We start from the raw sequence: 72,089 nt of genomic DNA, 5'->3' as shown, positions 1-72,089 counted from the left end.
GAAGGGAAATCCTTCCAAGCTTATTGAGTGCCTTGGGGCTATACTGTAAGGAGAAGATGTACATGTACAGTACACGTTAGAGTGGACATGACCTGTAAATAATAAGCTCATGACTAATGCTGTGCTCAAGCTTAGTGAAATCAGTGGTGATGTTTTTGGTTTGCATAGCACTGCCCCTACCATGTGTCAGTACTGTGCACTAGTCTTCACGGTTTCAACAGATCCAAAATGTGGTCCTGAATCCTGACTTTTCAATTTTGTGCTCCATATTTAGTTTAAGGTTAAAAGTAGGCCTGTTGTAAAAGATATTGCATTAGCCTATTGCTGTCATTTGTTGGGTAGGCCTACGGTATGCAATCACCTTTGTTGGTAATAGCTGCAATATAGGCGTAGTCTTCATTCTGTTGAGCCATTTTCGTTGGCCAAATGAAGTTCCAGCTGTAATGTTGTGTCTGCCACAATATAATACAATTATCGGTAGGCCTACTATGCTACTCGCACTCAAACCATGAAGAGGAAAAACCAAAGAGGGCAAGATGCAAAACTTTATTTCATGTCGCAATATAATAATCTAAAGACAATGACTTGACAATGACTTGACTTACTTTTTATATTCCCCTAATAAAGTAAAGCAACTTTTTTGAGGTTCTGGTGTGTTACGGCTATTATTAGGCTTAGCTACTGCACACCTATGAAGGCTGTGCTCTCCGGCACTCCAACTAAGTCCGACAGTTGAGGTGAGGAAGAACGTTTTAGGCCTACCAGAGTTACTCCTTTAATCTAACAATATAATTCTTTATAAAATAAATTCTGATTGAACATTTATGAATTAGCCTCATTCTGTATGCCTATATTTGTGTAGCATTAGTAGCCTATCTGACAAGTATAAAGACATCCATGCCGAGAACACAGCGCTGGCATTTCTCTATCTTTCTCTCAATCTCTCTAGGGCTAGGCCTAAACTTGTCTCTCTTAATATTCATTTTTTTAATATTAATATCGTACAGTGAATACCTAGGTCTATAGGTCTATATGCATGCAATGCTTACTGCATTTAGCACTCAAATCTCCAACAGCTGAACCATGAGGTAGACAATTGTTGTTTTAGGAAGGTCAAAACCAATAGAACAACGGTTTGAATATGCTACACATCGAAACACAACTAATAGTTGTTTTGTCATTTGTTATACAGATATAGGATATTAATTTGAGCCAGTTTGCTACAGCAGGAAAATAATCCTTCGGCAACAGGAAATGTGAATTATAATGTGGATTATAATTAATGGACATGTTTGTAGGGGTTGATGCATTTTTAGTTAGCGCAAATAAAGTCAGACATTTCTCAGTGGAAATAACAAAATAATTAGAAGCCTTTTTAAAACTCAAATATTCTACAAGTTAGCACTTTCTGCCGTGCAGGAAAATTCTCAGCAAGAATATAGTGATCAAATTAAGATCCTACATGTGTAGACAGTTTTTAAGGACACTTAACTGTGGATCATTTGGCCAATGTCGCTTGTTTATTGATAGCGCTGGAAGTGCCCAGTTGAGCGTTTCTCTCTCTCTTCCTTCTTTCGGATGTGAACTGGTCTCTCGGATCCGAACCAGCACAGGTCTGTTTGGGTCTGTATTTCACGGTCCTTTTCGGAACAGGTCTGACTGTCCTCGGGTCCATTTTCAACGGGTCTCTGTTTTTGAAAATGTATTTATGCAATATCCAGTCGGGTGGGAAGTCAATTATCTATTTAGGAACGGGTCCAACATTTTGGGCTAGTGAAGACATCCACTGTGCACTGCAGTATAATCCAGAGTGGAAACACAGTGTCCACAAACATCAGTTCCCCTTACCTTCAACTTATGATTCAACTCAGTCTCCAACTGCGCTCACTTTCTTTCTCCGGTTTAGTGTTTAAGAGCTATGACATGATGCAGTGTTTTTTCCATCAGTGAGTCAATTTGTAATGCAGCAGTGCTAAGCGAGCATCTTCAGATGCCCCAGACTGCAGTTCTTTTATCTGTTGGCTGTATCTACATCACTGTCAGGCTGCAGGACTGCAACAACTCATGATGACGAGGTCACTAAGACCAATTTGAGCAGAACAGGGTGATAGAGATATACCTCTGTGTCTCAAATAGTAGTACCCTAAAGTAGTGCACTGTATAGGGAATAAGGTGTCATTTGACATTCGCCCAAACACTTCAACCAGCTTTAACACTAGTTTGGATAGAGAGGAGGTCTCTGGATATAACATCTGCCAAAGATCAGCTGTATTTCACAGGGAATTCTCTCCATAAGATAGCACAGTACCCAATAAGAGTATCTGCCAGTGAGAAGAGTGAAGCAGAAATTCTGTTTTCCCATTATAGTCTAGCTAACCTTAGCAGCAACCATTCCCCTTACCTGCCCTCTGCTCTGTACAGGAAGGAACCCTGACCCTGTTCTCCTCCATGCTCTGGTCGTTTCACTGTTTTCTCCAGAGACTGCTGTTCTGTTTGTGCTCTTTGGTGGCAGAGATAGATACAGTGGAGCGAGAGAGACGGAGAGGTGATTTTGTAGAGCAGCTGTGACAGATGGCTCTGACCTCAGCTATGTTCTACACCGCTCCCGTGTGGCTCAGTTGGTAGTGCATCGCACTTGAAAAACCAGGGTTGAGGGTTCGAGTCCCATGAGGAACCAGTGCGAAAAGTCAAGTATGAAAATGTATGCGCTCACTACTGTATGTTGATCTGTATAAGAGTGTCTGCTAAAATGTAAAAATGTTTTATACAAACACTCTGGGGTGGGCTGGAGACGTCAGAGGGAAACCTACAGGCTTAGTGTGTAAATGTACTTATTAGCCCAGGTTGTAGGGCATGGTGTGTGTGTGGCTTCAGGACTGTGCTTATGTCATAGCCCAATGGGGAGGATGACATTGAGCTGAGAGCAGCAATGGGTGGCTGGAGGTAGGAGGCAAGAGGGAGGTGGTGACAGAGGAAGACAGGAGGTATCGGGTCGGATGGGCGAGAAGCTGAGAGTGTAACAGGACCAGTGGGGTTTTACTGCAGAGATGTGCTCTGTGTGGAGATGACTGTTCTCTCTGTCTCCTTGAGTTCATTTCTATGTTGGGACTTGACTTGGTTGTTTACTGTAGCCTACAGTATGGCTCTCTCTGCTGTATAAACATAGCTCAGTATTGTTGTGAGCATTTTCAGGGAATTTACTGCAATTTGAATTTAGGCCAACTTCTATAAAGTGCTGTTCACAGAGATGACATCAGACAAACAGAATCACACAAACAACCGTCCAGATCCCTGCAATGTTTAATGTATTCTCTCTGATGTTGTGCCTTGTTTTTCTCCCTTGCCCGCACAGCTCCACACTAAAAAAGACATGCAGGATATATGAGGTAGCTAGTCTCATCCAGAAGGCCTTTATGCTAGACCATTTCAGACCAGTTCTCAGTAGTTAAAGCTTTTAAATCTCCACCTGACCTGACTATACAACTAGGGCCCAGAGGTTTTCCTGTGGTCAGTTGACATGGTCAGGGAAAACTCTGGGTCCTATTAATGGTACATGACAAGAGCATCTTCAGAGGGCTGCAAATTGAGTAACCAAATGGAGGATTAGTTTACAGTAGCTGGATCACTCTCCTATCTATCTACATTTCTTACCACATTCTGTGGTAATGGAAACATTTAAAATCATTATATGTAGTTGCAAACTTGTTAGAAAACAAATGCCATTGTCTTATTGTAAGGGTTAGGATTGGTTAGGATCATTGCCTCTTCGCTGACACAGCCAATCAGTAAACAGAACCAAGACATTCTAAGAAAGGTCCAATGAGCCTCAGTGTTATTCAGAAGAGGTGGGACTAACAATCACTTCAGGAGACATGAGAGTGAGACAGAGATGAGCAGATGAGTTCACACATTGTTCAGCATGTTCAGATTTAGAGTTAGATAAACTTGTATTTTTCGTCAAGGATATATACAGGATACTACCCTCCACAACACGCCCTTCACTCCAAACAAAACTACAAACCTACAACCTGATTTTGGACAAAAGTACCTGGAAGGATTCCTACTACCGAGGATTCTTATTTCCAAGCTATACGGCAAATGCTCTGGCAAACAAACAACAGAAACCTGAAAACACCATCCAACCTGGAACTGAGTGAGTAATGTTTAGTCTAAAGCTACTTTTAAAGCCAATAATAAAAATATATTACAATTATATATTTTATTTTATAAGAATTGAAGTTAAGGCTACCAAGATTGCTAGGACTGAACATATCTAACTGCAACTTCAATTAGCACGGAGGTGTAAAGTGAGAGGTGTCAAAGCCCTTGAGCCCAACAATGGCAGGAGAGTTTCACAGCCTCCCCCACCCAAATGCAGAGGCCTTTGAAGCCCCCTCCCGCTGTTCAGAGGTCATTACAATTACAGTAACCTCTGGATGCAAAAAATGATAAGGCACGAAATGAGTACAAAAAGAAGCTGCTTATGGAAAATCAATAGACACTTTTTGCTGACTATTATAAAAATGGGAACATAAGCAACTTAATCTTCCACACAGACCATCCCCTGGCATAGCACAGTGCTATATTAACACACTACCCCTCTGTTAAGAGGGAGGATGTTAGCTATGGGTGGAAACTCAACGAGGACTCTGAGTTAGCCAATGTCAACCTGTACAAGTCTGGAACAGTAATGGTACAGGACAACCCCAAACAGTTTCAGCAGGACTTTTACATAATCAAAGAAATAGAGCTTATCCTGCTGAGCTCTCTTGAGAAAGATACCACCACCCCGAGCGTGTCAGACCAGACCTCTTCATTATACAACGCCACAGACGAGCAACCCCAAGCGGAAAGTCAACCTCCCAGCACAGGGTACTACTCCCTCATTGAAATGAAGGTTAAATTCACCCAGCTGGAGGTAAGGCGGGTGGAGCTGGAACAGTAGGTGAACACACTCCAGTCAGCACAAAAAATTGTCCAGCTCAACAACACCCCCTCAACTAGACCCAGAGAGTTGGAGGTGGAGAGAGACATATCTGCACTCAGGAACGGTGTTGAGACAACATCAACAGGAGAAAGAGCAGAAGAAGAACAGAGCACTAGAGGAGAAGGTGAAAGTGCTTGAGGAGAAAGTGAGAATGATGACGTGTGACAGAGAACAACCCATTAGAGAGCTGGCCACCCCCGCAGAGAAACCAGCAGAACAGCCCAACTCAGACCCAGACCAAAGTCTCGACACCACAGCGGAACAGTCCACCCCAGACCCTGACCATAGCCTCGACATCACAGCAGGACAGACAAATGAAGAACCCCAAGCCCAGGGGATCCCACCCCATCTGAGCATCCCCCATGTTAGCCACCCTGATAGCCCTCCTGACAACCCCCCCACACCCACTGAGAACATACACACGCCACAGATTGTACTCCTTGTGGACTCAAATGGGAAATATATTAAAGAAAATAAACTTTTTCCCAAACACACAGTGTCTGAACTCTGGTTTCCAAACACCCAGCGCTCCAGGACCAACTAGGATCCCCCAGCCACATAATAATACACACAGGCACAAACGACCTGAGGACAGGTGGCCACAGCACTTAACTTGTTGAGTGTAGGGGGCAGTATTTAGATTTTTTTGGATGAAAAACGTACCCATTTGAAACTGCCTATTTCTCAGGCCCAGAAACTAGAATATGCATACAATTGTCAGATTAGGATAGAAAACACTATAAAGTTTTCAAAACTGTCAAAATATTGTCTGTGAGTATAACAGAACTGATATTGCAGGTGAAAACTTGAGGAAAATCCTAAAGGACATCGCCCTCAACCACAGTCCCAAAACTTCATACAGGTGCATCAGATCAACAGACACCCCAACCAGACCAGCAAGACACTCCCCCCCCCGGACTTACAGATAGAGGACCCACGCCGAGAGGACCTACATCCAGACATTAGCACTACCAGCCACATCTAGACAAGAGCACCACCAGCCACATCCAGACAAGAGCACCACCAGCCACATCCAGACAAGAGCACCACCAGCCACATCCAGACAAGAGCACTACCAGCCACATCTAGACAAGAGCACCACCAGCCACATCCAGACAAGAGCACCACCCCAACCAATCAACACCCCCCAAGTCAACCATGCCCACACCCCATTTAGGCCCCCTCAGATCAGACTTATGCCCCTTCTGCCCACCCCATGCCCCCCACTCCCGCAAAGAGGGCCTCAACATGAAAGTCACACACCCTGGCCCGGGGGCAAACAAATAGGCCCAACCCCCTCTCTTACACTAGCCCAAGCCAATGGCATGTACCAGATGCTCAGCAGGCTCTGCTCACACTTACTGGTCTGAGGCCAAACCCCACGACTAACAACATTGGACACTTTATAGAACATAAAGCCTTCACTATTTCATCCTTGAATATCCAAGGCCTGAGATCATTTGCCTTTGGCCTAAAGAGCAGGAACCTGGACTTCAGTTAAGAAATCAGAAATACAGACATTGTCATCTTACAAGAAACATGGTATGGAGGAGATTTGCCCTCTGGGTTACAGAGAGCTGGTAGTCCCGTCCACCAAACTACCATGTGTGAAACAGGGAAGGGACTCAGGGGGTATGCTAATTTGGTATAGAACAGACCTAACTCACTCTATTAAATTAATCAAAACAGGAACATTTTACATTTGGCTAGAAATTCAAAAGGAAATTATCTCGACAGAGACAAATGTCCTCCTGTGTGCTACCTATATCACCCCACTAGAATCCCCATACTTTAATGAAGACAGCTTCTCCATCCTGGAGGGGGGAATCAATAATTTCATGTACTAGTCTGTGGCAAGCTAAATGCCAGAACTGGACAAGAACCTGACACCCTCAGCACACAGGGGGACAAACAACTACCTGGAAGTGACAGCATTCCCTCCCCCATATGCCCCCCTAGGCACAACTACGATAACATAACCAACAAAAATGGGTCACAACTCCTGCAGCTCTGTCGCACGCTGGGTATGTACATAGTCAATGTTAGGCTTCGAGGGGACTCCTATGGTCAGTACACTTATAGCTCATCTCTTGGCAGTAGTACTGTAGACTACTTTGTCACTGACCTCAACACAGAGTTTCTCAGAGTGTTTACAGTCAGCCCACTGACACCCTTATCAGATCACAGCAAAATCACAGTCTACTTGAACAGAGCAATACTCAATCATAAGGCATCGAAGCCAAAGGAACTGAATAATATTAAGAAATGCTATAGACGGAAGGAATGTAGTGTGGAAACCTAGCAAAAAACACTTAGGCAACAACAAATTCAATCCCCTTTAAACAATTTCCTGGGCAAAACGTTTCACTGTAATAATGAAGGTGTAAAGTTGGCAGTAGAAAACCTAAACATTATATTTGACCTCTCAGCTTCCTAATCAAATCAAAATCAAAATCAAATCAAATCAAATGTATTTATATAGCCCTTCGTACATCAGCTGATCTCTCAAAGTGCTGTACAGAAACCCAGCCTAAAACCCCAAACAGCAAGCAATGCAGGTGTAGAAGCACGGTGGCTAGGAAAAACTCCCTAGAAAGGCCAAAACCTAGGAAGAACAGCAAGGAGTCATCATGTCAGGTAGTCCTGGGGCATGATCCTAGGGCTCAGGTCAGTTGAAACTGGAGCAGCAGCACGTCCAGGTGGACTGGGGACAGCAAGGAGTCATCATGTCAGGTAGTCCTGGGGCATGGTCCTAGGGCTCAGGTCCTCCGAGAGAGAGAGAAAGAGAGAATTAGAGAACGCACACCTAGATTCACACAGGACACCGAATAGGACAGGAGAGGTACTCCAGATATAACAAACTGACCCTAGCCCCCCGACACATAAACTACTGCAGCATAAATTCTGGAGGCTGAGACAGGAGGGGTCTAAAGGATTTAAAAATGTCAAACAGAAAACCGAGTAAAATTAACAACAATGACGAATGGTTTGACGAGGAATGCAAAAGCCTAAAAAAGAAATTGAGAAACCTGTCCAACCAAAAATATAGAGACCCAGAATGTCACGACTTCCGCCGAAGTTGGCTCCCCTGCCTGTTCGGGTGGTGCTCGGCGGTCGTCGTCACCGTCCTACTAGCCACTACCGATCCCTTTTTCATTTGTCTGTTGTTTTTGTCTTATTAGTTTCACCTGTGTGTATTTTAGTTTAATTAGCGTCCTTATATTGTCTATTGTATGCGCCCTGTGTGTTGGCGTGACCGTTTTTGTGCGCCGGAGAATAAATTGACAATCTACTGAACCCTGCTCGTCTCCTGCTTGACTGGGCGAGCCCTCGAGTGGGCCAACGCAGTGTGGAATGGTCCGGACTCCGCGAGGGATAATTACCCAGAGTTCACCCGCCGATTCCGAGCTGTGTTTGACCATCCACCAGAGGGTCGGGCAGCGGGTGAACGGCTGTTCCACCTGCGTCAGGAGACGAGGAGCGTACCGGACATTGCTCTGGAGTTCAGGCCCTTGGCCGCAGGAGCAGGGTGGAACGACAGGGCCTTGATAGATCATTTCCGATGCAGTCTCAGGGAGGACGTCCGCAGGGAGCTGGCATGTCGGGACACCACCTTCACCCTGGATGAACTCATTGACTTGGCTATCCGTCTCGACAACCTGCTGGCTGCCCGCGGGCGTTCGGATCAAGTCCTGCCGTTTCCACTTCCCAGCCCTCCTGCCCCTATCCCTATGGAATTAGGAGGGGCGGCTTCGAGGGGGACCGGAGGAGGAGTGTCCTCCTGCACCAGTTGTGGTCGCCGAGGGCACACGGCCGACCGGTGCTGGAGGAACTCGTCTGGGAGTCGGGAGGGCAGGCGGAGCACTGCTCGATCACCCCAGGTGAGTAAGCACCAGACTCACCCAGAGCTTCCTGTCGGTCATATGTATGTGTTGACTTCTTTCCCTGTTTTTTTCCCCTCTCTACAGCATAAGGCGCTAGTTGATTCAGGCGCAGCTGGGAATTTCAAGGATCGTGGGCTCGCGTTAATGCTAGGGATTCCCCTGGTGTCGTTAGACCTACCTTTCCCCGTGCACTCCTTAAATAGCCGACCATTAGGGTCAGGAGTAGTTAGGGAGGCTAGGTTGCCGCTGGACATGGTAACGCAGGGGGATCATAAGGAGCAGATTAGTCTGTTCCTTTTAGCTTAAGGGGTGGTCAGAGGAGTGTTCAGGTAGGTGTATAGGAGTTGCCGTTGGTGCGATTACGGTGGAGAGTCCAGACCAGGTTTCCACCGTGCGCATTCCCTCTGAATATGCCGATTTGGCTATCGCCTTCAGTAAAAAAAGGGCGACCCAATTACCACCCCATCGTCGAGAGGACTGCGCGATAAACCTTCTGGAGAACGCTGCACTTCCTAGGAGTCACGTGTATCCATTGTCCCAGGAGGAGACGGTAGCGATGGAAACATATGTTGCTGAATCGCTGGGATAGGGGTACATTTGGCCCTCCGCATCACCCGTCTCCTCAAGCTTCTTTTTTGTGAAGAAGAAGGTCTGCGTCCGTGCATTGATTATAGAGGTCTAAATTCCATCACAGTGGGGTTTAGTTACCCACTACCTCTCATCGCTACGGCGGTGGAATCATTTCACGGGGCGCGCTTCTTCACAAAACTGGACCTGAGGAGTGCGTATAATCTGGTGCGTATCCGGGGAGGAGATGAGTGGAAAACCGCATTTAGTACTACATCTGGTCATTATGAGTACCACGTCATGCCATACGGGTTGAAGAATGCTCCAGCCGTCTTCCAATCCTTCGTAGATGAGATTCTCCGAGACCTGCTCGGGCAGGGAGTGGTAGTGTACATCGATGACATCTTGATCTATTCTGCCACCCGCGCGGCGCATGTGTCTCTGGTGCGTAAGGTACTTGGGCGACTGCTGGAGCATGACCTGTATTGCAAGGCGGAGAAATGTGAGTTTTTCAAACAGTCCGTTTCCTTCCTGGGGTATCGTATTTCCACCTCCGGGGTGGTGATGGAGGATGACCGCGTTACAGCCGTGCGTAATTGGCCGACTCCGACCACGGTGAAAGAAGTGCAGCGGTTTTTAGGGTTTGCCAATTACTACCGGAGGTTTATCCGGGGTTTTGGTCAGGTGGCTGCTCCCATCACCTCTCTGCTGAAGGGAGGACCGGTGCGCTTGCGTTGGTCAGCAGAGGCGGGCAGAGCTTTCAGTTGTTTGAAAGAGCTGTTTACCAATGCGCCCGTGTTGGCGCATCCGGACCCCTCTTTAGCGTTCATAGTGGAGGTGGATGCGTCCGAGGTGGGGGTCAGGGCCGTGCTGTCCCAGCGCTCGGGTGTGCCACCCAAGCTCCGCCCATGTGCTTTCTTTTCGAGCAAGCTCAGTCCAGCGGAGCGAAACTATGACGTGGGGGACCGGGAGTTGTTAGCTGTAGTCAAGGCTCTGAAGGTGTGGAGACATTGGCTTGAGGGGGCGAAACACCCTTTTCTCATCTGGACTGACCATCGTAATCTCGAGTATATCCGGGCAGCGAGGAGACTAAATCCACGTCAGGCTAGATGGGCCATGTTTTTTTACCAGGTTTCGGTTTACCATCTCATACCGACCAGGCTCCCAAGACGCGCTGTCCCGCCTCTATGATACCGAGGAGCGGTCCGTTGAGCCAACTCCCATCATTCCACCGTCATGTCTCGTGGCACTGGTGGTATGGGAGGTGGACGCTGAGATAGAGGAGGCCTCACGGTTAGAGCCGGCCCCCCCTAACTGTCCAGTGGGGACTCAGTACGTGCCGAGGGGGGTCCGGGATAAGCTGATCTGGTGGGCTCATACTCTCCCCTCCTCGGGTCATCCTGGCATCGAGAGGACAGTGCGGAGTCTTAGAGGGAGATACTGGTGGCCCACGCTGGCTAAAGACGTGAGATTTTATGTCTCCTCCTGCTCAGTGTGTGCTCAGAGCAAGGCTCCTCGGCACCTGCCTAGAGGGAAGTTACAACCCCTCCCCGTTCCACAACGGCCGTGGACACACTTATCGGTGGACTTTCTTACCGACCTTCCCCCGTCCCAGGGAAGTACTACGATCCTGGTCGCTGTGGATCGGTTTTCTAAGTCCTGTCATCTCATCCTGTTGCCCGGTCTCCCTACGGCCCTGCAGACTGCGGAGGCCTTGTTTACCCATGTCTTCCGGCACTATGGGGTGCCTGAGGACATCGTTTCTGATCGGGGTCCCCAATTCACGTCCAGAGTGTGGAGGGCGTTTATGAAGAGACTGGGGGTCTCGGTCAGTTTAACCTCAGGTTTTCACCCCGAGAGTAATGGGCAGGTGGAGCGCGTAAACCAGGATGTGGGCAGGTTTCTGCGGTCCTATTGCCGGGACCGGCCTGGTGAGTGGGCAAAGTATGTTTCTTGGGCTGAACTCGCTCAGAACTCCCTACGCCACTCCTCAACTAACTTGTCCCCTTTTGAGTGTGTGTTAGGTTACCAGCCGGTCCTGGCCCCATGGCATCAGAGCCAGGCCGAGGCTCCTGCGGTGGAGGAATGGGTACAGCGCTCCAAGGACACCTGGAAAGCCGTTCAGGATTCACTAAGGTTAGCGGGAGAACGGCAGAAGAGGAGCGCTGACCAGCACCGCAGTGAGGGCCCCGTGTTTGCACCGGGGGACAGGGTCTGGCTCTCGACCCGCAACCTGCCCCTCCGCCTGCCCTGTCGGAAGCTGGGGAAGTGTGTGGGGCCGTTCAAAGTCCTGAGGAGAATAAACGAGGTGTGTTACAGGTTACAACTTCCTAGGTATTACCGTATTAACCCCTCGTTTCATGTGTCTCTCCTCAGGCCGGTGGTGGCTTGTCCCCTGCAAGAAGGTGAGGTGCTTGAGGTCCCTCCGCCCCCTCTGGACATCGAGGGGTCCCCGGCGTACACGGTTTGGGGGATTCTGGATTCGAGACGCCGGGTGGGGGGCCTACAGTACCTCGTGGACTGGGAGGGGTATGGTCCGGAGGAGAGATGCTGGGTTCCGGTGGCGGACATTTTGGACCCTTCTCTCCTGAGAGATTTCCAACGCCTCCACCCGGATCGCCCGGCACCTCGTCCTCCGGGTCGTCCTCGAGGCCGGTGGCGGCGCGCTGCGGGGGCCGCGCATCAGGGGGGGGGTACTGTCACGACTTCCGCCGAAGTTGGCTCCCCTGCCTGTTCGGGTGGTGCTCGGCGGTCGTCGTCACCGTCCTACTAGCCACTACTGATCCCTTTTTCGTTTGTCTGTTGGTTTTGTCTTATTAGTTTCACCTGTGTGTATTTTAGTTTAATTAGCGTCCTTATATATAGTAGATTGTCCCGCCCTTGTTTTGTGCGGGATTGTTTTTGTTACTCTGTTGTATGGTGGTTTTCGTGTGGTTATTCTCCGGACTATTTTGGTCCTGTGTTTGGGCTGGTCTATTGTATGCGTCCTGTGTGTTGGCGTGACCGTTTTTGTGCGCCGGAGAATAAATTGACAATCTACTGAACCCTGCTCTCTGCGCCTGATTCCACCCACCACTCCTAGTAAATCGTGACACAGAAAACCTGATCCTACGCCTTCCCTATGGAGAATCACTAAAATAATACAGAAATACACTACGGAAAAAGAAGAAACAGCACGTCAGAAATCAGCTCAATGTAATTGAAGAATCCATAGACTCTAATCATTTCTGGGAAAATTGAAAAACACTAAACAAACAACAACACGTACAGTTATCTATCCAAAATGGAGATGTATGGGTAAACCACTTCTCCAATATTTTTGGTCCTATAACAAAGAACAAACAGCAAAAACATATATCGCTCTGGAAAAAATTGAGAGACCGCTGCAAAATTATCAGTTCATCTGGTTTTACTGTTTATAGGTATTCGTTTGGGTAAAATGAACATTTTTGTGTTTTATTCTATAAACTACTGACAACATTTCTCCCAAATTCCCCCAAAATATTGTCATTTAGAGCATTTATTTGCAGAAAATGACAACTGGTCAAAATAACAAAAAATATGTGGTGTTGTCAGACCTCGAATAATGCAATAACAAATTCCATCTAGACACCGTTGCCCTAGAGCACATAAAAAACTCTACATACCTCTGCCTAAACATCATGCACCACAGGTAACTTCCACAAAGCTGTGAATGATCTGAGAGACAAGGCTAACAGGGCCTTTTATGCCATCAAAAGGAACATAAATGTAACATATCAATTAGGATCTGGCAAAACTTTCTTGAATCAGTTATAGAACCCATTGCCCTTTATGGTTATGAGGTCTGGGGTTCGCTTACCACCCAGGAATTCTCTAAATGGGACAAACACCAAATTGAGAGACGGCATGCAGAATTCTGCAAAAATATATTCTATGTACAACGTAAAACACCAAATAATGCATGCAGAGCAGAATTAGGCTGACACCCGCTAATTATCAAAATCCAAAAAAGAGCCGTTAAATTCTAGGGGATTCCCAAAACTTCTATAACAAAGCCATCACCTACAGAGAGATGAACCTGGAGAAGAGTCCCCTAAGCAAGCTGGTCCTGGGCTCTGTTCACAAACCCAAACAGACCCCACAGAGCCCCAGGACAGCAACACATTTAGACCCAACCAAATGATGAGAAAACTAAAAGATAATTACTTGACACATTGGAAAGAATTAACAAAAAAACAGAGCAAACTAGAATGCTATTTGGCCCTAAACAGAGAGTAAACAGTGGCAGAATACCTGAGCACTGTGACTGACCCAAACTTAAGGAAAGCTTTGACTATGTACAGACTCATAGCCTTGCTATTGAGAAAGGCTGCCGTAGGCAGACTTGGCTCTCAAGAGAAGACAGGCTATGTGCACACTGCCCACAAAATGAGGTGGAAACTGAGCTGCACTTCCTCACCTGCCATATTTCCCTCAGATTACACAGATCCACAAAGAATTAAAAATGTTGATAAACTCCCACATCTATTGGGTGAAATACCACAGTGTGCCATCACAGCAGCAAGATTTGTGAACTGTTGCCACAAGAAAAGGGCAACCAGTGAAGAACAAACACCATTGTAAATACAACTCATATTTATGTCTATTTATTTTCCATTTTGTACTTTAACTATTTGCACATAATATGACATTTGAAATGTCTTGAAATTCTTTTGGAACTTTTGTAAGTGTAATGTTTACTGTTTATTCTTGTTGTTCATTTCACTTTGTTTATTATCTACCTCACTTGCTTTGGCAATGCTAACATATGTTTCTCATGCCAATAAAGCCGTTACATTTCATTGAATTGATGTAAATGGATGCTGAATAGAGTAACATGATGAAAAGCCGACAGAACAAAGATACAGCAAAACTAACTTTTAAAAAACAGTTTGAAATAATGTGACTTACCTGAAATCGGTGAAGTCTACTGGAGAACAGAACAGATACTTTATGTGTAATACAATTTACAATTCTTCGGTGCTACAAGTAGAGTTAGAGAAAACCAACGTTTTACTGGGGCACAGAAGATTGGCTAGCTTGCTCTGCTCCTAGTGGATGAACATTGTTCATGTGAAACGTTCTATAATTCTTAAGGAAGAATAGAAGAGACACACACTTCATGTGAATGGGTGGAATTAAACCAAAGAATTCAAAACGTTCATCTGGACTCACCGTGTGGATTGATCAACAGAGACCATACTATTTCACTCTTCCATTAGTCATGTGTCCTACAGCACCAAACTTTTGGTTTTAACAGCTGACTAACACCTCCAGGCCCAGGCCTCCTCAGCCTCTCCACGGGTCCCTCCTCTCGGAGCTCATCTGTGACGGCCGTGCCAAAGGCATGCTGGGAAATAAGAGGCAGAATCATTAAGGCTGTGTGGAGCAGCAGGAGCACACTGTGTAGCATATGTCTGCATTACTACCTACAGGTAGTACATTGCTGATATACAGGTTGATACATGCTGATACCTATCAAACAAAAACATGCAGGCACGTGTGGCGCTCACGTATCATTATTATAACAGCAGCGTATTTAGCACTCTCATAAACATTAAAGACCTTTTAAAGAGATCTCCCTGGACTTCTGGGCCTCCTATTCATAAGAGCAAGTTAGGCTGCAGTATGACACCAGCGGGCTGCAGTGTGGGCGAGGTCTCTCCAGAGAGCTGCTGTGGCTGGAGCTGGTACAGCAATGCTGGCTGTCAATGATAGGACTGGACACTGAGGTAATGTGATGGCCGTGGTGCCTGTTTCCACTCCCATCAAGGACTTTGTTTTCATTGGACAGCTTTTTGGACTCAAGTCTGGGTATGCATCCAGTGTGTCTAGTAGGGCTTTTGAACTAGTTTAAAATAGCATCTTAGGACACACGGAAACAGATGTGCCACAGTTCAGATAGACAGGTACTGTACCCGAGAGGCTCGACAACATGCCGTCAGCTAACATGGACACTACAGGCCCTATACAGGCAGTAGGCTACGTGTACAGTACTTTACAGAATAAGTACCTTACTAAGGAGCCTGCTTCTTATTGTAAGTTGTGCAGGGAAAGGTCATTTGATTTCATTGTGGTCCACCTGTTGGATGGATTCCTCTCTGTGCAGTCTATCGGTCTGGTCTGTCTGTCTGTCTGTGGAGATGTTACTTTATCATCAGGGTGTTGTGTCAGTCCTGTGCACGGTGATTGGTTCCCAGTCCCTAATGTAATACTAAGTGTTTGTTGGAACAAGCTTTTCTTAGTGATCTAATTGTGGAGCACTCAAGCAGCTGGTAGGATACAGATGATGAATGGTATTTTATACACTAACTGGTACCTGTGGCTCACTAATGGACGCCTTTCTTCTCTTTAATGCTTTTCTACCTTGTGTTGTTGATCACATAACACATGGTCCTGTACACATTTGGTGCAATCAAGTTCGGCATTCCTAACAATCAGAAAGGTATTCGAACTGAAAGTGCTGCCAAATAATACATTTCATTATGTGACTATTTAACTGGATGAGCCTGTATAAAATGTAATTACTATGTTAAGCTAATGGACACATATTGGATGGGTCTGACTAGACATATACAGATTATTCTCCTTACCACACACACACGCACACACACACACACACACACACACACACACACACACACACACACACACACACACACACACACACACACACACACCTTCATCAATCACGCAGCTTCCCCTTCTCTGTGCCAAACAGAATTGGTTTCGTGCCTTCAATCCATTAAATCATTGATTGGTATGATATTAAGTAGCAGGGCGGCATGTTCCACGTATCGTAGTGGAGTGATAGTATGTGTGTTGTGAAAAGTGTTCTGAAATGTAATATTTAAAATTGTATAGAACTGCCTTAATGTTGCTGGACTCCAGGAAGAGTAGCTGCTGCCTTGGGGATCCTTAATATATACAAATCTTTAATATATATAAATACAAACTACTTATGGGACTTGATGTGTTTTGTTTTTATGAAATCACACCATGCCACAGAGCCAGAGGGTGAGACCTTTTATTTGGGGAATGTAAATCAGGCTGTGTGGGGAAATGCAGATTACGTATAGAGAGAGAAGCTGGCCTGCTGTACGGCTCTTTCGACTACTGGGTGATTTTGATACATCTGTGTACTGCGGCAGAGAAATACTGCACCTCCTCTTTTTAGACTTAGTGACTTGAGTATCTTAGGTCTTCGGTCATTACGTAAAGTCATCCTATTCTTTCAAGAGATTACTCACGCTCACCTGGTCACAGAAAGACTCTGCACCCTAGATCTAGGCTTTAGGCATCAGACACCAACATCTCCCTCACTGGCTACAGTAGTGACTTATCTTTGTCCCAAAAGAAAACTCTTGGGATTCATTGTACCTTTTTGAGCTAACCACTTTTGCTTGTGGTAACTTATCAAGGTATGGTTGACACAGACAGATGGCTCCCATGAGTTCCAGCTGTTTATCCCAGCCAGCCCATCAGTCTCACCCTACAACTCTCCACCATCTCCCCGCTGTCTCCTCACAACGAATGGATGCGCTGTTCCGATTTAAACCTGAACCACACCAAACCGTCTGTGAGACGCTGTCGCAAAGCCATTCCTTACTCCATTCACTCTCCTCTTAAGAGCTCCTAAATCAACGTATCATGAAGCTCCAAGAGTCTAAGTACACACAAGATACAACTGTCTGACTCTGGTATGTATCCAGCTTACCAAATAATGGTTGAAGAGGTCCTTGCAGGCCAGTCTCTTCCACTCCCTTCTTACTCTTTTGCGCCTTGCTTTAATCTCTGCAGCACTCTTTCCTCCTGCACTGGAACACACCCCCCCACCTCCAGCTGCAGTTGCAGCCGTGTGTACTGCACACTGCACAGATGCCTCAGCCCTCTTATCTGGCACATGGCTTTGGTTAACTTTAATCATCAGAGACTGCACTAGTGGATCTCTCCAGAGGGGTTGTGGCGGGTTGAGGCAGAAACAGCTGCTGGCCCCTCCAGTCATTATTACTAACAATCAGACGAGGCTAATGTGAAGGGCAACTCTTGAGGAGAAATTCAGAAGAGGCCTAGAGGAATTCAGGTGCTGATGCAATTGTTAGCAGTAGGAGACTTGTCCTGTTATGGGGGTTCTGTGGAAGTATTAGCACTTTGACTGTAATGTCTGAAAAGTGCTTCACAGCATAAATAAAGTTGTTATTATTACAGTGTCATTATTATTATGGCCTCTCGTAGGCTACAGTTTAGAAAGTAGAAGCCTAATGGATGCACATTTCCTAAAGTAATTTACAGTAGTTACAGTGCCTTCAGAAAGAATTCATACTCGTTGACTTATTCCACATTTTGTTGTGTTACAGCCTGAATTCTTCCTCACCCATCTACACACAATGACCACATAATGAAAACGTGTTTTTAGAAATTTTAGCAATTTTAGTGAAAATTAAATGCAGAAATATATAATTTACATAAGTATTCACACCCCTGTGTCAATACTTTGTAGAAGCACCTTTGGCAGCGACTACAGCTGTGAGTCTTTCTGGGTAAGTCTGTAAGAGCTTTCCATACCTGGATTGTGCAACATTTGCCCATTATTCTTTTCAAAATTCTTCAAGCTTCGTCAAGTTGGTTGTTGATCATTGCTAGACAACCATTTTCAGGTCTTGCCATAGATTTTCAAGTAGATTTAAGTCAAAAATGTAACTCGGCCACTCAGGAAAATGTCGGGACAGGCGGGACATGTCTTCTTGGTAATCAACTCCAGTGTAGATTTGCCCTTGTGTTTTAGGTTAATGTCCTGCTGAAAGGTGAATTAATCGGCCAGTGTCACGACTTCCACCGAAGTCGGCTCCTCTCCTTGTTCGGGCGGCGTTCAGCGATCGACGTCACCGGCTTTCTAGCCATCGACGCTCCATTTCTCATTTATCCATTTGTTTTGTCTTGTTCCATTACACGCCTGGTTTTCATTCCATAATTACTGCATGTATTTTGTCCTCTGTTCCCCTCCATGTCTTTGTGTGTAATTGTTTATTGTTATGTGGATTTTGTCAGGCGCTAAACTTTTGATATATTCCGTGTTTTTGGCACGTTATTGTTCTTATGTGCTCTCATTTTTGGAACGGAAGTTTATTACACAGGTGCTCTCCTGCACCTGACTTTGCCTCTCGTACACGCCCCGGACAGAATTACACACCGAATCATGGAGTCAGCAGGTGCAGGGAACCCGGTTAGAGGAGTCGAGCGCGTCCAGGAACATTCTGCTATGTTACATCATCTTGGTGGCATGATGGATCGCGTTGTCTAGACTATGGACCACTGGGAGAGACAGGAAGTCTCCCCAGTGCCTCGACCAGCGCAACCGGGGTTACCTCTACCTGTCCCGTCCAGATCCAGTCCCAGTGGGATGCGTCTCTCCCTTCCCAGGGAGTATGATGGGACGGCAGCACAGTGCCAGGGATTCCTGTTACAACTGGACCTCTACCTGGCCACTTGGAGAGGGAGAGAGTGTCTGCCCTCGTCTCATTCCTCTCGGGGAGAGCTCTGGAGTGGGCAAACGCCGTGTGGGGAGAAGGAGAGGAGGCGTTGGACCACTTCAGGGAGTTCACCCGTCGCTTCCGGGCCGTCTTTGACCATCCACCCGAAGGTAGAGCGGCGGGGGAACGGCTCTTTCATTTGAGGCAGGGGACGAGGAGCGCGATGGAATTCACCCTGGAATTCCAGACCTTGGCCGCCGGAGCAGGCTGGAATGACAGGGCCCTCATCGACCACTATCGGTGCAGCCTGCGCGAGGACGTCCGACGTGAGCTGGCCTGCAGGGATGCCACCATCTCCTTCGACCAACTGGTGGATTTGTCCATCCGGTTGGATAACCTGCTGGTCACCCGCAGACGTCCAGAGGGGGCTCTGTCGGTGCCATCTTCTAGAAACCCCGCTCCGGTGCCCATGGAGTTGGGAGGGGCTGCGCGTAAGGAGACTGGAGGAGGAGCCATCATGTGCACCATCGTTGCCGCAAATGGCACACTGCTGGTCAGTGCCGTGTCGGTTCCTCTGGGAGTAGAGGCAACAGGCAGGGCACTCTGGCGTCACCCCAGGTGAGTCTGCACCACACTCTTCCCAAGTCCTCCGTTGACCACCTGTTTGTACCTGTTTGTTTCCCTGATTTTTCCCCGCATTCCCAGCATAAGGTGCTTGTCGATTCAGGCGAAGCTGGGAATTTTATCGACCGAGTGTTAGCCCTTAGTTTAGGGATCCCCCATTATTCCTGTAGTTAGACCTTTCCCTGTTCACGCTCTGGATAGTCGACCATTAGGGTCCGGGCTAATCATGGAAGCCATCATCTCCTTGGGCATGGTGACACAGGTGGGTCACGAGGAGAGAATCAGTCTCTTCCTCATTGACTCTCCTGCATTTCCCGTGGTACTAGGCCTTCCCTGGTTAGCTCAGCATAACCGCACTCCTAGCAACAGAGGGCTCTCACGGGGTGGTCGGGAGAGTGCTCGGGAAGGTGTGTAGGGGTTTCCGTTGGTGCTACCACGGTGGAAAGTCCAGACCAGATCTCCAACGTGCGCATCCCCCCAGAATATGCCGATTTGGCTCTCGCCTTCTGTAAAAAGAAGGCGACTCAATTACCACCTCAACGATGCGGGGATTGTGCGATAAATCTCCTGAGTCATGTGTATCCTAAATCTCCCAGGAGTCACGTGTAATCCCCTGTCGCAAGCGGAGATGGTGGCTATAGAGACATATTTTCTCTGAATCCCTGTGTCAGGGGTACATTCGGTCCTCCACTTCACCCGCCTCCTCGAGTTTCTTTTTTGTCAAGAAGAAGGATGGAGGTCTACGCCCGTGCATTGATTATAGAGGTCTCAATCAAATCACAGTGAGGTACAGTTACCCGCTACCACTTATCGCCACGGCAATTGAATCAATGCAATGGGCGCGCTTCTTCACGAAACTGGATCTCAGGAGCGTGTTTAACCTGGTGCATATCCGGGAGGGGGACGAGTGGAAGACAGCATTTAGTACCACCTCAGGGCATTATGAGTACTTAGTCATGCCGTACGGGTTGATGAATGCTCCATTAGTTTTCCAATCCTTTGTAGATGAGATTTTCAGGGACCTGCACGGGCAGGGTGTAGTGATGTATATCGATGACATTCAGATATACTCCGCTACTTGCTCCGAGCATGTGTCCTTGGTACGCAAGGTACTTGGATGACTGTTGGAGCATGACCTGTATGTCAAGGCCGAGAAATGCCTATTCTTTCAGCAGGTCGTCTTCTTCCTAGGGTGTCGCATTTCCACATCAGGGATGGAGATGGAGAGTGACCGCATTGCAGCCGTGCGTAATTGGCCGACTCCCACCACGGTAAAGGAGGTGCAGCGATTTTTAGGGTTTGCCAATTACTACCGGAGTTTTGACCAGGTGGCTGCTGAAGGGAGGCCCCGTACAGTTAATGTGGTCGGCTGAGGCGGAGAGAGATTTTGGGCAGCTAAGAGCTCTGTTTACTTCGGCTCCCGTGCTGGCCCATCCGGATCCCTCTTTGGCGTTCATAGTGGAGGTGGACGCGTCCGAGGCTGGGATAGGAGTTGTGCTCTCACAGCGCTCGGGTACGCCACCAAAACCCTGCAAATGATCTCAGCTCAGCGGAGCGTAACTATAATGTGGGGGACCGGGAGCTGTTGGTTGTGGTTAAAGCGTTGAAGGCGTGGAGACATTGGCTTGAGGGGGCTTAAACACCCTTTTCTCATCTGAACTGACCACCGCAACCTGGAGTACATCCAGCAGTGAGGAGACTGAATCCTCGTCAGGCTAGGTGGGCCATGTTCTTTACCCGATTTGTGTTTACCCTGTCCTACAGACCAGGTTCCCAGAATGTTAAGGCAGATGCACTGTCCCGGCTGTATAACACAGAGGAGCGGCCCATGGATCAGACCCGTTCCACAATGAGAACAGAGCGGACCCTCACCTTAGTGAGACACCGGGGGACCGGGTCTGGCTCTCGACCTGAAACCTGCCCCTCCTGAGGAGGGTGAACAAGGTGTGTTACAGATTACAGCCTCCCTCTGATTACCGTATTAACCCCTCGTTCCATGTGTCTCTCCTCAGGCCGATGGTGGCTGGTCCGCTCCAGGAATCTGACACCTCTGGACATCGAGGGGGTCCCGGTGTACTCCGTTCATTCCATCCTGGATTTGAGGCGTCGGGCAGGGGCCTTCAGTACCTCGTGGAGTTGGAGGGATACGGTGGGGGTACTGTCACGACTTCCGCTGAAGTCGGCTCCTCTCCTTGTTCGGGCGGCGTTCGGCGATCGACGTCACCGGCTTTCTAGCCATCTCCGCTCCATTTCTCATTTATCCATTTGTTTTGTCTTGTTCCATTACACACCTGGTTTTCATTCCACAATTACTGCATGTATTTAGTCCTTTGTTCCCCACCATGTCTTTGTGTGTAATTGTTTATTGTTATGGGGATTTTGTCAGGCGCTATACTTTTGCTATGTTCCGTGTTTTGGCACGTTATTGTTCTTATATGCTGTCATTTTTGGAACGGAATTAAAGTACGCCTGTTTATTACACTCTGCTCTCCTGCACCTGACTTCGCCTCTCGTACACACCCCTGACACCCAGTGTCTGGCGGAAAGCATATTGAACCAGGGTTTCCTCTTGGATTTTTGCCTGTGCTTAGCTCCATTCTGTTTATTTTTTATCCTAAAAACTCCCCAGTCCTTAATGATTACAAGCATACCCATAACATGATGCAGACCCCACTATGCTTGAAAATATGGAGAGGAGACTCAGTATTGTATTGGATTTGCCACAAAGATAACACTGTATTCAGGAAAAAAGTGAATGGCTTTGCCAATTTTTTTACAGTATTACTTAAGTCCCTTGTAGAAAACAGGATGCATGTTTTGGAATATTTTTGCTTCTTTTCACTCTCAGTCAATTAGGTTAGTATTATGGAGTAACTATAATGTTGTTGATCCATCCTCAGTTTTCTCCTATCACAGCCATTAAACTCTGTAACTGCTTTAAAAGTCACCATTGGCCTCATGCTGAAATCCCTGAGCGGTTCCCTTCCTCACCAGCAACTGAGTTAGGAAGGACGCCTGTATTTCTCTAGTGACTGGGTGTATTGATACACCAACCAAAGTGTAATTAATAACTTCACCATGCTAAAAGGGATATATTTCATTTTTACCCATCTACCATTAGGTGTCCTTCTTTGCAAGGCATTCCTTCTCTTTGTGGTATAATCTGTACTTCAAATGCACTGCTTGACAGGGGATTTACAGATAATTGTATTTGTGGGGTACAGAGATGAGGTAGTCATTCAAAAATCATGTTAAACACTATTATTGCACACAGAGTGAGTCCATGCAACTTATTATGTGACTTACTCCTAAAATGATTTAGGCTTGACATAACAAAGGTTGAATACTTATTGACTCAAGACACTTCAGCTTTTCATTTTTTATTAATTTTAATATTTCTACAAATATAATTCCACTTTGACAATATTGGGTATTGTGTGTCGGCCAGTGACCAAAACATCGTAATTTTATAAATTTAATTCTGTCTGTAACACAACAAAATGTGGAAAAAGTAAAGGGGTCTGAATACTTTCTGGAGGCACTGTATGTTCATCATATCACATTTTTGATGTAACAACATTACCACTTGTTCGCCATATTCAACTGCTTACCATGGGACTGCCTTTGTAAGGGTTGCTAGGTGTAGGTTATAACAAAGGCTCAGTAGAGAAACATGCATTCATTAATCTTGCCATGGAGTGCTACCAGTCAGCCATGTCTGTTCAAGACAGTTTTGATTGAGTCTCAATGTTAATAAAAGCATGTTAGTGAAGGCGCTTTAAAATAAAGGTTAGCTCTACAGAACAGTCTTTAGCCATAATCCGTTGGGGATTTCTGTGTATCATGGAGTGGTTTAGAAAGATATTATGTGTAGAACACTCAGTAACAGACCCCCATACTAAATAGTCTTGGTTAGAAGAGAAAGGCGACATGCTCAATGTGACAGATATTACAGATTGTGTGTGTGAGTGAGAGCTTTTGTCTGTGCATGGTGTTGTATGTGTGGGTGGGTCTGTAGAGGTCATCTGGGGAATCCATGGCTCATTGCACATGACTAGCTCTCTGTCCACGGGGCCTACTGATCTGAGCCTGTAGAACATCTATACAAGCAGTGGGACTTCAGACTACATGGGCTTGGGAACAACATGTTGGTGCAACACTTATCCAGCATTTGAAAATGTTGCCTTCCTGTGTAAATGTTGCTCTCAGTGCCATGAAATCATGCTGTGATTGAACCACACCACCACTATAGCATTCTATACCATATTGCATGACTGGTTCTGTTGTGATATTTTGTGCGTTAGAAGATACTTCCATATTGAAGCCTTTGTCTTTGGGTCTTTCATAGGTCCGTCCCCATACGCTAGCCTAAACCTTGGCTTAGGCAGCGGATCCTAGGCATGAGCAACAGAGCCTAGACAACACCTCAGGGGTATGAGGGAGGGAGGGGAGTGGTCTATCATCTTCCCTCCGTTATGTTGAGCCAATCTAGAATGGAACTGGGCCACATTAAATCAAGTCTGGAGGAAACCTGACTTGTGTTAGTGGATTACCATTATGTATATGCATACAGCACTCGCATAGGTAGCAGAGCACCATGCTGAACTGAAACCAGACTACTGCTCAGAATGACTCTCTGGTCCCACGCGTCGTCATGGCAACGGCATATCTTCAAACGAAGATGAGCTGTGTGTGGGTAATGTGTGAATGTGCAGATTCTGTTTGTGCCCATCTCGCTGTACATGAGTGATGAGTTTTTGGCATGTCGGCTGTTTTTATCAGCCATGTCCCTCATCTCTCTTTCTCGCCGTCTTTCTCTCTCCGTTAGTGAAGCTTTTTTCTCTTCACATCACAACTTGTGCTCACAAAGTGCTCCCGTAATCTGCGCACAGCAGCATAGAATGAGCTCTATATGAGCTGATGGTTGCTATGCTACCAGAGTACAGAGACAGTGTCTCTAAAGATTCCCTGGTCTGTGCTTAACGTAGTCTGTTATAAACTGTCAATCTACCGCAGAATGCTTTTCTGTCACAACACCACTAATAGAACTATAAACAAGGATTTTTCCCCACTTAGCCAACTGGGAAATAGGCATTAAGTTGCAGTTGACGTATGCTAATATTGAGGTAACCTTGTTCACTGTAGAAGCAGTGTTTTTAGAGAAGATGTAGTAAAACCCTGTCAGCTTTCTCCAAGTATGGTTCCTGCCTGGTAAGCACATTATGAGAACTGTTCCTAACCCTGCGTCTCATGCAGAGAGTCTATGAAAACTAGTCGTGAGGTTTTATTATCAGCTAATGCACTGCATGACATGGAGTTGGCTTCCATAGCAGAAACACAACAGTTATCAGCAATATGTCTCTTCTGTTACAATCACACAGCAATTTGTTTTTGTATGGATAATAACAAAATCAATCCACAAACAAAAGTATACCAATGTACGAACATTGGCCTCCCCGGTAGAGCAGAACAACGAGCAAACAAACAAGCTGCCCAGTTCAAAATGGACGCCAAGGGAAGGTGAGACCTGTTAGATGGGGGTGTACATCTCTCCTCCACACTGCTTGTCGGTTGGGCCATTATGGAACATTAACCATTTTCTAGGAAGTTGTGTGGATATGAAATAACGCAATATCGGTGGGCAGCACTGACACTGCTACATCTGCTGCCTCCTCTCCCCACGGTCCTTTCCTCAGCCAAAAGCAGCAGGTGTGACTGTGGGATAGCCACCGCCAATTATTCTTCAGACATGACTGATCACATGAAACAATGCTAAGCTAAATGCCAATGGGGAGGAAGATTGGGTTATCCACGCCAAAATGTGTTAGCTCACCCACAGTGTTAATACTGTGCTGCTGAAGCACGTTTTTCACTTGTTTGAACAGATGACTTTTGTTGAGGTTGGAGCAGCACGTTGTCTGTGGGCGTTGGTGGATTGTGTGTGTGATTTTGGTTTAGCACCAATTTTAGGGAGACTGCTATAGCGTATGGCATAAATGTCAGTGCGAATGATGAATATTCTCAGCAGCTATTTTTGCTAATGAACTGTGTGTCTTTGCATAATAACAGAATGTGTGGAGATGAGAGGTTGGTAGACGGCCACAGATTGTACACACACACAAACTGGCACGCACGCACTCACAGTCTCACACACACTCACACACTCCTGTCCACACACTCGTGCAGACACACACACACTCCCGCCCACACACAAGCTCACACACACTCCTGTGAGTGTGCTGATTGCCAGAGGTGTTTTCTTTAAAAGTGCATAGTCAGGCCAGGTGATTTATGGGTAGGGGCTCTCTCTGCTGGTGTGAAATATGAGCGTTGAGCTTCTATAAATCTCTATGGGAGATAATGAGACCAGCGCCAGGGCCAGTGACATCATCAGCATTGGGAGGAAAGTGCTAGCTAGATAAGTGACCTGTGTGAAATGATGCTTCTGAATCAGATGTTCCTGCCCCTGTAGCCAGGTGGTGAGTTGGCTAAGAGCAGAAGGCTTATGTGGACTAATAAAGTCAGAAGTAGCCAAGAGATCCAGCCAGCTCATACCTGAGGGGGTGAGTGAGGTGTCTGTCAATCACACATACTGTCTTTTGGCTCCCACTCTTTCTCTATTTTGCTAGCTGTAATTGTTCGGAACTATTAGCGCAGTACTGCATATCACGTTTTAAAATTGAGAAAGAGGGGGGGCTTTCTAAGTGAACTTGTCTGTTTCTCTCAGTCCTAGAGGGATCTACTTTCTAGTTCTGTCACAAAGTAACACGTTAAGAATACTCAGATTAAATGTTTGTGGTAACGAGTAACCTGACACGTTAGTTTTTCAATTTAAGTAATCAGTTACTTATTTACATTTTCAAATAAGTATTACAATATTATTTCCCTTTTTCTTTGTTGGCGCAAATAAAAACCGAAAATCCCTCCCCCTAGGCTACATTCGTCACACTCTTCCTATTTCTGCACAAATGTTGTGTCGGGTATCTGGCATGGTAGCTGGTAGCTAGATAGCTAGCGAGATGGCAGAGACAATAGCCTTTATCGTGAAAGTATTCACATTACTTTGAATTGGTAGAAAAAAAGGACATACTGTATATTACCCCTTGAATCCTGACCGACGCTACTTGCAGGATTCACACACAAACACAGGATCATTAAGTTCAGTCAAGTGCCCCATTTATTGTCTGGTAATAAAGTAAACATTGTATATAGGTGATCAAGTTAGGCTCAGTTGATAAAATATATATTTCAGGGTTCTCCCCAGGATTTGTTTTTAACATGGTGGGGCTTCTGTTTAGGGTGGGGTGGGGGGTGGGGGGAGTCCCGGAGGGAACTGTCACTGCCATTTCATGTAGTAGAGCAAAACATTGCCTTATATGATAACAAATAAAGTGTATAATATAGCGCCTCCCATTCTTTGCATTTCTCCAGCTCCGTCTTCACAATAAACATAAAGGAAATGGCACTACAATTACACAATATGATCATATAGTTTTAAATAGAATCTCTCTGCCCAGTTCATATCTGTGTGCTGTGTGTAAAACAGATTGGTAACCAGTTGTCCTTATATTTGTGCTCTCCTTTTACTGTGCCCAGTTGGTTTTCTATATGTATTTACTTGTGTAAATAATTCAACAAAATCATTTATTTTAAGGCCAGCCACCACACCCTAATAAGCCCCCCCCCCCTAATCATATTACAATCAACTTTTACCAGTTTAATGTGGACACACATATACAGTTGAAGTCGGACGTTTACATACACTTTAGCCAAATACATTTAAACTCAGTTTTTCACAATTCTTGACATTTAATCCCAGTAAAAATACCCTGTCTTAGGTCAGTTAGGATCACCACTTTATTTTAAGACTGCGAAATGTCCAAATAATAGTAGAGAATGATTTATTTCAGCTTTTGTTTATTTCTTCATATTCCCAATGGGTCAAAAGTTTACATACACTCAATTAGTATTTGGTAGCATTGCCTTTAAATTGTTTAACTTGGGTCAAACATTTCGGGTAACCTTCCACAAGCTTCCCAAAATAAGTTGGGTGAATTTTGTCCCATTCCTCCTGACAGAGCTGGTGTAACTGAGTCAGGTTTGTAGGCCTCCTTGCTCGCTCACGCTTTTTCAGTTCTGCCCACAAATGTTCTATAGGATTGAGGTCAGGACTTTGTGATGGTCACTCCAATACCTTGACTTTGTTGTCCTTAGGCCATTTTGCCACAACTTTGGAAATATGCTTGGGGTCATTGTTCATTTGGAAGACCCATTTGCGACCAAGCATTTAACTTCCTGACTGATGTCTTGAGATGTTGCTTCAACATTTTTCCTCCCTCATGATGCCATCTATTTTGTGAAGTGAACCAGTCCCTCCTGCAGCAAAGCACCCCCACAACATGATGCTGCCACCCCCGTGCTTCACAGTTGGGATGGTGTTCTTTGGCTTGCAAGTCTCTCCCTTTTTCCTTCAAATATAACGATGGTCATTATAGCCAAACAGTTTTATTTTTGTTTCATCAGACCAGAGGACATTTCTCCAAAAAGTATGATCTTTGTCCCCATGTGCAGTTGCAAACCGTAGTCTGGCTTTTTTATGGCGGTCTTGGAGCAGTGGTTTCTTCCTTGCTGAGAGGCCTTTCAGGTTATGTTGATATAGGACTTGTTTTACTGCAGATATAGATTGTTTTGTACCCGTTTCCTCCAGCATCTTCACAAGGTCTTTTGCTGTTGTTCTGGGATTGATTTGCACTGTTGCACCAAAGTACATTAATCTCTAGGAGACAGAACGCGTCTCCTTCCTGAGCGGTATGATGGCTGCGTGGTCCCATGGTGTTTATACCCGCGTACTATGGTTTGTACAGATGAATGTGGTACCTTCACAGGCATTTGGAAATTGCTCCCAAGGATGAACCAGACTTGTGGAGGTCTACCATTTTGTTTTCTGAGGTCTTGACTGATTTCTTTTGATTTTCCCATGATGTCAAGCAAAAGAGGCACTGAGTTTGAAGGCCTTGAAATAGGCCTTGAAATACATCCACAGGTACACCTCCAATTGACTCAAATTATGTCAATTAGCCTATCAGAAGCTTCTAAAGCCATGACATAATTTTCTGGAATTTTGCAGTCAACTTAGTGTATGTAAACTTCCGACTTCAACTGTAATACTTTTTTGAATATTTTTTTTGTTGTTGAAATATTGTATTACAATTAGGCGACCTCTCATTAAAGATGCACATATTGGCATTTCACACATCTTTTTTTTCTGGACACTGCATGAAGCCAGCCTAAATATTTTGTGTTGGTGTGTGAAAAGCGTCTGACTTTCGGGTAATAGCAGTTAAAGACAAGGACACTGAATTTAGACTACCAAATGCCAAACATATTTTTGACCCAATCACCATCTCTTCAAGTAAGTTACTACATATAGTCCACAGTTTGAGACATTCTCTATGAAATGGGCTTTTAAATTGTGTGTTTCAGTGTAGTGAGCTTTGAAATGATGGATGTGTGTCCAGTTATAAGTGGTTACAATGAATTACATTTTGATGATGGTAGTATGATTAATAACTAATGAAAATATACATTTTCATCAACTTATTGACATTTTTTAAAATATTAATATTAATAGACCAAAATACCAAACAATCTCAGAATTAATAAGTACGTGCAAAAATGACATTTTAGACTGTGATGCCTGGCCTTAATAATTCAATTTATTGATTAATAATCATAACAGATATGACTTATCAACCCTCTGATTTGACTGTCTTACAGCATAATACATTACACATTGGCCTACATGGTACATCTCAACAATACAGCCTGTTTGAGCTCCAATACATTACCTTTAACTACAGTTTGATTTTGAACCAGCGACACCCCGACCAACATACCAAAATGTAGGATCTGCCCTACTTATAACTGGGTAGTCTTTGTGGAGGTATTACTAATGCCTTTTTTTCCTGGTCACGGTGTTTGGCCAGGAACAACTCAATGGCCTAAATGATGCCTGCTAACCCGTGGCTTGTAGAGGCATTAGGAGTCTGGAGTCTAGCTCTCCTCTCAGTGAAGCTTTCACAGTCCCGCTGGCTCTCAGAACTCAGAGCCCATTGCCCAATCTTAGCTTACTGTTCCTCCAAGTCCATTCCTCATTGTCCGTGGTTTCCTTTAAGGCTGGAATTCAGGGGTCAACCTGCCGACAGCGCCGCAGGAGTCGCCGGTCTGATGGTGCTCCACACCGTGCTAGCCACGCTCCAAACAACCTATTCATTAGAGAGAGAGAGAGAGAGAGAGGAGGGAGGGAGGTAGAATCTGCTCAATCAGTCCGGAGAGAGAGAATGAGTAGGGGTGGGAGAGAAAAGGAGAGGGGGAGGGGTAGAGTGCCCTCAGTCAGAACACAGCGTCTGTGGCCGTCGATACGACCATCCACAGGGCAAACGCTCCTGACAGATGTTCCAATAACACATAACGGTGTTGGAGCATGAAGGAGGCCATCAATAACATAGCCCTGTCTCCCACTCTCTCACTCTGCAGTTTGCACCCTGCCTCCCCCAAAGCAGGACCAGCCAAAAGGGCAAATATCAAACCCCACCATCCCTCCTTCCTCCACCCATCCCTCCCTGGCCTACTCTCCACTGGCTCACTCTGCTACCCATGAGGGGATAGACGCCACACACAAATCTGTGCAGGGGCCCTGGAGGTTGATGGGGAAAAGATGTGAGGTTTTATGAGTACCCACCCTATTCCTCTGCATAGCCCTCCTCCCCCTGTCCCCTCTCCCTCCGCCCTCCTCTATCCAGTGGGACTAGTGTGCAGTAAGTGAGGCTCAGGGATGGATATGATGAACAAACAACTCACTGCAGGGGTGGGTGGAAAGGTGGAGATGGAAGCTGTTCTCTCACAGACACACTCTGTACAGACCATCTGAGGTAGAGGACAGGGGAGCCCTGGAGATGGCACTGATAGAGATGGCAGCTTCACTTCAAGTCCTTAGGAAACTGTGCAGTATTTTGTTTTTTTAGGTATTATTTCTTACATTGTTAGCCCAGAAAACCTTAAGTGTTATTACATACAGTTGGGAAGAACTATTGGATATCAGAGAGACGTCAACTTACCAGCACAACCAGCACTACGACCAGGAATACGACTTTCCCAAAGCAGTTCCTTTGTCTGCACCTCTCAGTATCAGGAATCAAGGTAAGACCCAGATGCAGACGTGTCTAATTAACAATGGTTTAATATTACAACAGGGAATGGCAAAAGACAGGTCAAGGCAGGCAGGGGTCAGTAAACCAGAGGTAGGGCAACGGTACCGGACGGCAGGCAGGCTCAGGGTCAGGGTAGGCAGAGGTCAACAATCCAGAGGTGGGGCAACAGTACAGGACGGCAGGCAGGCTCAGGGTCTGGGGCAGGCAGAGTGGTCAGGCAGGCGGGCTCAGAGTCAGGACAGGCAAGGGTCAAACCAGGAGACAAAGGGCTGTGAGACATAGGTTTGACTCTGGACACATGAAAGGCGGTATGTATACGAAGGGTACGGGGCAATAGAAGATGAACAGCAGAGGGGCTAATAATCTTGGAGATAGGAAATGGGCCGATAAACCGGGGGGAGAGTTTGCGGGATTCCTCCCGGAGGGGCAGATCCCGGGTGGATAGCCATACCTTCTGCCTGAGACGATACCGGGGAGCAGGGGTCCGATGGCGATCTGCTTGTTGTCTTAAGGAGGGCCGACTGGGCTCCCCTCCAGGTACGATGACAGCGGCGAACAAACATCTGGACAGAAGGTACACCGACCTCTTTCTCCTGCTCGGGGAAGAGCGGGGGCTGATACCCCAGGGAACACTCAAATGAAGATAGGCCCGTGGCAGAGCAGGAAAGTGTGTTGCGAGCGTGCTCGACCCACACCAGCTGCTGGCTCCAGGAGGTGGGGTTGGCGGAGACCAGGCTGCGCAGAGTAGTCTCAAGATCCTGATTGCCTCGCTCCAACTGGCCATTGGACTGGGGATGGAACCCAGGCTGTCTGACAACCCAATGAGGGAGCAGAACGCCTTTCAGAACCGGGAGGAGAACTGAGGCCCCCGGTCGGAGACCATGTCCATCGGAAGTCCATGGATCCGGAAGATGTGCTGCACCATGAGCTGGGCCGTCTCCTTGGCCGAGGGTAGTTTGGTGAGAGGAATGAAGTGAGCAGCCTAGGAACACCTTTCAACCACAGTCAGAATGGCAGTGTTGCCCTCAGACGGGGGGAGACCCATGACGAAATCCAGGGATATGTGGGACCAGGGACGGTGAGGGACAGGCAGTGGTTGCAGAAGACCAGCCGGAGCTTGCCGAGGAGTCTTATTCTGAGCACAGACCATGCAGGCGTAGACAAACGCGGCGACATCCGGAACCATCGTAGGCCACCCAAAGCATTGTCGCACAAAGGCCAGAGTCCGACGGGAGCCTGGGTGGCAGGCAAGCCTGGAGGAATGGGCCCACTTTAGGACCGCAGAGCGGACAGCTTTAGGCACAAACAGCCAATCATCAGCCCCCCTCCACCACAGGGTTCGGCTGGGACCGCTACGCCTCCCAGACCTGTTTCCCTATACCCCAGTTGAGTGCCGTCACCAGTCACGAGGTGGGAAGGATGGTCTCGGGCTCTGGGTCTCTGCTTTTACAAACAGCTGGTTCTCCAGGAGGCGTTGGAGAACCTGTCGGATGTGGAGCACATGTTCTTGGGTGGAACGGGAGAAGATGAGGATGTCAATCAAACAAGCAAAGCGTCAGTATAGAGACAAAGTGAAGTTGCAATTCAACGGCTCAAACACGCAATGCATGTGGCAGGGTCTACAGACAATCACGGATTATAAAAAGAAAACCAGCCCCGTCACGGACATCGACATCTTTCTCCCAGACAAATTAAACAGCTTCTTTGTGCGCTTTGAGGACAATACAGTGCACCCGACATGGCCCGCTACCAAAGACTGTGGGCTCTCCTTCTCCGTGGCCGACGTGAGTAAAACATTTAAACGTGTTAACCCTCGCAGGGCTGCTGGCCCAGACAGCATCCCTAGCCGCGTCCTCAGAGCAAGCGCAGACCAGCTGGTTGGTGTGTTTACGGACATATTCAATCAATCCCTATCTCAGTCTGCTATCCCCACATGCTTCAAGATGGCCACCATTGTTCCTGTTCCCAAGAACGCTAAGGTAACTGAACTAAATTAATATTGCCCCATAGCACTCACTTCTGTCATCAAGAAGTGCTTTGAGAGACTAGTCATATCAACTCCACCCTACCTGTCACCCTAGATCCACTTCAATTTCCCTCCTGCCCCAATAGGTACTCAGACGATGCAATTGCCATCGCACTGCAGTGCCCTATCCCATCTGGACAAGAGGAATAGCTACAGTATGTAAGAATGCTGTTCATTGACTATAGCTCAGCATTCAACACCATAGTACCCTCCAAACTCATCATTAACTCATCATCATTAACTCATCATTAAGCTTGAGACCCATCCTGTGCACCTGGGTCCTGGACTTCCTGACGGGCCGATGCCCCACTCCGCTGATCCTTAACACTGGGGCCCCACAAGGGTGCGTTCTCAGCCCTCTCCTGTACTCCCTGTTCACCCATGAATGCGTGGCCATGCACACCTCCAACTCATCATCAAGTTTGCAGATGACACTACAGTGGTAGGCTTGATTACCAACAATGACGAGACAGCCTACAGAGAGGAGGTGAGGGCCCTTGGAGTTTGGTGTCAGGAAAATAACCTCTCACTCAATGTCATCAAAACAAAAGAGATGATCGTGGACTTCAGGAAATAGCAATGGGAGCACCCCTCTATCCACATCGACGGGACAGCAGTGGAGAAGGTGGAAAGTTTTAAGTTTCTCTGTGTACATATCACCGTCAAACTGAAATGGTCCACTCACACAGGCAGTGTGGTGAAGAAGGCGCAACAGCGCCTCTTCTACCTCAGGAGTCTGAAAAAATGTGTCTTGTCACCGAAAACCCTCATTCACTTTTACAGATGCATAATTGAGAGCATCCTGTCAGACTGTATCACCGCCTGGTACGGCAACTGCACCACCCACAACTGCAGGGCTCTCCAGAGGGTAGTGCGGTCTGCACAACGCATCACCAGGGGCAAACTACCTGCCCTACAGGACACCTACAACACCCGATGTCACAGGAAGGAAAAAAAGATCATCAAGGACAATACCACCCGAGCCACTACCTGTTCACCCCGCTTCCATCCAGAAGGTGTGGTCAGTACAGGTGCATCAAAGTTGGCACAGAGAGACGGATGCCTACCTACGGACCTGATATCATTGGCAACTTTAATAAATGAAACACTAGTCCCTTTAATAATGCCACTTTAAGAATGTTTTCATCTTTTGCTTTACTCATCTCATAGGTATATACTGTATACTGTATCCTTCAATATCTATTCTTTACTATCTATTGTATCTTAGCCGCTCTGTCTGTAAGGGTTCTCGTCCTCCTCTTCTGAGTAGCGAGAAGGATCGGAGGACCAATGCACAGCGTCGTAAGTGTCCATAATGTTTTTTAACAAAGACAATAGAACACTCAAACAAAACAACAAACAATGACGTGAATATACTAAACCGAAAACAGTACCGTGTGGACCAAACACTCACACGGAAAACAAACACCCACAACCCAAAAGTGAAACCCAGGCTACCTAAGTATGATTCTCAATCAGGGACAACAATTGACAGCTGCCTCTGATTGAGAACCATACTAGGCCGAACTCAAAAACCAACATAGAAAAACAAACATAGACTGCCCACCCAACTCACGCCCTGACCATACTAAAACAAGATATAATAACAGAACTAAGGTCAGAACGTGACACTGTCACTGCTCATCCATATATTTTATACTTATATATTCTTATATTATATATATATATATATATATATATATATATATATATATATATATATATATATATATATATATATATATATATATATATTGTTTAGTAGATTGTGTGTATTAGGTTTTGTTGTGGAATTTGTTAGATATTACCTGGTAGATACTGCTGCACTGTCGGATCTAGAAGCATAAACATTATGCTACACTCGCAATAACATCTGCCAACCATGTGTATGTGACCAATAAATTTGACTTGATTGATTTGATCCAGGTTTTAGAGTCCCCGTAGAGTTGTGGTGTAGTTCCTAATGTGGACTGAACCCCCAAAGCAATCTGGAGCCTGGGTGGCTCATGTGTCTCATGTGTTTCACAGATCTAACACCACATAACACACACACACACATCCTTGCATTGTTGAGTATCTGTTAAGCTGATGAGTTCTGTACAGCAGAGTTCAAAAAGTTATACTACAGAAGGACTGATCTCTGTAATAGAAACTCAGAAAAAAAGGAAATGTCCCTTTTTCAGGGCCCTGTCTTTCAAAGATAATTCGTAAAAATCCAAATAACTTCACAGATCTTCATTGTAAAAGGTTTAAACACTGTTTCCCATGCTTGTTTAATGACCATGAACAATTAATGAACAAGACACTAACAGCTTACAGACAGTAGGCAAATAAGGTCACAGTTATGAAAACTTAGGACACTAAAAAGGTCTTTCCTATGACTCTGAAAATCACCCCTGCCCCATGTCCCTGCTCATCTGTGTGAACATGCCTTAGGCATGCTGAAAGGAGGCATGAGGACTGAAGATGTGGCCAGGGAAATAAATTGCAGTGTCCGTACTGTGAGATGCCTAAAACAGCACTACAGGGACACAGGACGGATAGCTGATCTTCCTCGCAGTGACATGTAACAACACCTGCACAGGATCGGTACATCTGAACATCACACCTGCGGGACAGGTACAGGATGGCAACAACAACTTTCCGAGGTACACCAGGAATGCACAATCCCTCCATCAGTGCTCAGACTGTCCACAATAGGCTGAGAGAGACTGGACTGAGGGCTTGTAGGCCTGTTGTAAGGCAGGTCCTTGCCAGACATCACCGGCAACAACGTCGCCTATGGGCACAAACCCACCGTCGCTGGACCAGACAGAACTGGCAAAAAGTGCTAGTCACTGACGAGTTGCGGTTTTGTCTCACCCTAGGTGATGGTCGGATTCACAATTATCGTAGAGTGAATGAGCGTTACACTGAGGCCTGTACTCTGGAGCGGGATCGATTTGGAGGTGGGGGGTCCGTCATGGTCTGGGGCGGTGTGTCACAGCATCATCGGACTGAGCTTGTTGTCATTGCAGGCATCTCAACGCTGTGCGTTACAGGGAAGACATCCTCCTCCCTCACGTGGTGCCCTTCCTGCAGGCTCCAGCATGACCCTCCAGCATGACAATGCCACCAGCCATACTGCTCGTTCTGTGTGGGATTTCCTGCAAGGCAGCAATGTCAGTGTTCTGCCATGGCCAGCGAAGAGCCCAGATGTCAATCCCATCGAGCACATCTGGGACCTGTTGGATTGGAGGGTGAGGGCTAGGGCCATTCCCCCCCAGATATGTCCGGGAACTTGCAGGTGCCTTGGTGGAAGAGTGGGGTAACATCTCCCAGCAAGAACTGGCAAATCTGGTGCAGTCCATGAGGAGAAGATACACTGCAGTACTTAATGCAGCTGGTGGCCACACCAGATACTGACTGTTACTTTTGATTTTGACCCCCCCTCCCTTTGTTCAGGGACACATTATTCCATTTCTGTTAGTCACATGTCTCTGGAACTTGTTCAGTTTACATCTCAGTTGTTGAATCTTGTTATGTTCATACAAATATTTACACATGTTAAGTTTGCTGAAAATAAAAGCAGTTGACAGTGAGAGGACGTTTGTTTTTTTGCTGAGTTTATAAACAACTTTTGTAAAGCTCATATTCTGAGCTAGTCATTAGAATGTATAGTTTACAGATCTAATTGAATCTGAACAAACTTTCAATTGGAACATAATACATAAATATTTTACATTGGCATCCCGTCATCTGAAACCATCAATTTATACATGTTAAGGTTGTTCACAGACTGCATTTAACACTAAGGAAAAATTTTTGGATGAAATTGTCCCCAACTCCCAACTGTTGACTGTGTCCCCTAAATCAGGTAGGCACATTATTTCATATGATGTGGTAGTGCGCTGCAGTTAAATGATTCTGGAGCAAAGTTACAACGTTTATTTAGAAGTGCGTGAATGTAAATATACAATGCCTTGCATCTAATATGTTACTTAAAGATGATATCTTCTTGAATCTCTCAATCAATCAGAGAAGATAGAAAATTATGTTGGCTCTTAGATGGCAATCACCTCGCTCTCTCCCAATTCACCAGTGGATAGATACAGTTACTATAAGAAGTTATAACATTATAATTATCAACAGAGAGAATGAACGGTGCTAGTCAAGGAACAATTACAGCCTGGAAAAATATACGTGACTTTGTAAAGAATCATCTCAGCTAAAGCCCAACACATACAAATAAATTATCCACAAAGCCCAACACATACAGTATATTCATTAAGTATTCCATGCCCCTTGACTTTTTCCACATTTTGTTACATTACAGCCTTATTCTAAAATTGATTAAAATGTTTTTTTTCCCTTCATCAATCTACACACAATACCCCATAATGAGGAATCAAAATAATATCACATTTACATAAGAATTCAGACCCTTTACTCAGTACTTTGTTGAAGCACCTTTGGCAGCGATTCTAGCCTTGAGTCTTCTTGGGTATGATGATACAAGCTTGGCACACCTGTATTTGGGGAGTTTCCCCCATTCTTCTCTGCATATCCTCTCAAGCTCTGTCAGGTTGGATGGGGAGCATCACTGCACAACTTTTTTTAAGGTCTCTCCAGAGATGTTCGATCAGGTTCAAGTCCGGGCTCTGGCTGGACCCATCAAGGACATTCAGAGACTTGTCCTGAAGCCATTCCTGTGTTGTCTTGGCTAAAAGTCATTGTCCTGTTGTAAAGTGAACCTTCGCCCCAGTCTGAGGTCCAGAGCACTAAGGAGGAGGTTTTCATCTCTCTGTAATTTGCTCCGTTCATCATTCCCTCAATCCTGACTAGTCGCCCAGTCCCTGCAGATGAAAAACATCCCCTCAGCATGATGCTGCCACCACCATGCTTCACCATAGGGATCGTGCCAGGTTTCCTCCAGACTGAACACTTGGTTTCATCAGACCAGAGCATCTTGTTTGTCACTGTCTGAGAGTCCTTTAGGTGTTTTTAGCAACCTCCAAGCGGGCTGTGATGTGCCTTTTACTGAGGAGTGGCTTCCATCTGGCTACTCTACCATAATGGACTGATTGTTGGAGATGGTTGCCCGTCTGGAAGATTCTCCCATCTCCACAGAGGAACACTGGAGCTCTGTCAGAGTAAATATCGGGTTCTTGGTCACCTCCCTGACCAAGGCCCTTCTTCCCCAATTGCTCAGATTTGCCGGGCGGCCAGCTCTAGGAAGAGTCTTAGTGGTTCTTGGGGACCTTCAATGCTGCAGAAATGTTTTGGTACCCTTCCCCAGATCTGTGCATCGACACAATACTGTCGAGTTCTACAGTCGATTCCTTCGACCTCATGGCTTGGTTTTTGCTCTGGCATGCACTTTCAACTGTGGGACCTTTTTTTGAAAGGTGTGTGCCTTTCCAAATCGAGTCCAATCAATTAAATTTACCACAGGTGGACTCAAATCAAGTTGTAGTAACAGCTCAATGATGATCAATGGAAACAGAATGCACCTGAGCTAAAAACCGAGTCTCATAGCAAAGGGTCTGAATACTTATGTAAAAAATGTATTTTTGTTTTTTATTTTTTATCAATTGCTTTGTCACTATGGGCTATTGTTTGTAGATTGATGAGAAAAAAAATCTATCAGTTTTAGAATAATGCTGTAAAGTAACAAAATGTGGAAAAAGCCAAGGGGTATGAATACTTTCTTACGTGCCTTCAAAAAGTATTCACACCCCTTCACACCCCATTCATACCCCTTCACATTCCATTTTTTGTGGCACACTCTGAATTAAAAAATGGATCAAATATAATTTTTTTCTCACTCCCATCTACACGCAATACCCAATAATGACAAAGTGAACACTTAGAATTTTTGGCAAATTTATTGAAAAAAAAACAACCAAGATATCGAACGTTGTAGAATCACATTTGGCTTTCTGTGTAAGTCTCTAAGAGCTTTCCACACCCGGATTGTGCAACATTTGCCCATTATTCTTAAAACTTTTCTAAAAGCTCTGTCAAATTGGTTGTTGATCATTGCTAGACAACCATCTTCAGGTCTTGCCATAGATTTTCAAGTAGATTTAAGTCAAAACTGTAATTCTGCCAATCAGGAACATTCACTGTCTTCTTGGTAATCAACTCCAGTGTATATTTGGCCCTTGTATTTTAGGTTATTGTTCTGCTGAAAGTTGAATTTATCTCCCAGTGTCTGGTGAAAAGAAGAATAAACCAGGTTTTCCTCTAGGATTTTGCCTGTGCTTAGCTCTATTCCGTTTCTTTTTTATACTGAAATACTCCCCAGTCTTTAATGATTACCAATATAACCATAGCATTTCTTTGCCACATTTTTGCAGTATTATTTTAGTGCCTTGTTGCAAACTGGATGCATGTTTTGGAATATTTTTTGTATATTCTGTACAACCCTCCTTCTTTTCATTCTTTCAGTAAGGTTAGTATTGTGGAGTAAATACAATGTTGTTGATCTATCCTCAGTTCTCCTATCACAGCCATTAAACTCTTCAACTGTTTTAAAATCACCATTGGCATCATGGTGAAATCCCTGAGCGGTTTCCCTTCTCTCCAGCTACTGAGTTACATGCTGACCACACTCCAGCTACTGAGTTACATGCTGACCACATCGCTCGCATCGTGTGCTCATGTCATGTTATTCAATTATAGCACCTACACTGCTTGTGCTTGCGCGCGCCAACGAGCGTCTGCGTTGCCTAGCGCTAAAATAGAAGTCAGTTCTATTTGTGTCACTGCCTCTCCCATATACTCTTTGGTTTAAAGAAGCAGATACACAGATACCATCTCCACGTGGGTGAAAGATGAACTGAGTTTGGTCGGTCGTCATGTCAACTATGAAAGTTAGATGCCAATCGCCATATAAAGTCAAATGAAGAAAAGGCCTGGATGGAGGAGAAATTATTATAAATGATTCGGTTGACCGTTTCATGTGTGGATTAATTGTCGGAGTTGAGGACCTTGTGCATTTCAGGTAAAATAACAACTCAACGTTTATATCACATGACAAATTAGCTAGCAACAGCACGCTTGCTAAATAGGACAAATTAGCTAGCAACCGCAAGATAGCTTGCTAAATTGCCTTAAATGTTTATTGCTTTTCGACCTGTCCCCAAATTAATACAATTGGTTCAGAGTTTTGATATTTCACCCTGCGTGTTGTGATCGCATTTGGTGTGGGGGGACAAAATCAATTTGCGCACGATGACATACGATGGTGCATGAGTGCGACCTGTTTGGGTACGGTGTTAGGAAGGACGTGTGTATCTTTGTAGTGACTGGTTGTATTGATACACCATCCAAAGTGTAATTAATAACTTATTCATGCTCAAAGGGGTATAAGACGGCGCCGACAGGCATGGCAGCTCTGCTTCTAGCTCCTAAGCAACTTTGCAGTATTTAGTTTTTTTATGTGTTATTTCTTACATTATTAGACAAACAATTTTTGGGGTGTTATTGCATACAGCCAGAAATAACTTTTGGGTATCAGAGTGGCGATAACTCACCAGCATTACGACTTGAAATACACCTTTCCTGAATTGGATTCTTTGTTCGTATCCCCCAGAGCAACTTAACTTATCCCAGAGGCTGCTCCAAGACGCAACCGGCGGAGAAGAGGTATTCGGAGTGAACTTGTAGTCCCACTCGGGAGTCGTGCACACCATCCCCCGCTTCCGAGTATATAACTCGCTAATATTCAGTCTCTGGGCAATAATGTAGACAAGCTCGGGGTGAGGATCTCCTTCCAGAGAGACATCAGGGACTGTAACATACTCTGTTTCACAGAATCATGGCTCTCTCCAGATATACTGTCCCCATCCATACAGCCAGCTGGGTTCTCAGTAAATCTTACAGACAGGAATAAGGAACTCTCTGGTAAGAAGAAAAGCGGTGGTGTACAGTATGTTACATGATTATCTGCTCATGGTGTGATTGTTATAACGTACAGGAACTCAAGTCCTTTTGTTCACCAGACCTAGAATACCTCACAATCAAATGCCGACTGTATTACCTCCCAAAATAATTATCTTTGGTTATAGTCACAGTATATAGCCGTGTGTCACGCCTTGGTCTTAGTATTTTGTGTTTTCTTTAATTATTTTGTTCAGGCCAGGGTGTGACATGGGTTTATTGTGTTGTCGTATTGGGGTTTTTGTAGGCATTGGGATTGTGGCTGATTAGGGGTGTGTCTAGCATAGGCTTGGCTGCCTGAGGCGGTTCTCAATCAGAGTCAGGTGATTCTCGTTGTCTCTGATTGGGAACCATATTTAGGTAGCCTAGGTTTTACTGTGTATTTTGTGGGTGATTGTTCCTGTCTCTGTGTAGTGTTCACCTGATAGGCTGTAATTAGGTTTTCACGTTTCGTTTGTTGTTTTTGTATTTATTTAGTTATTTCATGTATCGCTATTTTTTCATTAAAGAACATGAGTAACCACCACGCTGCATTTTGGTCCGACTCTCCTTCAACAGACGAACGCCGTTACAGAATCACCCACCACACCCGGACCGAGCGGCGTGGTAACAGGCAGCGACAGCAGGAGCAGCGAAAGGAGGAATGGACATGGGAGGACATTATGGACAGCAGGAGTATGGAGTATACGACTTGGGAAGAAATAGACAGGTGGGCGGTCGACCCAGAGAGAGTGCCGGAGCCCGCCTGGGATTCGCTGGAGCAGTGCGAAGAGGGCTATAGGAGAATGGAGTCGAAGAGAAAGACACGGCGGCGCAGAAAGAAACCCGAAAGTCAGCCCCAACAATTTATTGGGGGGGGGCTCAGGGAGAGAGTGGCAGAGTCAGGAGTCAGACCTGAGCCAACTCTCCCTGTTAATCGTGAGGAGCAGCGATCAAAGGACTTCTGGACTTGGGAAAAGATATTGGACGGAAAAGGACCCTGGGCACAGCCTGGTGAATATCGACGCCCCAAAGAAGAACTGGAGGTGGCGAGAGTGGAGAGGCGCTGGTATGAAGAGGCAGCACGGCGACGCGGATGGAAGCCTGAGAGTCACCCCCAAAAATGTATTGGGGGGGGGGCTCACAGGGAGTATGGCGATGCCAGGTAGGAGACCTGCGCAAACTCCCTGTGCTTACCGGGGGGCTAAAGAGACCGGGCAGGCACCGTGTTATGCTAGTGAGCCCACGGTGTCTCCAGTGCGGGTGCATAGCCCGGTACGGTACATACCAGCTCTTCGTATTAGCCGGGCTAGAGTGGGCATCGAGCCAAGTAAGGTTGGGCAGGCTCGGTGCTCAAGAGCTCCAGTGCGCCTGCACGGTCCGGTCTATCCAGAGCCACCTCCACACACCAGTCCTCCGGTAGCAGCTCCCCGCACCAGGCTTCCTGTGCGTGTCCTTCATCCAGTACCACCAGTTCCAGCACCACGCACCAGGCCTTCAGTGCGCCTCGCCTGTTCAGCACAGCCAGAGCCATCCTTCTCTCTAGCGCTGTCGGAGCCTACCGCCTGTTCAGCGCAGCCAGCGTTTTCCTCCTCTCCTGCGCTGTCGGAGTCTCCCGCCTGTTCAGCGCTTCCAGAGCCTTCCTCCTCTACAGCGCTGCCGGAGCCTCCTGCCTGTTCAACGCAGCCAGAGCTGCCAGTCTGCATGGAGCAGCCAGAGCTGCCAGTCTGCATGGAGCGGCCAGAGCTGTCAGTCTGCATGGAGCAGCCAGAGCTGCCAGTCTGCATGGAGAAGCCAGAGCTGTCAATCTGCATGGAGCAGCCAGAGTTGCCAATCTACATGGAGCAGCCAGAGCTGTCAGTCTGCATGGAGCAGCCAGAGCAGCTAGATCCGCCAGTCAGCCATGATCTTCCAGATCTGCCAGTCAACCAGACTGTTCCAGATCTGCCAGTCAACCAGACTCTTCCAGATCTGCCAGTCAACCAGACTCTTCCAGATCCGCCAGCCAGCCAGGATCTGCCGGAGCCAACTACCTGCCTGAGCTTCATCTCAGTACTGGGCTTCCTCTCAGTACTGGGCTTCCTCTCAGTACTGGGCTTCCCCTCAGTACTGGGCTTCCCCTCAGTCCCGGGCTTCCCCTCAGTCCCGGGCTTCCCCTCAGTCCCGGGTTTCCCCTCAGTCCCGGGCTGCCCCTCAGTCCCGGGCTGCCCCTCAGTCCCGAGCTGCCCCTCAGTCCCGAGCTGCCCCTCAGTCCCGAGCTTCCCCTCAGTCCCGAGCTGCCTCAGTCACGAGCTGCCCCTCAGTCCAGTGGGGTTCTGGGTGAGGACTACGAGGTCATGGTCGGCGGCGAGGGTGGACTATCCCAGGACGCAAGGGGGAGGAACTAAGACATTTATGGAGTGGGGTCCACGTCCCGAGCCGGAGCGCCACCATGGACAGACGCCCACCCGGACCCTCCTTATGGTTTTGAGGTGCGTCCGGGAGTCCGCACCTTGGGGGGTTCTGTCACGCCTTGGTCTTAGTATTTTGTGTTTTCTTTAATTATTTTGTTCAGGCCAGGGTGTGACATGGGTTTATTGTGTTGTCGTATTGGGGTTTTTGTAGGCATTGGGATTGTGGCTGATTAGGGGTGTGTCTAGCATAGGCTTGTCTGCCTGAGACGGTTCTCAATCAGAGTCAGGTGATTCTCGTTGTCTCTGATTGGGAACCATATTTAGGTAGCCTGGGTTTTACTGTGTATTTTGTGGGTGATTGTTCCTGTCTCTGTGTAGTGTTCACCAGATAGGCTGTAATTAGGTTTTCACGTTTCGTTTGTTGTTTTTGTATTTATTTAGTTATTTCATGTATCGCTATTTTTTCATTAAAGAACATGAGTAACCACCACGCTGCATTTTGGTCCGACTCTCCTTCAACAGACGAACGCCGTTACACTGTGTATATTCCCCCTCAACCCGATACCACGATGGCCCTCAATAAACTACACTTGACTTTTATTGTAGCTGGGGAGTTTAACGAAGCAAATTTTTGGAAAATGCTACCAAAGTTCTTTCAACAAATTGCCTGTAGTAACCGCCATCAAAAACTCTCAACCATTGTTACTCCCACTTCTGGGATGGCTACAAGGCCCTCCCCCGCCCTTCCTTCGACAAATCAGATCATGACTATATCCTGCTTCTCCCCTTCATATAGGCCAAAACTCAAACAGGAAGTACCCGTACTAAGGTCTATTCAACGCCGGGCTGACCAATCGGAATCCATGCTTCAAAGTTGTTTTGATCACGCGGACTGGGATATGTTCCGGGTTGCCTCTGAGAATAACATTGACATATACATGGACACGGTGACAGAGTTCATCAGGAAGTTTATAAGGGATGTTGTTCCCACGGTGACTATTAAAACCTACTCTAACCAGAAATCCTGGATAGATGGCAGCATTCATGCAAAACTAAAAGCGCAATCCACCGCATTTAACCATGGCAAAGTCACTGGGAATATGGTTGAATACAAACAGTGTAGTTATTCCCTCCGTAAGGCAATCAAACAGGCAAAATGTCAGTAGAGAGACAAAGTGGAGTAACAATTCAACGGCTTAGCATGAGATGTATGTGGCAGGGTCTACAGACAATCACAGATTACAAAGGGAAAACCAGACACATCGCGGACACTGACGTCTTTCTCCCGGATAATCTTCTTCCGCTTTGAGGATAACACAGTGCCACCGACACGGCCCGCTTCCAAGGACTGTGGGCTCTCCTTCTCCGTGGCCTACGTGAGTAATACATTTAAGCGTGTTATCCTATGTAAGGCTTCCGGTCCAGATCTAATCCCTAGCCATGTCCTCAGAACATGTGTAGACCAGCTGGCTGGAGTGTTTACGGACGTATTCAATCTTTCCCTATCCCAGTCTGCTGTCCCCACTTGCTTCAAGATGTCCACCATTGTTCCTGAACCCTGCCCTGTGCAACTGGGTCCTAGACTTCTGGATGGGTCACCCCCAGGTGGTGAAGGTAAGAAACAACACCTCAACTCCGCTGATCGTCAACACAGGGGCCCCACCTGTGTGCGTGCTCAGCCCCCTCCTGTACTCCCTGTTCACCCATGACTGCATGGCCACACACGCCTCCAACTCAGTCATCAAGTTTGCAGACGGCACAGCAGTAGTAGGCCTGATTATCAACAATGACAAGACAGCCTACAGGGAGGAGGTGAGGGCACTGGCAGATTGGTGCCAGGAAAATAACCTCTCCCTCAACGTCAACAAAACAAAGGAGCTGATCATGGACTTCAAGGGACAGTAGAGGGAGCACTCCCCTATCCACATCGACGGGACCGCAGTGGAGAAGGTGAAAAGCTTCAAGTTCCTTGAAGTACACATCACTGACAATCTGAAATCAAATCAAATTTCAAATCAAATGTCTTTATATAGCCCTTCTTACATCAGCTGATATATCAAACCCAGCTTAAAACCCCAAACAGCAAGCAATGCAGGTGTACAAGCACGGTGGCTAGGAAAAACTCCCTAGAAAGGCCAGAACCTAGAAAGAAACCTAGAGATGCACCTGGCTATGAGGGGTGGCCAGTCCTCTTCTGGCTGTGCCAGGTTGAGATTATAACAGAACACGGCCAAGATGTTCAAATGTTCATAAATGACCAGCATGGCTAAATAATTGTAATCACAGTGAACAGGTCAGGGTTCCATAGCCGCAGGCAGAACAGTTGAAACTGGAGCAGCAGCACGGCCAGGTGGACTGGGGACAAGGAGTCATCATGCCAGGTAGTCCTGAGGCATGGTCCTAGGGCTCAGGTCCTCCGAGAGAGAGAAAGAAAGAAAGAAAGAAAGAAAGAAAGAAAGAAAGAAAGAAAGAGTGAATTAGAGAGAGCATACTTAAATTCACACAGGACACCGGGTAAGACAGGAGAAATAATACAGATAACAAACTGAACAAACTGACCCTAGTCCCCCGACACATAAACTACTGCAGCATAAATACTGGAGGCTGAGACAGGAGGGGTCAGGAGACACTGTGGCCCCGTCCAATGATACCCCCGAACAGGGCCAAACAGGAAGGATATAACCCCACCCACTTTGCCAAAGCACAGCCCCCACACCACTAGAGGGATATCTTCCATCACCAACTTACCATCCTGAGACAAGGCCGAGTATAGCCCACAAAGATCTCCGCCACGGCACAACCCAAGGGGGCGCGCCAACCCAGACAGGGAGACCACGTCAGTGACTCAACCCACTCAAGTGACGCACCCCTCCTAGGGGCGTCATGGAAGAGCACCAGTAAGCCAGTGACTCAGCCCCTGTAATAGGGTTAGAGGCAGAGAATCCCAGTGGAGAGAGGGGAACCGGCCAGGCAGAGACAGCAAGGGTGGTTCGTTGCCTTTCCGTTCACCTTCACACTCCTGGGCCAGACTACACTAAATCATAGGGACCTACTGAAGAGATGAGTCTTTAATAAAGACTTAAAGGTTGAGTCTGCGTCTCTCACATGGGTAGGCAGACTATTCCATAAAAATGGAGCTCTATAGGAGAAAGCCCTGCCTCCAGCTGGTTGCTTAGAAATTCTAGGGACAATTAGGAGGCCTGCGTCTTGTGACCGTAGCATACGTGTAGGTATGTACGGTAGGACCAAATCGGAAAGATAGGTAGGAACAAGCCCATGTAATGCTTTGTAGGATAGCAGTAAAACCTTTAAATCAACCCTTGCCTGAACAGGAAGCCAGTGGAGGGAGACTAGCACTGGAGTAATATGATCAAATTTGTTGGTGCTAGTCAGGATTCTAGCAGCTGTATTTAGCACTAACTGAAGTTTATTTATTGCTTTATCTGGGTAGCCGGAAAGTAGAGCATTGCAGTCGTCTAACCTAGAAGTGACAAAAGCATGGATTAATTTTTCTGCATCATTTTTGCATGTAGATGGAAAAAAGCTGTCCTTGAGACAGTCTTGATATGTTCGTCAAAAGAGACATCATGGTCCAGAGTAGCGCCGAGGTCCTTCACAGTTTTATTTGAGATGACTGTACAACCATCAAGATTAATTGTCAGATTCAACAGAAGATCTCTTTGTTTCTTGGGACCTAGAACAAGCATCTCTGTTTTGTCCGAGTTTAAAAGTAGAAAGTTTGCAACCCTCCACTTCCTTATGTCTGAAACACAGGCTTCCGGGGAGGGCAATTTTGGGGCTTCACCATGTTTCATTGAAATGTACAGCTGTGTGTCATCCGCAAAGCAGTGAAAGTTAACATTATGTTTTTGAATGACATCTCCAAGAGGAAAAATATATAGTGTAAACAATAGTGGTCCTAAAACGGAACCTTGAGGAACACTGAAAATTACAGTTGATTTGTCAGAGGACAAACCATTCACAGAGACAAACTGATATCTTTCCGACAGATAGGATCTGAACCAGGCCAGAACTTGTCCATGTAGACCAATTCGGGTTTCCAATCCCTCCAAAAGAATGTGGTGATCGATGGTATCAAAAGCAGCACTAAGGTCTAGGAGCACGAGGACAGATGCAGAGCCTCGGTCTGACGCCATTAAAAGGTCATTTACCACCTTCACAAGTGCAGTCTTAGTGCTATGAAATGGTCCACCCACACAGACAGTGTGGTGAAGAAGGCGCAACAGCGCCTCATCAACCTCAGGAGGCTGAAGAAATTTGGCTTGGCCCTTAAAACCCTCACTAACTTTTACAGATGCACAATTTAAAGCATCCTGTCGGCTGTATCAACGCCTGGTAACTGCACCGCCAGCAATCACAGGGCTCTCAGGAGGATGGTGCGGTCTGCCAAAAGCGTCACCGGGGGCACACCTGCCACACCGCCTGCCCTCCAGGACACCTACAGCACCCGATGTCACAGGAAGGCCAAAAAGATCATCAAGGACATCAACCACCCGAGCCACGGCCTGTTAACCCCACTATCATCCAGAAGGCAAGGTCAGTACAGGTGCATCAAAGCTGGAACCGAGAGACTGAAAAACATCTTCTATCTCAAGGCCATCAGACTGTTAAATAGCCATCATTACCCGGCTACCACCCGGTTACTCAACCCTGCACCTTAGATGCTACTGCTGTATGTACTGTACATAGACATGGAATCACTGGCCACTTTAATAATGTACCACTAGTTTAATAATGTTTACATACTGTTTAACTCACTTCATAGGTACTGTATGTATTGTATTCTACTGTAAGTCAATGCCATTATGATATTGCTCATCCTAATATTCATATATTTCTTAATTCCATTATTTTACTCATAGATGTGTGTATTGTTGGGAATTGTTAGATACTACTGCACTGATGGAGCTAAGAACACAAGCATTTCACGACACTCGTAATAACATCTGTTCAATATGTGTATGTGACCAATCAAATTAGATTTAATTTGATATTCAATATCTGCTTTTTTTTAACAATAGGTGCCCTTTGTGGTCTGTGATTGAAAAACCTCCCTGGTCTTTGTGGTCTGTGATTGAAAAACCTCCCTGGTCTTTGTGGTCTGTGATTGAAATGCACTGCTCAACTGAGGGACCTTACAGATAATTGTATGTGTGGGGTACTGAGATGAGGTAGTTATTGAAAAACCATGTTAAACAGCTACATGTTTTAGAAACTTAAAAATGTGACTGGATAATGTACCTGTAACACCCACAACAAAAAATTACAAAACAAACCTAACAAAATAAGTGCTAGGACATAAAAGCCCACTCATTCCTTGTGTCAGATCACACTGACATCATTCTCATTGAAAGCCAACAGGCGTTGTTATGTCATTCTGCATCAGTCTTACCACCCTCGATGTCCTCTACCTTTGTGTGATGATGCGGTCTGCCAATGGTATTCCTGTGGTATGTGTTTTCCTGTGTAGCGTGAATGAGCCAACACGCTGTGAATTGCTTGCTGACGTGTGACGGCTTTTAGAACTCACAAGGCTAAAGCGAGATGACAACAGACATTCATTCTGAATAGGATACTTTGTCGAGCTCGGACTGAGCAACACCTCAGAGTGTCACACAAAACCATTGGCTGGCTGATGTCCTCTAAAGACAGCTGTGCAGCCAAACCAAATCGTTTTTTATAGTTATTTGTTTAACACCTGTACTTGGCTCTACAGATATAAACAAACATATATATAGTTATTTGTATTTTATTTTCTGTCTAACTTAGACCAGAGGTTAATTCAGCCACTACAAATGCAGTAGCGGTGAAGGACTTTCGTCTGTGAAAATACTATTCTTTGACAGTAGACTGAATTGGCTTTGATGTAGGCCTAACACTTGCACCCAGATAAGAGTGTAAACACACCATCATGCCCATTACATACTATACAATTACGACTGTACAATAAGCACTCTAGTATCAGTCACTAACAGTCGCTAGCTGCCACAACCCAATCTGAGGTTACTGTACCTCAACATGCAATATGATTGTATAATGACCACATCAGTATTAGCATTCATTCACTCCTGTGATTCAGAGTGGCTGACGCTGTGTGGTTTCCAGTTCCATGGGGACAGCAGGGGGCTGTTTCTGTAGTGCAGTGCAATTAGCCTAAGAAGAGCTAGGCCTTATTGAAGCTGATGATTCCTCACCCTGCTACTTCAGAAACCGCCAGCTCAGCTCCACAGGGAGGCGTCAAAAAGCCTTGAAGGATGATGGTAGTCAGGTGAAGGTAAACTGAAATCAATGGCTGGCCACAAAGCAAGGAACACTGGCATTCCTCTAGCTGTCTGTGTGTGAAGTGTGAGGGTGTGTCAGTGATGTCTGTCTGTGTGGGTGGTTATGGGTTGTGTGTGTGTGTGTGTGTACTCTGCTTTGTCGACTGCCTACCATTTACACAATACCAAACAGCCTAGATGTTTCAGGGCTCTACCTTTCAGCACTGTCCAAACAGAGCTCATAGAGCGTATCTGCTGAGTGGAGGAAAACAGTATCCCTGACAGACTCTCAAAACACAGAGAAAAGTTTACATTCCCCAAACATCACTTCTGTCGTCACCCCATACACTTTCTTCATAATCTCATTTCACTCATAGAGCTGTATGCCTATGTGATGTTGTCACAGGTGCCGAAGATTCCTGTGAAAAGACAAGCTTAGAAAGCTAATTAGCACCTGAACCTCGACATCTCACTCTGTACATTTCTGGAGGTGGAGATTAGATGCCTCAGCTGACATGGGAGGTGTGAGCAGTGCTGCTGATATGCAAATGAGGCAGTTAATTACGGTGGAATAATATTATCAGATCTACCAGGACTGTTTGCTTCCTTGTATGGAGATGGATGGAAATTATGTATTATTAATAGGGATGTCAAAGGTCAGTTTTGTAATGTTTTTCTTGAGATACACTCCAAGTCTTTTGATGTCGTTGAAGTGAGTGCACTCACTGCAGTGTGAGTGTTTGTGTTTTAGGACCAATAATGATGGCTGTATCCTGCCAATTTGCATTGAATGACCATACACAGCGAGAGAGATGGTCTTATTGCAAACGGCAACAACTCTTGACTATAAAAGAGATTTCATACATAATAATGTGCTTTCTGTGTGTACATTACAGCATATTCCATAGCAGTGTTCTGTATCCATAAATGTAACTCTCTTGTCAATGATAGATTTGATTGTAATACACAGTTCACATAGCCTAGGGTGTTCCAGTACTGTGCATCCAGGAAAACATTCATGCTCAAAGCCCTGTAGATAAATCTCAAATTACTGTCAACTTTATGGTGAATGCAAAGATACTCTGTGCTTTGTCCTCATCAGCACTCGTCTCTCTCTCTCTCTGTTTTTATATTTCTCTCTCTCTCTCTCTCTCTCTCTCTCTCTCTCTCTCTCTCTCTCTCTCTCTGTTTTTTTTATATTTCTCTCTCTCTCTCTCTCTCTCTCTCTCTCTCCCTCTCTCTCTCTCTCTCTCTCTCTCTCTTTCTCTGTTTTTATATTTCTCTCTGTCTCTCTGTCTCTCTCTCTCTCTCTCTCTCTCTCTGTCGATATGAGTTGATTGTGAATCCCATTGGTTGCTTGGCAACCGCTTGCAGCACACTTGAAACTTCCATTTGGGCTCAGTGTTCTCATATCATAATGGAAATAAATCATAGCTTTTGTTTTCCTTACTTCAAAGTAGTTCTGGATTATTACAGAATATTGATGCCTGTGTTATAACACGACCCGTAATCCCTATATGAATGTACAGCTAAAGGCCCAAATAACGTAAACACCAACATAGTGTCTTAGTAGGGCATTGGGGCCACCATGAGCCGGAACAACTTCAATACACCTTCGCATAGATTCTACAAGTGTCTATTGGAAGGATGCGACACCAATCTTCCATGGGAAATTCCTCAATTTGGTGGAAATCGCTGTCTCTGAAAACAGTTCACTATCTCCAATAAGTGTGACATTAGGTTGAAATCTGGTGATTGAGATGGCCATGGCATATGGTTGACATTGTTTTCATGCTCATCAAACCATTCAGTGATCACTCGTGTCAGGTGGATGGTTACATTGTCATCCTATAGGGGAATAGCCATGGTATGTACAGTACCAGTCAAAAGTTTGGACACACCTACTCATTCCATGGTTTTTCTTTATTTTTACTATTTTCTACATTGTATAATAAGAATGTGCTTTCTGGTAATACAAAACTATGAAACAACATTATTGAATCATGTAGTAACCAAAAAAGTGGTCAAAATATATTTTATACTTGAGATTCTTCAAAGTTGCCAGCCTTTGCCTTAATGACAGCTTTGCACATGCTTGGCATTCTCTCAACCGGCTTCATGAGGTACTCACCTGGAATGCAATTAACAGGTGTGCCTTGTTAAAAGTACATTTGTGGAATTTCTTCAAGTACAGTCGCAAAAACCATCAAGCGCTATGATGAAACTGGCTCTCATGAGGACCGCCACAGGAAAGGAAGACCCAGAATTACCTCTGCTGCAAAGGATAAGTTCATTAGAGTTACCAGCCTCAGAAATTGCAGCCCAAATAAATGCTTCACAGAGTTCAAGTAACAGACACATCTCAACATCAACTGTTCAGAGGAGACTGTGTGAATCAGACCTTCATGGTTGAATTTCTGCAAAAAAACACTGCTAAAGGACACCAATTGTGAGGACGGATGATGAAGACGAGAAGCAGGTACAGGGAGGGAACATTTAATAACCAACGGACAGGAACAGAATACGGACAGTGTCTGGACAGGGGAAACGTAAACAACAATAATGATGACACGGGGAACCAATAGAGGAGCAGACAGATATAGATTGGGCAATCAACAATGTGAAGGATTACAGGTGAGTCCAATGAGCGCTGATGCGCGTAATGATGACGACTGGTGTATGTAATGAAGGGCAGCCTTCAGGGGCACTACCAGGCGTCCCACCTGGGCGAGCCTATTGAGCCAGCCGAGGCATGGGGGCTGGACAAGCCGGCTGAGGCGTAGAAGCCAGCTGAGATGTGGGAACCCAATGAGCCGGCTGAGGCATGACGTGAGATGGGCACCTGCCTAGCCAACCGAGGCAAGATAACCTCTCGAAACAGCTAAGGTGTGGAAACCCGACAAGCCAGCTGAGAAACCACCAGTTCCATCGGTGAGGGAGAGCGGGAGCAGGCGTGACACCAATAAGAAAAGACTTGCTTGGGCAAAGAACCCCGAGCAATGGTCATTAGACCAGTGGAAATCTGTCCTTTGGTCTGATGACTCCAAATATGAGATTTTTGGTTCCAACCGCCGTGTCTTTAGAGTAGGTGAACGGATGATCTCTGCATGTGTAGTTCCCACCGTGAATCATGAAGGAGGAGGTGTGATGGTGTGGGGGTGCTTTGCTGGTGACACTGTGATTTATTTAAAATTCAAGGAATACTTAATCAACATGGCATGCACAATATTTTGCAGCCATATGCCATCCCATCTGGTTTGCGCTTTATTGGGCTATCATTTGTTTTTCAATAGGACAATGACCCAACACACCTCCAGGCTGGGTATTGGCTATTTGACCAAGAAGGAGAGTGATGGAGTGCTGCATCAGATGACCCGGCATCCACAATCACCCGACCTCAACCCAATTGAGATGGTTTGGGATGAATTGGACCACAGAGTGAAGGAAAAGCAGCCAACAAGTGCTCAGCATATGTGTGAATTCCTTCAAAACTGTTGGAAAAGCATTCCAGGTGAAGCTGGTTGAGAGAATGCCAAGCGTATGCAAAGCTGTCATCAAGGCAAAGGGTGGCTACTTTGAAGAATCTCAAATATAAAATATATTTTGATTTGTTTGACACCCTTTTTTTGGTTGCTACATGATTCCATGTGTTATTTCATAGTTTTGATGTCTTCACTGCTATTCTACAATGTAGAAAATATAAAAAATATTGAAAAACCCTTGAATGATTAGATGTCCAAACTTTTGACTGGTAATGTATAATACGCTGCACATCAGGGATCATCAACTAGATTCAGCCGCAATCCATTTTCTTTCTTGAGCGGATGGTCAGTGGGCAAGAACATAGTTACGAATCATTTGTAGACTGAAAATTGACCGTAAGAAGCCCAAACAGACATAATATTTGAGTAAAGCATAATAATTTCAAACCTTGCTTACATTTGTATACGAGCACATTGTCGTGACGTTGTATTAGTTAATGTGACGACTGCTGCTCATAGAATGATTAACTGTTTATAATTGCGTGATTAAATGAATCAGGCAATTATTAACTCATTAACCTGGGGCACCATGGGAAACAGCGTAGGAATGAAACAGTGTAGATACGATTCGATGGGGAGTGGAGACCGGGTGGTCCGGCTTGAATTCATCCACTTAGACGCAGCTACTCCTCCATAGCATGGATAGAATAAGGTTCCTTTGTCTTCAGCCTCATGTTGCGTTTTGGGTTAGTTGACTACTCAGACCTTGGCTGCAGCTCGGGTCACTTATGTTAATTTTCTTTATTTTTTTTTTTTTTTTTTTATTTTACCCCTTTTTCTCCCCAATTTATCCAATTGTTGTAGTAGCTACTATCTTGTCTCATCGCTACAACTCCCGTACGGGCTCGGGAGAGACGAAGGTTGAAAGTCATGCGTCCTCCGATACACAACCCAACCAGCCATACTGCTTCTTAACACAGCGCGCATCCAACCCGGAAGCCAGCCGCACCAAGGTCAGAAGTGGGCGTAACCGCCTTTAGGGCAATTCTCTGGGCGTACCAAGTTATGAGGCAAGGTCTAGATTTTACTCAGATCCAATTTAGACAACTAACTTCACATTTCATCTTTACAAAAACATTCTCTTTGATTTGGACATTTTCCACCCAACGTACAATGTATAAACATCAAGCATATACTTGGAAAACTCTTAAAGTTACAATGTTTTCATAATAACGTTGTCCTTTAACCGTTAATAACAAAACAAAAATGACATTCATTTTCATATTCCATCTATCGTCATTACCACCATTGTGGCTGACGGAAACCATTGTTCCAAAGTCCCTTTATTACATGTTTAATGTTCTGAGGCCGGTTCTCCATAGTGAGAGGACAAGGGAATTTTGTCTGTTGCCTAAGATTTACAATGGGCGTGAGGGGTCATAAAAACCCCACATCTTCATACCCCTAGATCTCTCCTCCTCTGTTGAGGGTGAGAGATAATCTGTACGGTTGTGGTCTCCTGTAACCTGACCTGATCAGGACAGTTGTGACAACATATATCTCTCTATAATGCCTGTGTAAGGACTGACACTGGAGATGAGAAGCAGGTATGGGGAGTAAACATTTATTCAGGACAAACAGGTAACAAAACAGAAACATCGTCAGCACACGGGTAAACAATGACAATTAATGCTGAAGCAGGGAACAGAGCGGGGAGCCAGACAGATATAGGGGAGGTAGTGACAGAAGTGATTGAATCCAGGTGAGTCCAATGATCGCTGACGTGCGTGACGGGGGAAAAGCAGGTGTGCGTAATGTTGGTGGTAGGAGTGCGTAATGCTGGGGAGCCTGGCACCTTTGAGCGCCAGGGAGGGGGAGCGGGAACAGGCATTACAGTACCCCCCCTCTATTTTTTTGTCATTTTTATTTTACCTTTATTTAACTAAGTCAGTTAAGAACAAATTCTTATTTTCAATGACGGTCTAGGAACAGTGGGTTAACTGCCTTGTTCACTGGCAGAACGACATATTTTTACCTTGGTAGCTCGGGATTCAATATTGCAACCTTTGGGTTACTAGTCCAATGCTCTAAACACTAGGCCACCTGCCACCTCTAGGGACGCTGCCCTTCGTCCCACCTGGGCGAGCCTAGTGGGCCTGGCCGAGGCACGGGCGCTGGACAAGCCGGCTGGGCGTAAACTCCCGTCGAACCGGCAGAGGCATGGGAGCCTGGCAAGCTGGCTGAGGCATGGGAGCCCGACAATCCAGGTGCTGCGTGAAAGCCTGTTGATCCCGCTGAGGCGTGGGAGCCCGATGGTCCGGCGGAGGAGTAGCAGGCTTAAGAGCCAGCTAGGCGTAAAAACTTGACGATCCGGCTGAGGCCCAATGTGGGATGGGCGCCTTCTGAGCCTCCCGGGGCAAGAACCTCACGAGTGACAGCCCAACGAGCTGGTTTAGGCACCCCCGGTTCCATTGGTGGCGGCCCCCAGACCCGACGTCACCACCAACTAGAACGCAGGCACTCCCTGATGCTTCGTATGATGGGTTTAGCATTCTGTAATACCGACGCTGGAGATAAGAAGCAGGTACAGGGAGTCAACATTTATTCAGGAACATACAGGTAACCAAACAGGAACAGGAACAGCGTCAGCACACAGGTAAACTATGACAAACAACAATTCATGCTGAAGCAGGAGAACAAGACAGATATAGGGGAGGGATTGACAGAGGTGATTGAGTCCAGGAGAGTCCAGTGATCGCTGATACTAGTAACGGGGGTTGGCAGGAGTGCGTAATGTTGGGGAGTATCGTGGTGACTAATTTCTGTATTACCAAATGAGGAGAAACAAACTTCACACACCAGTCAGAGTTATACTTAAACTACCATTTTAATAATAAGAGCTTTGCGATAGCACTTGACTTTCAATGATGCGCCATTTCTAATGAACCATTGAAAGTGACAACACAAAAGTACAAAGATCTTTTATAGCCAGTATTTATGTATTGAAAAAAAAGCACATAAAGGCTTCATAATTCAGAAAGGTATTTTTTCATTTTAATTAGCAATCCATAATTTTTCCTTGTCTGAAGTATCAAGCTAAGTATCAAGTGACCACAAAGGCTGAATTCAAACGTTTTCTAAAAAGGAATTGATAAACTCTTACGGAGGCAGTGGAGGAAGGTCCAGGGTGCACAACTAGATAAATAAGCTTCTTGTGCGTATGGAAAATGTCTGGGATCTTTTATTTCAACTCATGAAACACGAGACCAACAGTTTACATGTTGTATTTATATTTTTGTTCAGTATACAGTGGGGCAAAAAAGTATTTAGTCAGCCACCAATTGTGCAAGTTCTCCCACTTAAAAAGATGAGAGAGGCCTGTAATTTTCATCATAGGTACACTTCAACTATGACAGACAAAACGAGGAAGAAAAATCCAGAAAATCACATTGTAGGATTTTTAATGAATTTATTTGCAAATTATGGTGGAAAATAAGTATTTGGTCACCTACAAACAAGCAAGATTTCTGACTCTCACAGACCTGTAACCTCTTCTTTAAGAGGCTCCTCTGTCCTCCACTCGTTACCTGTATTAATGGCACCTGTTTGAACTTGTTATCAGTATAAAAGACACCTGTCCACAACCTCAAACAGTCACACTCCAAACTCCACTATGGCCAAGACCAAAGAGCTGTCAAAGGACACCAGAAACAAAATTGTAGACCTGCACCAGGCTGGGAAGACTGAATCTGCAATAGGTAAGCAGCTTGGTTTGAAGAAATCAACTGTGGGAGCAATTATTAGGAAATGGAAGACATACAAGACCACTGATAATCTTCCTCGATTTGGGGCTCCACGCAAAATCTCACCCCGTGGGCTGCTAAGTGTGTGACTGTGAGTGAGTTGGCTCGGCCCTCCCTCACGCATCTTTGGTTCATTGGTTGACACTGCGTGACTGATTGACAGGAGCAACAGGTGGGGCTGTTAGTCTGAGCAGACAGTCAGAACGAATGTGTGTGCGCTTGAGCATTTAGGCCTATATTATTTTATTTATTTTTCGTTCTTTGAATTAGTTAATTCTATTCATTTAAATCTTTTGATTATTCATATCTTAATTTTTTAAATATATATATAAATAGATTCGGCTCTTCTGATATGTGAGCCGGCTCATAACGTTCACCTACGGCTCTTAGAGCCGACTCGTTCGAGAACGACCCATCACTGCCCGTTACTAAACAGGCGTTCAGAACGTGTGCAGTGGCACAATTTCATGCATCTGAAAGTACAATATTCAAACGTTCTAATCACCTGTAAATGCACACTGAACAGGTGTAATGAACTCGAGTAAAAATGCCCATAACAAGCATTCAAATCAAGACAATTTGAAACTCTTGGCCTTCCATAGTGGAGCCTGGTGCCATTCAGCACCAGGGAGGGGGAGCGGGGCAGGAGTGACAGCCTGGAAATACTTTGGAAGAGATTTCCAAAATTAAAATCACTTGGAACTGATTTGCTGGAGTTTTTATAGTTTTTTATGTCCAACAGTGTGTGTGTGTGTGTATATATATATATATATATACACACTGTATAAATAAAATACATTTAAGTCATATAATTGAGCACCTCATGCTAATTGCAAATATTTTGTTGTCTGATTGAGGGAAATACTGTAAGATAAGAGGACTCTATGTATTTTGAAAAATGTGTCGTTGAGGATTATAATAAATACCGCTTTGATGTCATACAAGCAAGCCATGTGCACTTCACATTTCCCTATCATAAGACTAATGTCATATACAGTGTCAGCGTTTATGACCACTATGTTTGATGTACAGTTAATAGATGACATGGCGTCATACGCTTGGTTGTTTTGAACCGAATGAGCCTGTTTGTCTATTGTGAAGAAAATTCACAGTGGCACACACACCTGAATGCACTCCTGACTCCTTTCTATGCGCACCAACATTTATGATCTGGTTCTCTGAATTGCCTTGCGAAAGTCTAGCACTGTAATTTCGTATTTTATAACTTAGCTAGTCATGTTGGCAGTAGAACAGGCTTTCAAATGATGCCACCTGACCCAGATTGCAGTTTTACAATGGAGTGTTTTGGATTGCGTAAACAACAACAGTAATTGTGTGATGACAGGGATGCAGGGCTGTGTTCCAAACAGAACAACTACAAGTGCGCTTGCTCTAGTTCCTCAACGGCACAGCTAGGAGAGCTCAAAAAAGCACCTTATAGTTGAAGACTCTTCTTTGAGTCATAAAAGAGCATTGAAATGACTTAGGAACGGTGCACACTTTGGAGAGGTGTGTGACCACTTGGAGACGCCAGTTAGTCCTCTCAACCCCATGTCATGTTTGGGGTTTATGTTGCACCTACCCCACATTTTCCAGGAATATTCTCATGTTCCTGAATGTATCCAGAGTATTTTCAGATTTTATTATCAGCAAATGCGGCGAAAACTTCCGGCGCCGACAGAGATGGCCGCCTCGCTTCGCGTTCCTAGGAAACTATGCAGTTTTTTGTTTTTTTACGTGTTATTTCTTACATTAGTACCCCAGGTCATCTTAGGTTTCATTACATACAGTCGAGAAGAACTACTGAATATAAGATCAGCGTCAACTCACCATCAGTACGACCAAGAATATGACTTTCACGAAGCGGATCCTGTGTTCTGCCTTTCAACCAGGACAACGGAATGGATCCCAGCCGGCGACCCAAAAAAAACGACTCCGTAAAAGAGGGAAACGAGGCGGTCTTCTGGTCAGACTCCGGAGACGGGCACATCGTGCACCACTCCCCAGCATTCTTCTCGCCAATGTCCAGTCTCTTGACAACAAGGTTGATGAAATCCGAGCAAGGGTAGCATTCCAGAGGGACATCAGAGACTGTAACGTTCTTTGCTTCACGGAAACATGGCTCACTGGAGAGACGCTATCGGAGGCGGTGCAGCCAGCGGGTTTCTCCACGCATCGCGCAGACAGAAACAAACAACTTTCTGGTAAGAAGAGGGGCGGGGGCGTATGCCTTATGGCTAACGAGACGTGGTGTGATGACAGAAACATACAGGAACTCAAATCCTTCTGTTCACCTGATTTAGAATTCCTCACAATCAAATGTAGACCGCATTATCTACCAAGAGAATTCTCTTCGATTATAATCACAGCCGTATATATTCCCCCCCAAGCAGACACATCGATGGCTCTGAACAAACTTTATTTGACTCTTTGCAAACTGGATTCCATACATCCTGAGGCTGCATTCATTGTAGCTGGGGATTTTAACAAGGCTAATCTGAAAACAAGACTCCCTAAATTGTATCAGCATATCGACTGCGCAACCAGGGCGGGAAAAACCTTGGATCATTGTTACTCTAACTTCCGCAACGCATATAAGGCCCTGCCCCGCCCTCCTTTCGGAAAAGCTGACCACGACTCCATTTTGCTGATCCCTGCCTACAAACAGAAGCTAAAACAAGAAGCTCCCACGCTGAGGTCTGTCCAACGCTGGTCTGACCAAGCTGATTCCACACTCCAAGACTGCTTCCATCACGTGGACTGGGATATGTTTCGTATTGTCAGACAGCAACATTGACGAATACGCTGATTCGGTGTGCGAGTTCATTAGAACGTGCGTTGAAGATGTCGTTCCCATAGCAATGATTAAAACATTCCCTAACCAGAAACCATGGATTGATGGCAGCATTCGCATGAAACTGAAAGCGCGAACCATTACTTTTAATCAGGGCAAGGTGACTGGTAACATGACTGAATACAAACAGTGCAGTTATTCCCTCCGCAAGGCTATCAAACAAGCTAAGCGTCAGTATAGAGACAAAGTAGAATCTCAATTCAACGGCTCAGACACAAGAGGTATGTGGCAGGGTCTACAGTCAATCACGGACTACAAGAAGAAAACCAGCCCAGTCACGGACCAGGATGTCTTGCTCCCAGGCAGACTAAATAACTTTTTTGCCCGCTTTGAGGACAACACAGTGCCACTGACACGGCCTGCAACGAAAACATGCGGCCTCTCCTTCACTGCAGCCGAGGTGAGTAAAACATTTAAACGTGTTAACCCTCGCAAGGCTGCAGGCCCAGACGGCATCCCCAGCTGCGCCCTCAGAGCATGCGCAGACCAGCTGGCTGGTGTGTTTACGGACATATTCAATCGATCCCTATACCAGTCTGCTGTTCCCACATGCTTCAAGAGGGCCACCATTGTTCCTGTTCCCAAGAAAGCTAAGGTAACTGAGCTAAACGACTACCGCCCGTAGCACTCACTTCCGTCATCATGAAGTGCTTTGAGAGACTAGTCAAGGACCATATCACCTCCACCCTACCTGACACCCTAGACCCACTCCAATTTGCTTACCGCCCAAATAGGTCCACAGACGATGCAATCTCAACCACACTGCACACTGCCCTAACCCATCTGGACAAGAGGAATACCTATGTGAGAATGCTGTTCATCGACTACAGGTCGGCATTCAACACCATAGTACCCTCCAAGCTCGTCATCAAGCTCGAGACCCTGGGTCTCGACCCCGCCCTGTGCAACTGGGTACTGGACTTCCTGACGGGCCGCCCCCAGGTGGTGAGGGTAGGCAACAACATCTCCACCCCGCTGATCCTCAACACCGGGGCCCCACAAGGGTGCGTTCTGAGCCCTCTCCTGTACTCCCTGTTCACCCATGACTGTGTGGCCACGCACGCCTCCAACTCAATCATCAAGTTTGCGGACGACACAACAGTGGTAGGCTTGATTACCAACAACGACGAGACGGCCTACAGGGAGGAGGTGAGGGCCCTCGGAGTGTGGTGTCAGGAAAATAACCTCACACTCAATGTCATCAAAACAAAAGAGATGATCGTGGACTGAATATAAGTACGTTTTAATTCCTCGGCATACACATCACAGACAAACTGAATTGGTCCACTCACACAGACAGCATCGTGAAGAAGGCGCAGCAGCGCCTCTTCAACCTCAGGAGGCTGAAGAAATTCGGCTTGTCACCAAAAGCACTCACAAACTTCTACAGATGCACAATCGAGAGCATCCTGTCGGGCTGTATCACCGCCTGGTACGGCAACTGCTCCGCCCACAACCGTAAGGCTCTCCAGAGGGTAGTGAGGTCTGCACAACGCATCACCGGGGGCAAACTACCTGCTCTCCAGGACACCTACACCACCCGATGTTACAGGAAGGCCATAAAGATCATCAAGGACAACAACCACCCGAGCCACTGCCTGTTCACCCCGCTATCATCCAGAAGGCGAGGTCAGTACAGGTGCATCAAAGCTGGGAACGAGAGACTGAAAAACAGCTTCTATCTCAAGGCCATCAGACTGTTAAACAGCAACCACTAACACTGAGTGGCCGCTGCCAACACACTGACTCAACTCCAGCCACTTTAATAATGGGAATTGATGGGAAATGATGTAAAATATATCACTAGCCACTTTAAACAATGCTACCTAATATAATGTTTACATACCCTACATTATTCATCTCATATGTATACGTATATACTGTACTCTATATCATCTACTGCATCCTTATGTAATTACATGTATCACTAGCCACTTCAACTATGCCACTTTGTTTACATACTCATCTCATATGTATATACTGTACTCGATATCAGCTACTGTATCTTGCCTATGCTGCTCTGTACCATCACTCATTCATATATCTCTATGTACATTTTCTTATCCCCTTACACTGTGCATAAGACAGTAGTTTTGGAATTGTTAGTTAGATTACTTGTTGGTTATTACTGCATTGTCGGAACTAGAAGCACAAGCATTTCGCTACACTCGCATTAACATCTGCTAACTATGTGTATGTGACAAATAAAATTTGATTTGATTTGATTTGAAAAGTACAATAAATGTAAAAATGCACATAACATCAACAGTGTAACGTTTGGATTCAGTCTTGTGTCAGGTGAACTGTTGTGAACTCATCTTTGGTCTAATAATGTTCCCATTATCTCCAAACTGTTCCCTTTCAACTGCTACCATGGTTATGCATATGCATTTCATATGTGTTCTGCAAGAAACATTTCAATTTAGCCCCATATCCATATAACCCAATTCCCACGAGTGTAAAGGGTTCATTCCTTAATTAACTCAGGAACCACTCCTGTGTGGAAGCACCTGCTTTCAATATACTTTGTATCCCTCATTTACTTAAGTGTTTCCATTAGTTTGGCAGTTGCTGTAAGTGCGGGCAGCGATTCAGAAATATGATCATGAGGTTGAATATTCATTTGAATTTCAACTTTCTCAATGGAGGAAACACGTGGTGTCACTACTGTATCAGCTGTGAAAAGCTTGAATTATAAGTAATGTAGAGAGGAAGCACGCTGGGCCTGACATGTTTTAAACAGGTCTTTCCGGTCAGGCAGATACACAAGGTCCCCAGACCCAGTCTAGTGACACGGAAAACAGTGCCACAGGGGATTGTCTACTCCCTAGAATGAGATTAAGATTATTGCAGTTTCTTCTTGTGAAGAGAGTGATTGGTGTACAGAAACATTGCTCCTGTCCTGAGACCCCAGGGTGGGACTAGGGGGGTGACTCCAACATCCATATAGAGCTTAGTAAGGTCCACAAAAGGAAATGTAGGGGCTGATGTCCTGCTTTATATACAAGCAGACAGGAGACCTAATGAAATCAATTCCCTTGAGTCTTTGCATAGGAAATGTCTATAGGGAATGAGTCTGTGCATACAGTATATAGGCATGACACTGAAGTCCTCCTATTGTTCAAGGAATTACCACTTAACCAGGGAGCAAAAGTCACAAATAACAGTACCGTGCAGTTCTCACATTGTCTATAGCGTTCCCACTTAATCAATAACAGCCATTACTCTGGTGCTGTGTCCAACTGGACAGCAGGCACTACATAGGAGAGGCTCTTGTCTGTGGGCCATGTTATGAGAGTATAGCAGAGCAGTGAAACTGCCTTGAACCTTAAAAAGTGCTCCTTCACTCCAGTGCTGTGCTCCTGCCAAGCACGGTAAACTACCATTACCCCAGGCAGAGCAAGGTCAGCAGAGGATAGACGGAGAGTGGAGGAGTGCAGTTCAGGTTGCTGGTGAAGTGTGTGTGTGTGTGTGTGTGTGTGTGTGTGTGTGTGTGTGTGTGTGTGTGTGTGTGTGTGTGTGTGTGTGTGTGTGTGTGTGTGTGTGTGTGTGTGTGTGTGTGTGCGTGCGTGCGTGTATACCTTCCCAGCTGTTGCAGGGACAAGCTGTAGTAATGCTGCTGGTTTGTAGCTACATCTCTCATGTTCAGCTTGGGGGGGACAAGGTTGTTGTTTATCTAATCTAGCAGCTAATTGATCCGATTAGAGGGAGGAGGCCCTTGGTGTAGCGACAGAGAGGCTCCTCTGGCCCCTTCAGTAAACTGGTGAAGGAGAGCTGCTTTAAGGGCATGACATGCACAGCTGGTGTATAGGCCTCAGAGAAAGCATGGAGTAGAACAAGTCTAGCAGACGTATTACTCTGGGGGGAAATCATTCTCATCATCATCAATTCTGCCTGAGTTCATTATGGGAGTGTGTGTCTGACTCCAGGAACAAATATCTTGTTAATCTTGTTTTTGAAAGCATATTGGAAACACGTAGACATTCAGACAGACATAGAGTATATTGAACGCACACACATGCACACACACTTCCTTTCCTTCCCTGCCTAAGCAAGTTTGTGTCAGATTCTGGCATGATTACTGAGAAACATTTGAGAAGTGATGCTTTTAGCATTTTATCTCGGCAGGCTTTTTATTTCAAATAAATGGTGGTTTAATAGACCCTGGTCAGTCAGTCGACTGCTCCACCCTCCCCCAGCCTCCAGTTGGCTCGATGGAAGATCAGTCACCTTCTAGCGTGTCTTTGTTTTCACTTCAACAACTCTCTGCTTGTGATGTGCCAGATGCCTCGCTTTAAAAAATCCACTGGGGCTGATATGCTTGATCTTATCTTGCTGCAGCTTTCTTCTCCCCTGATTGTGGGGTCATTGACACATATTTTGAATCTGATTATCATCTTGGGTGCTATCCCCAGGGTTTGGAAGGCAGCCCATGTGCTCTCTCACCACAAAAGTGGGGACCCCTCTGACCAAAATAATTATCATCCCAACGTTGAAATTGTCTTGCCTAGCAATTTAAAAAAAATCCTTAATCAACTGTCAGCTTAAATCCATCCTAGCTACGAGATATATTCGAAGTGTCCACAAGTCTGGTTTCTGGCCGGCACCACCTCTGCTGTAACCTTGGTTTTAAATTATGCGGTTAAAGGTATGGACAGGCGGAAGCACTGTGCTGCCCTCTTTGTTGACTTATCTAAGGCTTTCAATATTGTTGATCACAATTTATTGATTAAAAGATTGTCTGCAATCGGTATGGAACAGGCGTCATGTAATTGGTTAGAAAATGACTCGACCGACAAGACACAATGTGTTTTTTTCTGATGGTGTTAAGTCAGGTTTCCTTAATATTACAAAAGCTGTCCCACAGGGATACATTTTAGGTCCTGTACTTTTTACTGTCTATATAAACAATGTTGGTTGACCTGCAAATGTTCTTTTTACGTGCACCTGTATGCAGATGAGACTGTTGTGTATGCTATTGCCCCCAAGGTTAACCAGGCTCTTTTGGAGGTTCAATCTGCCTTCATTTCTTTGCAGAAAGCCTTTATTGAATTGAAATGGGTACTTATTGCAGGTCAAACCAAGTATATGTTATTCTCCAAATCACATACAAATGTATCTGATGATTTATGCATACAGTGCATTCGAAAGTGTTCAGACACCTTTGACTTTTTCCACATTTTGTTACGTTACAGCCTTATTCTAAAATAGATTAAATAACTTGTTTCCCTCCTCAATCTACACAGAATATCCCATGATGACAAAGCGAAAACCGTTTTTTAAAATTATTGTAAATAAATACATAAGTATTCAGATCCTTTGATATTAGACTCTAAATTGTTTCCATTGACCATTCTTGAGATATTTCTATAGATTGGAGTCCACCTGTGGTAAATTCAATTGATTGGACATGATTGATTTGGAAAGGCACACACCTGTTCATATAAGGATCCACAGTTGATAGTGTATGTTGGAGCAAAAACCAAGCCATGAGGTCGAAGGAATTGTCCATAGAACTCCAAGACAGGATTGTGTCGAGATACAGATCTGGGGAAGAACACCAAAAAAATGTCCGTAGCATTGAAGGTCCACAAAACACAGTGGCCTCCAACACTCTTCAATTGAAGAAGTTTGGAACCACCAAGACTCTTCCTAGAACTGGCCGTCCAGCCAAACTGAGCAATGGGAGAGAAGGGCCTTGGTCAGGGAGGTGATCAAGAACCTGATGGTCACTCTGAAGGAGCTCCAGAGTTCCTCTGTAGAGATGGGAGAATCTTCCAGAAGGACAACCATCTCTGCAGCACTCCACCAATCAGTCTTTTCAGGAAGAGAGGCCAGACGGAAGTCACTCCTCAGTAAAAGGCACATGACAGCCCGCTTGGAGTTTGCCAAATGCACCTAAAAACTCTCAGACCATGAGAAACAATATTCTCTGGTCTGATGAAACCAAGATGGAACTCTTTGGCCTGAATGCCAAGCGTCCCGCCTGGAGAAAACCTGGCACCATCCCTACGGTGAATCATGGTGGTGGCAGCATCATGCTGTGGGGGTGTATTTCAGCGTCAGGGACTGAGAGACTAGTCAGGATCAAGGGAAAGATGAACGGAGCAAAGTACAGAGAAATCCTTAATGAAAACCTGCTCCAGAGTGCTCAGGACCTCAAACTGGGGCGAAGGTTCACTGTCCAACAGGACAACGACCCTAAGCACACAGGCAAGACAATGCAGGAGTTGCTTCGAGACAAGTCTCTGATTGTCCTTGAGTGGCCCAGCCAGAGCCTGGTCTTGAACCTGATTGAACATCTCTAGAGAGACCTCCCTAACCAACCTGACTGAGCTTGAGAGGATCTGCAGAGAAGAAAGGGAGAAACTCCCAAATACAGGTGTGCCAAGCTTGTAGTGTCATACCAAAGAAGACTCGAGGCTGTAATCGCTGCTAAAGGTTCTTCAACAAAGTACTGAGTAAAGGGTCTGAATACTTACAGTGCCTTGCGAAAGTATTCGGCCCCCTTGAACTTTGCGACCTTTTGCCACATTTCAGGCTTCAAACATAAAGATATAAAACTGTATTTTTTTGTGAAGAATCAACAACAAGTGGGACACAATCATGAAGTGGAACGACATTTATTGGATATTTCAAACTTTTTTAACAAATCAAAAACTGAAAAATTGGGCGTGCAAAATTATTCAGCCCCTTTACTTTCAGTGCAGCAAAGTCTCTCCAGAAGTTCAGTGAGGATCTCTGAATGATCCAATGTTGACCTAAATGACTAATGATGATAAATACAATCCACCTGTGTGTAATCAAGTCTCCGTATAAATGCACCTGCACTGTGATAGTCTCAGAGGTCCGTTAAAAGCGCAGGGAGCATCATGAAGAACAAGGAACACACCAGGCAGGTCCGAGATACTGTTGTGAAGAAGTTTAAAGCCGGATTTGGATACAAAAAGATTTCCCAAGCTTTAAACATCCCAAGGAGCACGGTGCAAGCGATAATATTGAAATTAAAGGAGTATCAGACCACTGCAAATCTACCAAGACCCGTCCCTCTAAACTTTCAGCTCATACAAGGAGAAGACTGATCAGAGATGCAGCCAAGAGGCCCATGATCACTCTGGATGAACTGCGGAGATCTACAGCTGAGGTGGGAGACTCTGTCCATAGGACAACAATCAGTCGTATATTGCACAAATCTGGCCTTTATGGAAGAGTGGCAAGAAGAAAGCCATTTCTTAAAGATATCCATAAAAAGTGTTGTTAAAGTTTGCCACAAGCCACCTGGGAGACACACCAAACATGTGGAAGAAGGTGCTCTGGTCAGATGAAACCAAAATTGAACTTTTTGGCAACAATGCAAAACGTTATGTTTGGCGTAAAAGCAACACAGCTCATCACCCTGAACACACCATCCCCACTGTCAAACATGGTGGTGGCAGCATCATGGTTTGGGCCTGCTTTTCTTCAGCAGGGACAGGGAAGTTGGTTAAAATTGATGGGAAGATGGATGGAGCCAAATACAGGACCATTCTGGAAGAAAACCTGATGGAGTCTGCAAAAGACCTGAGACTGGGACGGAGATTTGTCTTCCAACAAGACAATGATCCAAAACATAAAGCAAAATCTACAATGGAATGGTTCAAAAATAAATATATCCAGGTGTTAGAATGGCCAAGTTAAAATCCAGACCTGAATCCAATCGAGAATCTGTGGAAAGAACTGAAAACTGCTGTTCACAAATGCTCTCCATCCAACCTCACTGAGCTTGAGCTGTTTTGCAAGGAGGAATGGGAAAAAATGTCAGTCTCTAGATGTGCAAAACTGATAGAGACATACCCCAAGCGACTTACAGCTGTAATCACAGCAAAAGGTGGCGCTACAAAGTATTAACTTAAGGGGGATGAATGATTTTGCACGCCCAATTTTTCAGTTTTTGATTTGTTAAAAAAGTTTGAAATATCCAATTCATGATTGTGTCCCACTTGTTGTTGATTCTTCACAAAAAAATACAGTTTTATATCTTTATGTTTGAAGCCTAAAATATGGCAAAAGGTCGCAAAGTTCAAGGGGGCCGAATACTTTCGCAAGGCACCGTATGTAAATTTGATATTTCAGCTTTTTTTTAGCTTTGATAACTTTGCAAAAATGTCTAAACCTGTTTTTGTTTTGTCATTATGCGGTATTGTGCGTAGATTGATGAGTTAAAAAAAACAATTTAATACATTTTAGAAGAAGGCTGTAAGGTAGCAAAATGTGGAAAAAGTCAAGGGGTCTGAAAACTTTCCGAATGCACTGTATGTACATTGGTTGGTGCGCTCATCAAATCAAATGTATTTATATAGCCCTTCGTACATCAGCTGATATCTCAAAGTGCTGTACAGAAACCCAGCCTAAAACCCCAAACACCGAGCAATGCAGGTGTAGAAGCACAGTGGCTAGAAAGAGCAAAACCTAGGAAGAAACCTAGAGAGGAACCAGGCTATGAGGGATGGCCAGTCCTCTTCTGGCTGTGCCGGGTGGAGATTATAACAGAACATGGTCAAGATGTTCAAATGTTCATAAATGACCAGCATGGTCAAATAATAATAATCACAGTAGTTGTCAAGGTTGTAGCAAGTCAGCACCTCAGGAGTAAATGTCAGTTGGCGTTTCATAGCCGATCATTAAGAGTATCTCTACCACTCCTGCTGTCTCTTGAGAGTTGAAAACAGCAGGTCTGGGACAGGAGCACGTCCGGTGAACAGGTCAGGATTCCATAGCCGCAGGCAGAACAATTGAGACTGGAGCAGAAGTACGGCCAGGTGGACTGGGGACAGCAAGGAGTCATCATGCCAGGTAGTCCTGAGGCATGGTCCTAGGGCTCAGGTCCTCTGAGAGAGAGAGAGAGAGAAAGAGAGAATTAGAGAGAGCATACTTAAATTCACACAGGACACCGGATAAGACAGCAGAAGTACTCCAGATATAACAAACTGACCCTAGCCCCCCGACCCATAAACTACTGCAGCATAAATACTGGAGGCTGAGACAGGAGGGGCCAGGAGACACTGTGGCCCCATCCGATGATACCCCCGACAGGGCCAAACAGGAAGGATATAACCCCACCCACTTTGCCAAAGCACAGCCCCCACACCATTAGAGGGATATCTTCAACCACCAACTTACCATCCTGAGACAAGGCCGAGTATAGCCCACAAAGATCTCCGCCATGGCACAACCCAAGGGGGGGGGGCCAACCCAGACAGGAACATCACGTCAGTGACTCAACCCACTCAAGTGACGCACCCCTCCTAGGGACGGCATGAAAGAGTACCAGTAAGCCAGTAACTCAGCCCCTGTAATAGGGTTTAGAGGCAGAGAATCCCAGTGGAGAGAGGGGAACTGGCCAGGCAGAGACAGCAAGGGCGGTTCGTTGCTCCAGAGCCTTTCCGTTCACCTTCACACTCCTGGGCCAGACTACACTCAATCATATGACCCATTGAAGAGATGAGTCTTCAGTAAAGACTTAAAGGTTGAGACCGAGTCTGCGTCTCTCACATGGGTAGGCAGACCATTCCATAAAAATGGAGCTCTATAGGAGAAAGCCCTGCCTCCAGCTGTTTGCTTAGAAATTCTAGGGACAATTAGGAGGCCTGCATCTTGTGACCGTAGCGTACGTGTAGGTATGTACGGCAAGACCAAATCAGAAAGATAGGTAGGAGCAAGCCCATGTAATGCTTAGTAGATTAGCAGTAAAACCTTGAAATCAGCCCTTGCCTTAACAGGAAGCCAGTGTAGGGAGGCTAGCACTGGAGTAATATGATCAAATTTGTTGGTTCTAGTCAGGATTCTAGCAGCCGTATTTAGCACTAACTGAAGTTTATTTAGTGCTTTATCCAGGTAGCCAGAAAGTAGAGCATTGCAGTCGTCTAACCTAGAAGTAACAAAAGCATGGATTAATTTTTCTGCATCATTTTTGGACAGAAAGTTTCTGATTTTTGCAATGTTACGTAGATGGAAAAAAGCTGTCCTTGAAACAGAGTCTTGATATGTTTGTCAAAAGAGAGATCAGGGTCCAGAGTAACGCCGAGGTCCTTCACAGTTTTATTTTAAACGACTGTACAACCATCAAGATTAATTATCAGATTCAACAGAAGATCTCTTTGTTTCTTGGGACCTAGAACAAGCATCTCTGTTTTGTCCGAGTTTAAAAGTAGAACGTGGTCACTCATCAATCGTGTCTCCACTTCTAAGTATCTGTATTGGCAAAAAGCTATCTTTCAAAAAGCATCTTGATGAGTTTGAAATTAAAATGGCCTTATTTTATAGGAGTAGTTCATGCCTTTCATTTAATTGCAGAAAATACATATATTCAATCAACATTCATACCTGTTTATAGACTATGGTGATATTGTCTATATGAATGCAGTTGCCACTCTGTTGAAGCCAATGGACACAGTTTACCATAGCGCACTATGCTTTATTACGGGCGATAGGTTCAGTACACATCACTGCATTCTGTATCAGAAAGTAGCCTGGCCCTCTTTAAAGTCTGTAGATCAATGCATTGCACTCTTTTTCTATATAAATCCCACCTGCATGAACCTCCGCCGTACCTTACTTCATTGTTAACTTACAGACGTACAAAATACACGACCCAGTCTCAGGGCTGACTAACTCTGGAGATCCCTTTTAATCTCCACTAAATTAGGTAAATTTGCTTTTAGTTTTTTTTGCACCTTACTTGTGGAATAATCAGCAACGCCCTCAAAAATGTTATGAATTGGTGCCTCTAGGGCAATTCAAAAGGCTGATTAAACTAAAGAATGTGTATTTTCTATGAATGTGTTTCGGTTTTCATTTTTTGTGTTCATTTTTATTTAACTTTGATTAGCAAGTCAGTTAAGAACAAATTCTTATTTTACAATGACGTCCCATCCCGGTCAAAACATCACCTGACCCGGACGACGCAGGGCCAATTGTGCGCCGCCCTATGGGACTCCTGATCACGGCCGGTTGTGATACAGCCCGGGATCAAACCAGGGTCTGTAGTGATGCCTCAGGCACTGAGATGCAGCGCCTTAGATCGTTGCACCACTCGGGAGACCTAAACACACGTTCATGCATTGATGTGTGTAATGTACACAGTGTTGATGTGTATTGATGTAAATACAGGGCTCATCTGTCAAAGACACCTTGGTCTCAGCATGACTCCCTGTCAAAATAAAACACACACACACACACAGCCATTGTAGGGTACTTATCCACTGTATGCTTTAGGAGGAGAAAGATAAACAATTGTAATTACAAATACTGCCCTATCAAACTCGTTTACATGCTTTTGTAAAGCTATAAACACACTAAAACGAATGCTTGTGTTTGCATGGTAAATCATACTGTGGCATAATGGAAGGTGGCATTTTGACACTCCTCAAGAGGGGGCCTAATACAAAAGGGTATAAATGATTGATAGCATGTGGATGTAAATCAATATTCGTTATTATGTTTCTATTTTGAGATGAGCGTTGGGTTGACTGTCTGTTGTTTTGGCATTGTATTCAATGGCAGTGGCAGTGATACATCTATATTGTGCTTTTTACTTTGATTCCTGTCTCTACAATGCTACCATCCATCATATCATCTATTTGGGTACTCACATCTCTCCTTATCTTCATATTATGCATGGTTGCTGAGTTTCTATGGTAACAAAACTTTTTTTTTTTTTAAACACTTGAAAATGCTGTCCTTCTATGTTGTGCTTTTGTTGTTTGCAGTAACGTTGTTTGATCAATGAGTTATGAATTGACCAGCCACTCAAATCAATGCCATCTCACTGTTCTATCTCATCTTGACCACATGCACAGTATCTGATGGTAACAATGTGCTCTTGTCTCTCTTGGTTCTCTCTTGGTCTGTAGAATCACAGTGCACACTGTGTGGTGAGCCAGAAGGTGAGTGTGCCTCGCCGTTCAAAGCTTCTGTCATAATGCAGGTTTATGCAGCGTTGGGAGGGAGGGAACAGGGGATCATGGTCTGGAGCAGTTTTAGCCCAGCACTAATACACTTGATTCAGCTACAGGTTCAGACTAATAACTGTGATTAGTTGATTACAGTATTTGAAACTGATGTGTTAGTGCTGGGCTGGAACAAATGCCGCACACCCAGTAGGATAGATTAACCATTCTGTCAGAACTGCTTTTCATCACTAACTAATCATTGGGGAGATACAGTATGTGCTGGGGGGCTGATGTAATGTCTTGTTAACAGACATATTAGATGTTACCGGTTGTCTAAAAGCTTCTTAGTCGTTGAGCCTCTTCTTCTTATATACACCGGTACCCCTTTCATTGGCTGACATTTAGAAATCCTCATTCTTGAAGTGGAAGCCATCTTAAAGTAACTGCCCTGTGGAAATCTCACTTTAAAGTACATATTCTGTTAACTCATATTCAAATAATGCTGTTGACTCGTCCTATACTCGTATTTGTGGCCAAATCATAAATTGGAGAAAAAATACTTTCAAAAAACAACATTTCAAACAGACTTCAAAAAAACGCTTACTATTTCCTCATAGAACATGATGTCACCTCCCTGAGCAGGAGGAGCTGG

The sequence above is a fragment of the Oncorhynchus tshawytscha genome, linkage group LG08, assembly GCF_018296145.1.
Source record: "Oncorhynchus tshawytscha isolate Ot180627B linkage group LG08, Otsh_v2.0, whole genome shotgun sequence".
In the NCBI taxonomy this organism is placed as follows: domain Eukaryota; kingdom Metazoa; phylum Chordata; class Actinopteri; order Salmoniformes; family Salmonidae; genus Oncorhynchus; species Oncorhynchus tshawytscha.
Note: the sequence above shows the minus strand (reverse complement) of the source record.